This window comes from Prunus mume, linkage group LG4, assembly GCF_029339155.1.
Source record: "Prunus mume cultivar Tortuosa linkage group LG4, ASM2933915v1, whole genome shotgun sequence".
Lineage (NCBI taxonomy): Eukaryota > Viridiplantae > Streptophyta > Magnoliopsida > Rosales > Rosaceae > Prunus > Prunus mume.
This window is the reverse complement of record NC_142701.1, coordinates 8,386,691-8,458,779: the sequence shown is the minus strand read 5'-3', so window position 1 is coordinate 8,458,779 and position 72,089 is coordinate 8,386,691. Positions and strand designations below refer to the sequence as shown.

Below are 72,089 nucleotides of genomic sequence, written 5' to 3'. Positions count from 1 at the left end.
AAAAAGCAAAATGTGGTTTCTCGGTCTATTGCAGAAGCAGAGTATTGAGGAATGGCTCACGGAGTTTGTGAATTATTGTGGATCAGAAGACTCTTGACAGAATTGGGCTTTAAGCCAGAAAAGCCAATGAGTTGCATTGTGACAATAAGTCAGCTATCGATATTGCCCATAATCCAGTTCAACATGATCAAACCAAACATGTTGAGGTAGATATATATTTTTTCAAAGAAAAAATTGAGAAAAAGATCATCCGCCTACCATTCGTAAAATCAGAATATCATCAATTAGCAAATATCTTAACAAAAACTGTTTGTGGCAGAGTATTTCATGACTCACTTACTAAGTTGGGCATTGGTGACATATATGCACCAACTTGAGGAGAAGTGTTGATGTGAGTCTTTTAATTAATCAAGGAGATTTATTTCCTTGATTAATTAAGGGATTTACTTTCCTATTCTATATAGTTGACAAATCATTGTATAATTAGGAGATACTATCCTAATTGATTACTGTATCTATTTCCTTGTAAAGCACTTATGTAAACTCCTATATATCTCCTTATGGAGAAGAATAAAACTCAACCAAAGTATTCAAACCATATTCATATTTTAGCAGTGCAAACCTCCAAAAGGTTGGCTTTCATCATTTTGCTCCCAGCATTCTTCTTTCATTTCTTTGCATGTTCTTTCTCCTTTTGGTTGCTGCCCATTCCTCTTTCTTTTCTTTATCTTTCTCTGCTCATCACGTGTTGGCATATTTTCATTTTGAATTCCATCTCTTGTGTCAGCCAACATCAATCTTTATATACTTCTTCATATTCTTTTTCATTTTCTGCTGCACACATGGTGGGCTGCTGTCCAAAGTTGCTGCCTTCAATATTTCCAACTCATATTTGCATAGAAAATTCCACCTTTTCTCCTCTATTACAGTTGGTTTTAATACATTAAGAGGATTTCTCTCAACTTTAAAAATCTGAAAACCAAACTTTATAATGTAAAATAATGTTACCGAGAGGTGTGGTAACAAGTAGAAAAAGAGGTGGCACACAAATGATGCTACAAAAGGATTAAAGCTCCCAGTGTAAGCTATATATATATATATATATATATATATATATATAGAGAGAGAGAGAGAGAGAGAGAGAGAGAGAGAGCAAAAGGCCCAAGAAGGCAAAGATGACTCCAAGTAATTTTGCCTAAAACAAAATTATGCCTATCCGTCGATTCCATGCAGAAAACGGGCTTGACAAAAACTAGATTATCTCTTTCCCACTAAAGTCATGTGGAGCCTTGAAATTTCCAACTAATATTAATATTCTGTGCCTGTCGATCTACTGCACATGTGCCACAGTTAAGCTGTCATTAGCAAAGTCCTTCGCAAAGCACCATATAAAAAATGGCGGTGTTATCAGCTTTAAAGCATGTATCTCTTGGGGCGTCCATAGCTTCTAAGATTTTACATTTATTACTATCTTCCTTAGTTTCCATTTCCACGTTCACTTGTTGTAGTCGTGTATTTGTGTTGTAAGTTGTGATCACAAGAAAGAGGTCCTAATTTTCTTATATTCTTTTCTCCTAAGGAAAAGAACACCGTGTTCCTATTAAAGACCAAAGAAAAAAAGAGCATTAGAAAAAGAAAAGATGACGGAGAAGGTGACTGTGAGGATAAGGGAATCAACGATGGTGAGGCCTGCCGAGGAGTCGACGCCTCGGGGCTCACTGTGGCTCTCCAACTCGGACCTAGCATTCACACCCTTTCACACGTCCTCTGTTTAATTTTATAGACCAAGCGGTGAGCTCAACTTCTTTGATCAGAGTGCGCTCAAGCAAGCGCTCAGCAAGGTCCTCGTGCCGTCGATTCAAGCTAAATGACCAGAATCAGAATGGCCGTGGGGAGATTGATTGCAATGCGGAGGGAGTGCTTTTTGTTGTGGCAGAGAGCAACTCTGTCGTTGATGATTTTGGCGATTTTGTGCCCACTTCCGATTTCCTTAAGCTCATCCCCGCCGTGGATTACTTGGTTGGAATATCCTCATATCCCCTTTGTTAAGAACTAGAAATTCGAAAGCTAAAGAGTGCAAAAGTCTGAGAGAATGTTCACTTTCATTGACTCCAAAGATTGGCATAAATAGCCATACAAGAAACAAGTAATCAGGAAAATAAGCAACAAAATATCCCACGTCTAACAACCCTAGACTATTGGGATTCTCCTAAAGATTAGGTCAAACACTAACCATGTTTCCTGACAAATAGGGATTATTAGCAGAAGCAAATTAACTAAATAAATCAAATAACAATAATGGATAAATATCCAACATTCCCTCCCTTAAAATGAATGCTATTCAAGCAATCAGTTTACAGTAGAACCTGACCAAACTCCTAGTAGACCACGCAGCTTCTCAAATGCTTCTAGCTTCAGAGGCTTGGTCAATATGTCTGCAATCTGATCTTGACTTTGACAATGAACTAGATCAACAACACCTGCCTTTGTAAGATCACGAAGAAAATGAAACCTGACATCAATGTGCTTGCTTCTTCCATGCAGCACTGGATTCTTGGAAAGTTTGATAGTTGAACTGTTATCACAGTAGATCAGTGTAGGCTTTTTCTGAATGCAATGTAATTCCTCAAGTATTCTTCTTAACCATACAGCCTGACAAGCACAAGAAGCAGCTGCTATGAACTCAGCTTCGGCTGTAGACAAAGTGACGACTTGCTGCTTCTTTGAAGACCATGAAACAGCCCCTGAACTTAACATGAACACATGACCGGATGTGCTCTTTCTATCTTCCAAATCCCCAGCATAATCACTGTCACTAAATCCACTTACTCATTGCTTTTTCCCTTCTTATAAAACAGCCCATAATCCACAGTACCTTTCAAATAGCGGAGCACTCTTTTTGCAGCCAGATAATGAAGTTCAGTTGGTTTCTCCATAAACCTGCTAAGGAGACTAACAACATACATTATGTCTGGTCGAGTGGCTGTCAAATACATTAGACTTCCAATGATTTGCTTGTAATACGTGCTATGAAAGCTCTCTCCTTCAGCATCTCTTGTAATCTTAAAGCCTGGTACAATTGGATTTTGGACTGGATTACAATTTGACATTCGAAATCTTTCCAGAACCTCTTGAGCATATTTCCTCTGGCTAATAAAGATTCCACAAGATGATTGCACTACCTCAATACCAAGAAAGTAACGCATCTTTCCCAAATCATTCATATCAAATTCACTCATCATAGATGATTTAAATTCGACAAACATGGCTTCATCATTTCCAGTGAATAACAAATCATCTACATACAGACATACAATCAAAAATGTACCTCCTTCTCCAGATTTGACGAACAAAGTATGCTCATGAGGACACTTTTGGAATCCTGCCTTAGAGAAGTAAGCATCTATACGACTGTACCAAGCTCGGGGTGCTTGTTTCAGTCTGTATAATGCTTTTTTCAGTCCGAACACCTTCTTCTCATTCCCCTTTTGCACATAACCTAGAGGCTGGTCAATGAAAACTTTCTCATTTAACTCACCATGCAAGAAGGCTGATTTCACGTCAAGTTGATAAACTGGCCAAGAGTTCTGTGCTGCCAATGATACCACCAAACGAATGGTGTCAAGTCTTGCAACCGGTGCAAAGACTTTAGCATAATCAACTCCATATTCTTGCTTGTATCCCTTTGCCACCAGTCTCGCTTTGTATTTGTCAACCTCTCCTTTCTCGTTGAGCTTTGTTTTGAAAATCCATTTAACCCCAATGGTTTTTTCTTCTGCTGGAAGATCACTCAATTCCCATGTATCATTTTTCTCGATTGCCTCTATTTCTGCATCCATAGCTTTCCTCCACTTTATATTATTAACAGCATCCTCAAAGAGCACTGGATCACTGTCTGCGAACAAAGCATGATGAGAAACATTATCATCATCCAATAATTCATCTCCGCTTACATAGTCTATCATCCAAACAGGCCTTTTTCTGATCCGTTGAGTATCTGAGTTTGAAGGTTGACCTTCAGAAGGTTCGTTTGCTGAAACATTTGACATCATATCTCTGGAAGTTTGTGCTTCATGTTCTGTTATGTTTTCACTTGCTGGAACATTTGGCAAGATATCTTCTAGAATTTGTGCATCAATCCTTCTTTCATCATTGATATCTAAATCAAATGGAATTGATTCAGATACATTGTGTTGCTCCAATTCCAACTACTGCCTTCATCAAACACAAGATCACGGCTGATAATGATCTTCTGAGTGACTGGATTGTACAGCCTATATGCTTTTGATACTTCACTAACACCAAGTAGGACACATTTCACACTTTTGTCATCAAGTTTGCCTCTTTTATGATCCGGTACATGTGCATAGGCTAGACATCCAAATATTCTGAAGTGATCAACAGCTGGTTTGCGTCCGGTCCATGCTTCTTCAGGTGTCATGTTTTTAACTACAAGTGTGGGGCTTCTATTCAAAATATGAACACTCCAGTTGACAGCTTCTAGCCAGAACTTCTTTGGGATGTCTTTCTTTGTCAACATGCTTTGTACCATATTCATAATAGTACGATTTCTCCTCTCTGCCACCCCGTTTTGCTGTGGTGAATAGGCTGCTGTTAGCTGTCTACGAATTCCATTCATTTCACATAAGTTAGTAAATTCATGTGATGTGAATTCACCTGCCACGATCAAGTACGAATAATCTTTATGCAATTTCCAGTTTCTTTTTCAACATGTGCACGAAATCTTTTAAATGCAACAATATCCTCATATTTTTCCCCAAAAAAATAAATCCATGTCTTACGACTAAAGTCATCACTAAATGTAATGAAGTACCTTTTGTTGCTGTTTGACGTTGGGTTAATTGGTCCACATATATCTGAATGAACCAATTGCAGTACTTCTATAGCTCTCCATGTACTCTTTTTTGGAAATGAGTCACGATGCTGCTTTCCAATAATGCAATCCTCGCATACCTTTGAAGGATCTGAATTTGAGGCAGTCCGCTTACCATCTTCTTTTGCTCCAAGTTCTTCAATCCATTAAAGTTTAGGTGCCCATAACGATAGTGCCACAACCATGTTGCGTCTTGTGTGGTTGAAGTGAAGCAGGTTTGATCATCATGTGGAATCTGTGAGTATAGAGGGAACATCCAATTTGTTGTCATTTGGGCTTGTGCAAAAAGCCCCTTCTCCGGATGATGAATTTGACAGTTTTCCTTCTGAATAAGGATTGCGAAACCCTTTTCTTGTAGCTGACCAAGACTAATCAGATTACTCTTTAGTTCTGGGACATAAAATACGCCAGTGATTGTTTGCATGCTACCATTCAACCGAATTTTAATATTCCCTTTATCCATAACACATATGCTAGAATTATTTCCAAGCTTCACATTTTCTCTAAAATTTTCATCTAGATCAGAGAACAAGAGTTTATTACCACACATATGATTACTGCAACCGGAGTCTAAATACCAAGTATCACATGATGGGTTCTTCTTTTTGTCGATGTAAGCCATCAAGAGAATTTCTTCTTCGGTCTTAGCAAGATTCACCTTAGTTTCCTTCTCTTTGTTAGGGCATTCATATTGATAGTGCCCAAACTTGTGACAGTGAAAGCATTCCACACTTGCCTTGTCAAATTGTGCTCCTTGATTGTAGGAAAGCTGGTGTCCTCTGCTCCTTCATGAGTGGTGATCTTCAAGGCTTGCTCCTCCACAACATGACTAGTCCTCCTTTGCTCATGAACCAACAATGAACTTTGTAACACATCAATCAAAAGGCTGTCAATGGAACACACCACATAGTCAAATTTGCATGTCATTGAGCGAAGAATTTTCTCAATGACTGCAACATCTTCCATTTTTTCGCCATGAATACGCATCTTATTCGCGATCACCAATGTCCCTGCAAAGTAATCATTAACTGACTCTTCTTCCTTCATGTGGAGAATCTCAAACTCTTTACGAAGAGCTTGAAGTTGGGCACGTTTTACTTGTGCTGTACGTTGATACTTCGTCTTCATGGAATCCGAGATATCCTTAGCAGTATCCTTCCTGAGGATCGTTTCCAGGATGGCACAATCTATTGCTTGAAATAGGTAGTTCTTTGTCTTCAAATCCTTCAATCTTTGCTCCTCCAATGTCTTTCTCTGCGTCTCTGTCAAGATAGCCCCACTAGCGGGCTCTTCGATGCCGGTTTCAACCAGAGTCCAATACTCCTTGGATCTCAAGAAATTTTCCATTAGCATACTCCAATGATCATAGTGACCGTCAAAGCGTGGAATCACAGGTTGCACAAAATTGTTTTCAGGTGCCATTGAGTCTTGCTGCTGCAAGATGAAAGCTGTTGCTTTTTCAAACTAGGCCCCAGTGGGGGCTCTGATACCAATTGTTAAGAACTAGAAATTCAAAAGCTAAAGAGTGCAAAAGTCTGAGAGAATGTTCACTTTTCATTGACTCCAAAGACTGGCATAAATAGCCACACAAGAAACAAGTAATCAGAAAAATAAGCAACAAAATATCCCACGTCTAACAACCCTAGACTATTGGGATTCTCCTAAAGATTTGGTCAAACAACTAACCATGTTTCCTGACAAATAGGGATTATTAGCAGAAGCAAATTAACTAAATAAATCAAATAACAATAATGGATAATATCCAACACCCTTTTGGTGTTACAGGTATTTAATAATTATCATCCAAGGTCTTTTATATTTTGTATAGAGATTTTCTATTTAAACCCCGTACTTCTCTTTGTTCACCCCAATACTTAAATCATTAAGCTGTAAGTTTTATTATTGTGTAAAAAGACAAAAAGGGTCATCCAACTTAATACTTAACCCTAGTACATCTATACACACACCCCACACACCCCACCACTCTTATATTAAGTTTTAGAAAATACAAACTCCTCTACATCGTATTGCCAGATTACTGTTCTCCCTGAGATCAACACGATTTCCTCCTTCCACATGGGCAGCTCCTCTACCTCCCAACTTCATACTTGTTGCCACCACTCGATACCACATTTTTTAATTGTCCAAAACTACTGATACAGTGCCTGATATGAGGTCTATATCATACAAAGAGTCCATGGAACAGAAGTTTGCTGTCCACCTAACAAACGAAAGGAAGTCCATTCTGATTGCATACCATGCACATTCTGATCAACAAAAATGTATATACAAATAGGATATAAAGTAGGGAAGTTGGCATAGTTTTGCTAACACGTAGCAGCTATCCCACAGCCAAAAAGCGTTCTCTTGAAACCCAATTAATAAGTACAAACTTACCTTTCTTCTGAAATTGCATTATGTGAGTGATGAAGGATCTCTTTATTATTGTGTATTGGGTTAATACACATTCTTGAAGGCATTACAAAAGTTCTCATGCGCAGAACGTAATTCCTCCCTCTAACGGTAATTTGTGGGGTTTAAATAGAAATTTTTTTTATTTCTTATTTTTTCAGTTTGGGGTGTATTTAAGGGTAGTTTGGGAAGATAGTGAAGTTTTCTTAGAAATTGTGAAAATTTAAATTAAAAGTTGGAGTGAACTTAGAACATGGGGTGAACTAAGAGAAGTGTGGGGTTTAAATAGAAAATCTCTTTTGTATATTGCCTCATTTTGATCTAGTTTTGGAACTGAAATTGGGGACTCTCGATCATGCCCAGAGCTTAGAAACTATATATTTATATATGGTTGTGTGTTTTAATTTCTACATATATGCAAACGCAGGTTACGTACTTCAAATGTGGTGGAGTGTCACTTGCTGTTGGAGTGGACCACCGCATTGCAGATGGAGCATCTAGTCTACACTTTGTAAATACATGGTCTGATATCGCTCGTGATGATCTCTCAAATATTAAACCACCCTTCATGAACAGAATGTTACTTCGTGCTCGAGATCCACCTCTGCCAGCATTTCCTCACGTTGAATATCAACCTTTTCCACAAATGAAATTAGCTTTTGATCATCTGAAAAGCACAAGTAATACTACTGCATCAATTTTTCGATTTACGCGGGAGCAGCTTAACATCTTGAAAGCCAACTCTGCGGAAGATGACGGCAGGAATATTAATACAATCAAGTATAGCACATTTGAGGTGTTGGCAGGGCATATTTGGAGACGTGCTTGCAAGGCACGTAAACTGCCAGATGATCAAAACACCGAAGTACTGATTCCCATTGATGGACGGTCCAGATTGCAACCCCCATTCCCACCCGGTTTCTTTGGCAATGCCATCTTTAGAGCCACGCATATTGCCGCAGCAGGGGATCTCCAGTCCAAACCAACATGGTATGCTGCAAGCTGTGTTCATAATGCTTTAGTCCAGATTGATGATGATTATCTCAGATCAGCCGTTGACTATCTTGAGCTTCATCGTCCTTGTGTTTCCCCACTTGTTATGGGGGCCCTGTCGATCAGGTGCCCGAATCTTCGGATAAACAGTTGGGCAAGGCTGCCGATTCACGACGCTGATTTTGGTTGGGGTCGACCCATTTTCATGGGGCCTGTTACACTATTTGACGGGATGGCTTTGTTGTTACCAAGCGCAACTAATGATGGGAGTTTATCACTGATGACTTCTCTGCATTCTGAACACATGAAATCATTTTCCAAGTTGTATGACATATGAGGAAATGTCACGGTTGAAGAAATTTGGTGCTGTCTGGTTTGAATTACTGTCTGGTTCGTGCACGTTGCTTGATTGAGTATTGATGAAACTTTTTTTTTTTCGAAAGTATGGTGGACTTCTTGTCCACAATGCTGGGTGTGTTATATTGATTCTTAATAGGGGATTCTCTTTCTCATGAAATAAAAAGAATATTGGAACCAAAAGAGTAGGAGTCATAAAGAGATTATCAAAATAATTAGAAATCTGAACGCCCTTCAAAGGTTACAAAAGTCTTATTTCTAGGCCTATAGATACATCCGTTAATGATTGTACTTGCAGAATATGCATTCCTAATGTAAAAATCGCTAGTAATGATTGTATGTTCAAAATGCAAATTTAAACCAAGCAATGAATGTACACTACGAATAGACACTGTACAATCAAGTATGTTGTATCATTCATAATGCACTATTACCTCTATGAATTTTGGCGTCTTTATATTAGAAACAATGAACTTTGGATCGTATGTTGTCGGACCTCTTTACTTTAGGGCCTCCTTGGGCGTGGATAAAGGTCCTCTGGGCTTTATTTTTGGTCTTACTAGTTATTTGCTTTTTTTTGGAAGACCTTACTTAAATTTGGTGTTAACAGAAGCCCCCTAAGTCCAAAATTTGGTGTCAACAGAAGTCCTCTATGTCTAAAATTTGGTGTCAACCGAAGCCTCCTAAGTCTTAACTTCGGTGTCAATAGAAGCCCCCTAAGTCCTAAATTTAGTGTCAACCACACCACTCTTTTCGATCCAATATGAAGTACCCATTTGACAATGCTTATTTGGGGTGATAAGTGATTTTTAAAAAATTTGGGAAGCCCAATCCATTTGGTAACCTACGAGAAAATTATTTATTATTAAAAATTGCAGTGGGAGAAAGCAATAAAGGAAAGCTGCTAATGGGCTGCTTTTAATTTCTGATTATACAGTAATTAGATTTGAGGAGGAGCTAGGTTTAATGAAAGTTCAAAAATTATGAAAATACCCGAATATGATTTTAGGTTCTCCTCTTCAAGCTTTCTCCTTCCCACGCCACATAGCACTCTTCTCCTTCTCTTCCATTTTTCCTCCATTTTTTTTTCTTGTTGGATCAATTGAAGTGGCTGTACTCGCAACTATTATGCCAGAGAAGCCTAAGATTATTGTGAATTTGTTTGGGGGTGGTCAAAATTCACCCAATTTGCCAAAGAGAATTCCTAGCGGGCAAGAATTCTTAGCGGGTGAGAATTCCTAGTGGGCGAAGAATTCCTAACGGGCTAGGATTCTTAGTGGGCGAAGAATTCCTAGTGGGCGGAGAATTCCTAGTGGCCAAAGTGCTTTCTCAAAGAGGTGGCCGAGGTCCTTTTTTTAAAGGCCATGGTGCCTTCTCAAAAATGCGGTCGAGGTGTTTTCTTCAAAGGCCGTGGTGCCTTCTCAAAACTATGGTCAGGCACTTCCCTTTGCAAAAAGTAGCCTGACATATCCTTACAAAAGTGGCCGAATGCTTCCTTCTCAAAAAGTTGGGCTGAGGCGAATTTTCTCCTTGCTCACCTTGACGCCCTTCTCTCAACACTTGGGCAAGCAAAGTTGGGCCAAGGGAGTTGAAGTTATGCGGGAGGTATGTCCTTCGAGTTCCCAATATTCGAGTATTTGAAAACTCAAATATAGTCCAATGTAGGGCCAAGCCCAACATCCAAATATTTGGAGTTCCCATACCACCCATCATGGGGATGGTCGACGGATGGTAAGCCAACTCTAAAATTCTAAAAACTCAAGGGGCACAAGGTTCCACCAGATGTCAAGATGAAATTTCGGAGGTCAAGGCCCAAGCCATGGATTCACGCCCAAGATTTCAGGAAGGTCAGTGTGCATGTGATGGAGGCCTCACAAGGAAACAAATCAAGGAGATTGATGATAATTCAACATATTCCAAAACATGAGAGAATCAAGCAATTAGAATATTCCACTAATGTGATCCCATGAATTCAAGGGGCTTCAAAAGGAAAGAGTTTTAAAAAGAATTGACACTTGGTCATTCAATGGCCAGCCCATGGGCCAACGGACACCCTATATAAACTTTGTCAAACGAAGACAGAAGACACACAACATCAGACATACAAACCTATTTTTCGTCTCGCATTTTTCTTTTCCTAGACTTAGGATTTTACTTTTCATGCACTTAGTGTAGCGAGTTCTTCCTTTTCTTAGTATAAGTTTAAATTCTCGTTCAATTTATATTTTCTTGTAATTTAAATTCAAGTTTATTTCAATTGCTTTACTTTTCATTGTTATCGCACTTCAATTAAGTTTAATTTCAAGTTCATTTTACTTTATTGTTCTTATTGCTTTCATTTCGTTCTTGCTTTATTTATCGCTTTGATTCATTTTATCGCACTTTAATTCTCATCTTTACGTTATTTATCTTTTGCACTTTACTTTACGCATTTGTCTTTAAATTATATTTAAGTTTAAGCACCTTTACTTTACGCAGTTATTCTTCGTTTCATTACGTTTCACCTTCAATCTTCATCTCCACCCACTCCACATCATTTGGTCGCTCACATAAAGCCTTGACCCGAGGTAGTGAAAGAACCTAGGCCGTGAGGAGGTTCCTTGCTGGCTGAATAATCATTTGATTAAAGTCAGATCTCGGACGCAACACATCCATCTACTCATATTCCATTCAAGCCCAAATGCAGGGCTTGGTGGTGACACACCCTGCACTCAAAAAAGGAGAAAGACCAAAAGTTCCTTACATCAACCACCCTGGCGAAAAGAGGAAAACATAATTTGGCACACCTGGTACTCAAAAAAGAAGAAGGACCAAAAGTTCCTTCCGTTGGCCACCCCGGTCGAAAAGAGGGAAACATAATTTGGCACGCTCGGTGGGACATACTCTACGAGCGACCGAAAGGAATGGCAACAATGGCTATGATTCTTATGGCTCGAATAGCCAATCTGTCGGCCAACACTATGGCCAATATAATTTTACCCATCAAGATGAGCCTAACAACCAATATGGCTCAAGTAGTCAATTTGGTGGCCAATATGGCGGGCACAACCATGTTGGCGGATATGATCCTATGAACCAAAATGGTTCGAATGATCAAAATAGCTTTGGTGGCCAAACCAATTAAGGTGGCTATAGTGGCTAGTATGATTCTACATATCAATATGGTTCTAGTAGCCAGTTCAATGGCCAGCATGAAGGAAACAACAATTATGGCCAAAATAATATGATATATCAAAATTATGTGAATGGCCAACATGGCTATAATGGCCAGTACAATCCAGTGGTCGGAGGACAATACACTTACCCAGATGCCCAAAATAATTCGGCTAATATCTATGATCAGCTTAGTTATGGCTCCCACCAAATGAATCATCCTAATGGCTATAATGGCCAAAATGTTCTTAGAGTAAGTGAGAGGCCATATGTCGATCGAATGGACAAGGAACATCAAAAGTTCATAAAGGAAATATATGAAGTGAAAGATGTATTTATGGAGATGTCAGTTTCCAACGAACTTTTGATTCAACATTTGCGTGAAATCTCTTTGCGACTTACGACCGAAGAGCAAGTTCTTAGCCAACAAGCTGAGGGGCAAACTCTCAACCCCAACCTTGATTCTCAGTCACAAAAGGAAAATTCTCATGTGGTTGCAAGTCGGCCGCCCATTCCACCTACTCATCTAGAAGAAAGTAAGGTTAGTAGGGAATATAAGAGTGAGAAATAGATGGGTGAGACGACCTTAGGATCAAATGTTCCACTCAACCGTCTTATTAAGAGCCTGACATTGGTTGAAGAAGAGGAGTCCACCCAAGGGGATGATACCCAAAAGATGTTCATCGATGAAAATTGCAATATGGTTTAACCCAAGGCAACCATCCTAGGGTGTAATGGCCTACAATCTAGTGAAGAAGAAGGTCAGAGCACGATTCAAGATGCAATAATAGTAGATATGATTGTAGGAGAAAAACTCGACATTGCGAGACCACAATTGCAAGTGGTCAAGTTTATTGAGCCCCAGCCAAAGGCCAAGATTGGCAGACCAAATGGACTTGGGGGGCATGAAGGGTCTGCCAAAGTAATGGCCAAAAGTCATTCGGGTAGTTCTAGTCATCCTAGTATTTCAACCCATCCAATCTTAGAGTAAAACATGGTTGGCCACAGCCATGGTCTCCCTAAAAATTTTGTTCTACACTGCCACCTACTAGGTAGGCCTTTAAGATTCAAATAAAGGTCATGTTTCATTCTTGAATGAATTGGCCACTTAGTTTAAAAATAAAAAATAAAAATAAAAAGGGCTCAAGAGTGAGTTTCGTCTGCGGAAGATGAATGACGCCTTGATTTCGGGCCACAGAGGTGAAAGTTTGTGATTTTTGGGCGAAAAATGACTTGGGGCCATGTCCATCACCCAAGTAATCTGCCAGAGGGATTCACATCACTTTGACCATAATCAGATGGTTGGTTTATTCCTTATGTATACTCAGCGACAAAATACTTAGACCGCTCAGCAAGGCCAAAATGGCCTCGGCCGAACCGCATCCGTTGACCAAAATGATTTTGGCCGGACCCAGCCGTTGGTCCCGACCATGTGCTGGTTGAAGATGTTACGAAAGTCGCTGGAGGACCATTGTTCAGGCCAAATCATGCCACTTCGTTGGAAATCCAACAACTCATCCGTGCAATGGAGATGTCGAACAACCTCAACCATCATCGAATATAAGAGGTGACTCAAACCATGGCCACTTGATCAACGAGCGGTTGGATTGATTGCTAGGCCAACCAAATGGCCAAATGGGAACCAAGGGGCACCTAATGGAGTGCCAGCGGTGTGGCCTCAAGCTGAGGCCCAACCAAATATTTTTAGAGTGAATCCGCCCTAACCAAATCCACTAGCTGGGGACAACCTAGCCCCAGCAGTTAATGTTCCGCTAATGGGCACTAACCCATATGCGGCGGCCAACCGATTTCAAGTGTTCCCGTCATACAATCAATTCTGCCCATAAGCTCACCAAGGGGCTAGAGCAAAGTTTGTTGGGCCTCATATCAACCAATTCGTTGGAGTCGGTGGTTGGAATAATCTCGTTGGAAATGCAAACAACTCGTTGTTAGGAAACCAAGCAATCGACCGAGATGCGGTCGAACAAATGATTCAAGATATGGTGCCCATATGCTAAGAGGATTGGTAGGTCAGTCTACCGGGGGCCATATCCAGAGCACTTTGATCAAGATGAATTTTCAAAGGGTTTCAAGGTTTCGGATTTTGCACTATTTTCAAGAAATGGGCTCTGGTTGACCGTCAAACATATTGGGCTATTCATGGCCCAATGTGCAGAGATTAGGCATCGTGAGGCCTTGAAACTAAGGTTATTCTCAAGTACACTCACGGGGGCAGCTTTCTCATGGTATGTCAAACTTTCAGGTGAATATTCCTGTACTACCCCTTGTTGGTTCCACGAGCAATTCTATCGGCCGAAGCCGGAAGTCTCAATGGCCAACTTGGCTAAGATAAGCCAAAAGCCAAAAGCCAAATGAGTAGGTCCAAGAATAGTTGGGGCGATTTAGAGAAGCAAGGGCTAGGTGCACAATTAATATGCCACAGCTCAAATTTGCGAAATTGGCCCAATGAGGATTGTTGCTTGAACTTTGAAAGAAATTAGAAGGAATTGAGTTCCGTGAAATTTATGATCTCCTACTTCGGGTGGACCGATACGAAACCCTTCTAAAAGAGGAACAATAAAAGGGGTGGCTGGCACCTAGACCAACATTTTATAAGAATTCAGCCAAACCCTCCGGGCCTAGAATTATGGCGGTCCACGTGGTGGATGTTGAAGATATAGAGTCGGAAGAAAGAGATAAAGAGGTTTTCCTAAAATAGGAAGAAGAGTTGGTCGGGGTAAACTTGGCCGAGATTATGGCCAAAGGGCCGTATATGTGCAAGACTTTTGTCTAAAGCCTTCAAGTATCAAAGGTCGACGACGGCCCAAATTTTCAAGTTTAGTGGAACCTCCCAAAAGACTTCACTAATTGGAAGATCTTGAAGTCTTCAAAGAAAGTTATCATGGGCATCGACCAGAACCATTTTCCAAATGCCCAAGTTAATATGGTGAATGTCAATTTCCCAAAGCCAGACCAACCTAAGCTAAGGTTGGACTTGTGTGGCCTAGCAAAGGCTACAGCAGAAAGAAAGGCAAGGGAGATTCCGGCGAACATTAAGGCAAGAGGCAAGGCCAAAATGTACCCTGAGATGGCCAAGGTTCCCGAGACAAAAGTTTCGACCAAGGAAGAACCTCTAAAGGCCATTGTGCTGTGCAGTCGATGCCATGTGAGGTGACTCTCGAAGTGTTTCTGCCAAAGCTCAAGGAGCTAACCAAGGAACCTACCAAAGGGCTGATTAAGGAGCAAACCAAGAATCAAGTCCAAGTGGAGCAAACCTAGGACTTTCCAAAGGAGTATGATAACAAGTCCGGCCGAGAATTACGACCCCCATAGCCCTAAAAGGCAAAATGGAAGTAAGGCCAAACAAACGGCATTGCATGAGTACCAATATAGGTACGAGAGGTCGAGATATCAGACGAAGATGAGAAATCAACATGCCCTTCTAAGGTATGAACACGTTGATTCATCAAGCCAAAATCGAAGTATGTGGATCTCGATGGGCTAGGGCCAAAGTCGAGATGTGGCATATGTATCCAGATCTCGCCTAGCGAACGGTAGTGGTGTCCCAACTTTTAAGGTGCCAAACATGAAGGCGAACCAATGGTATATGAGCAGAGGCCCATAACTCACACCGGTACCTCTGAGCAAGACTCAAACGAGAGGGGCTCAAAGGCAATATGCCATCACTTGCAAGGCGAAGTTAGAATGGGTGGACATAAGGCAAGCTCAACTTGACCGAGTGGTCGAGCTTCTAGAGAAGCTTTGATTGGAGGAATTGAGCTGGTCAAGGCCGATGTCGTTGCCTCTTTGGAGGCAGCCGCGACTGAGGAGATGAAAATACGTCGAGAATGGGCGAATGGCCGAGTTGTGGTATCGGCCTCGGGAGAGCCAATCTTGGAGCTGGGGGCCTATTTGATTGGGGCTTTTGAGACAAATAACTCCAAAGTTGAAGTCAGTGAGCTAACCAAGAAGAAGAATAAACCTTTGAAAGTTGAAAAGGCAAGGGCGGATTGAAAGTCATGCCTCTGGTCTCCAAGGTCCCAACCGTGACCAGAGTGGCTAAGCCCACCAAGGTTGAGAAGAAATAGAAAAAAGACCGAAACGTGGTCCAAGAAGCTGGGGATGAGCCCCACAAGATATTAAGTGAGCCTAGTGCGGAAAAAGACCAAGTCATGGTCGACGTCGAAGCCAATATGGTAGAAAAAGAAGTCGAGTCCACAGCCGAGTAAGAAGCTAAAGAGCCATTGGAAAATCTTGAAGGTTCGGCGATCGAAGATGAAGAGCTCTATGGGGATAATGATGAATACTTAGAGGATCTGTCAGAAGACGCTATGGAACACTTAAATTTGGGGGCACATGATGCCCAAGCATATGGGGAGCGCCCCACTATAGCTAATTTTTTCTCCTTCAATGAGCGATACAAACATAGAGGAAGAGAAGAAGGCCGTGGTGGAAGACATTTTGAGACAGCTATACGGTTTTTGGGCCGAAAGAGCGGCTGAGCATGGGTCCACTGCCAACTTGGTGGAATTTCTTCATGAAGGCCTAGAAGATGATGCACTCGATCTCGATGAAATAAAGTTGGCGCCAAGCGAGATGGATGATTCGAAGGTGGAAGTCCAATACCCATTGGTGGAAATCAACTTGGGGACGAAAGACAACCATCGACCAATTTACGTTAAGTCTAATGGAGCCAGAATTTCGGGCCAAGATGGAAGAGCTTTTGAGAGAGGTCAAGGATTGCTTTGCTTGGGAATACACCAAGATGCCCGAATTGAGTCGTGACTTGGTCGAGCATTGCCTACCAATGGTGGAAGATTTTTAGCCCTTCAAGTAGCCGCCCCACCGAATGTTGGTGGAAGTAGAATTACAAGTCAAGGAAGAAATTGTAAGACTTGTGAAAGCCAAATTTATTAGGCCAAATTTGTAAGTCTTGACTTTGAGGTTTCTGCTGGTAATTTCATAGAATTCTTGGTGCACCAAAGGGGAATTCAAATTGATAAAAATAAGGTGAAGGCTATCATTGATGCACCCCTTCTAAAAAAACAAGAAAGGTGTGCAAAGTTTATTGGGCCAAATTAATTTTCTTCGAAGGTTTATAGCCAACTCCGCGGGAAAACTTGAGCCCTTCTCATCCTTGCTAAAACTCAAGGATGAAGAGGAATTTCGGTGGGAAGAGGCTCACCAAAAGGCATTCGACGCAATTAAAGAGTTTTTGGCCAAGCCTCTAGTGCTCATTCTGCCATGGTGGGGGCCGACCCTTGAAATTGTATATTTCAGCCGTGGAGAACTCTATCCGAAGTTTGTTATCCCAAGACAAGGATGAGAAAAGCAAGAGGTATATTACCTCAGTCGAATTCTAACGGCCACCGAGAGAGAATACTCGCTGGTGGAGAAAATTGGCTTAGCCATGTACTTTACCACAACCAAGTTTAGGCAATACATTTTGCCTTATATGTTGCATATAATCGCCAAGACTGATTTGAACCGAATTGGTTAGGTCCATTTCTCTTTAATTAATGGTCGACTTTTGGAAAAATATTATCCAACGGTTTGGGAAATTTCGGAGGTATAGTATGCCTTAAGGAAATATCGTCGTAGAAAGACATCTTCCAGAAGATATCATATATATAGGTGGGCAAAGCTCACTACAAAATTGGCTTAAGCAATGGCTCAAGCAAAAAATCTTAAACTTTAGAAATTGAGAGGTCTCGAGTTTCGATTTGCTTATCTCTATACCAATTCCGAGCTAAGCAAGTGGAGGGGGCAATGTTTGGGGGTGGTCAAAATTCACCTAATCTGCCAAAGAGAATTCCTAGCGGGCAAGAATTCCTAGTTGGCGAAGAATTCCTGGCGGGCGAGGATTCTTAGTAGGCGAAGAATTCCTAGCGGCCAAAGTGCTTTCTCAAAAATGCGGCGGATGTGTTTTCTTCAAAGGCCGTGGTGCCTTCTCAAAAATATGGTCGGACACTTCCCTTTGCAAAAAGTAGCCGCGCATATCCTTACAAAAGTGGCCGAATGCTTCCTTCTCAAAAAGTTGGGCCGAGGCGAATTTTCTCCTTACTCACCTTGACGCCCTTCTCTCAACACTTGGGCAAGCAAAGTCGGGCCAAGGGAGTTGAAATTCTTTGGGAGGTATGTCTGCCGAGTTTCCAATATTCGAGTATTTGAAAACTCAAATATAGTCCAATGTAGGGCCAATCTCAACATCTAAATATTTGGAGTTCCCATAACACCCATCCTAGGGATGGTCGACGGATGGTAAGCCAAATCTAGAATTCTAAAAACTCAAGGGGCACAATGTTCCACCAGATGTCAAGATGAAATCTCGGAGGTCAAGGCCCAAGCCACGGATTCACGCCCAAGATTTCCGAAGGTCTGTGTGCATGTGATGGAGGCCTCACAAGGAAACAAATCAAGGAGATTGATGATAATTCAACATATTCCAAAACATGAGAGAACTAGGCAATTAGAATATTTCCACTAATGTGATCCCACGAATTCAAGGGGCTTCAAAAGTAAAGAGTTTTAAAAAGAGTTGACATTTGGTCATTCAATGGCCAGCCCATGGGCTAACGGACGCCCTATATAAACTTTATCAAACGAAGGCAGAAGACACACAACATCAGACATACAAACCTATTTTTCGTCTCGCATTTTTCTTTTCCTAGATTTAGGATTTTACTTTTCATGCACTTAGTGTAGCGAGTTCTTCCTTTTCTTAGTATAAGTTTAAATTCTCGTTCAATTTATATTTTCTTGTAATTTAAATTCAAGTTTATTTCAATTGCTTTACTTTTCATTGTTATCGCACTTCAATTAAGTTTAATTTCAAGTTCATTTTACTTTATTTTTCTTATTGCTTTCATTTCTTTCTTGCTTTATTTATCGTTTTGATTCATTTTATCGCACTTTAATTCTCGTCTTTACGTTATTTATCTTTTGCACTTTACTTTACGCATTTGTCTTTAAATTATATTTAAGTTTAAGCACCTTTACTTTATGCACTTATTCTTCGATTCATTACATTTCACCTTCAATCTTCATCTCCACCCACTCCACATCATTTGGTCGCTCACATAAAGCCTTGACCCTGAGGTAGTGAAAGAACCTAGGCCGTGAGGAGGTTCCTTGCTCGGCCGAATAATCGTTTGATTAAAGTTAGATCTCGGACCCAACACATCCATCTACTCATATTCCATTCAAGCCCAAATTCTGGGCTTGGTGGTGGCATGCCTCGCACTCAAAAAAGAAAAAGGACCAAAAGTTCCTTCTATCGGCCGCCCCGGCAGAAAAGAGGGAAACATAATTTGGCACGCCCGGTACTCAAAAAGAAGAAGGACCAAAAGTTCCTTCCGTCGGCCGTCTTGGCCGAAAAGAGGGAAACAGAATTGGTATTCCAATGGTGCCTTGGTGAACTGTTTTTTTCTTTTCCCGCTTTCCAACTGAAGTGTTCTTCATGGTGTGAACTGAATCACTTTGGTTGATAGGCGGGCCCAATAAATATCAATGAATTTAAATACAGATATAATTCTGATAAACAAGCTGTAGTATTGTATACAGGTAAGCACTAGTCATCTTTTAGGTTTTACTGACATTGTTTTTCCCAAATTTGCTGCCAATTTCTTTTCTGTGGTTAAGATGGGTTTACTTATGGCTGTTTTGTTTCCCAAAAACAAAAGCTTTTTACTTGGAATTAGGAATACATAGAACTTTCTTTAGTTATTTCTTTATCCTTTTGTATCATGTGCAGTGTTGGTATGCACACAGCTTCTAAACTTAAAGAAATGCAAGAGCGCCTGGAGTCTTCTCGACTCAAGACTAGCAATCTCACAAAAAGTGACTTGGTTAAAGATCACTTGCAATAGGGTGAAACTGGGGCAAATGTGTTGGTTGGAATCCAAGTTGCCCGGGGCGAGATTGATGAGTTTCAAGCTTGTGGGAGTTCTCTTGGATATGACTATGTAGTGGTGACCGATGACGACGAGTTCAATCTTTTAATGCATTGAGACTTTCACATTGCTATGAAGGGGAAGCTTGTGCCTCCAGATCACGTTTTAAGGAGCAGAGAAGGGAGACACTGTCTTATATGTTTGATAGTTTATTATTGTATCTTACAAGTAGAAAAAAATTCATGACTCATAAGCAAGTAGGAAAAAAAAAAAAGTATTGAAGACAATAAGAGAATGTGACTTTTACAGTTTTACTATTGGAAGGAAGTTGAGCATTTCATTGTCTTCTCTTTTAGCTTGAAATCTCATTTCGTTCATGGTTATATTTTTATGTACTATTTATTATTGATAGCACCTAAATATTGCAATGATTTAACAATTTTAACGTAATACTTTATTTATTTTATGATGAAAATAATTTTTAGGTGTTAAGGTTAGAAAACATATTAAATACAAGAATTATATAAGTGAAAGTGAAAGTGAAATTCCTTTTGTTTTTACAAAACAATTGAATAGAAAAGAAATTTCAACATATGCCCTTTTTAGTCATTAGACACAGCTCACACCATTTTTACACAAAATTTACCAAACATTTATAAACTGATTATTTTACCAACAGCACTTTTAACAAAAACTTTAGCAAATGTCAAACTGCTTTATTTCACAGCTGATTTCTCTCACAGCAAATATGATGTGATTATTTTCACAGCACAACAATTCCAAATTGGCCCGAAGTCTTAAATTGGTCAACCACGCCAGAACCTCAAGGAGTGAAATACTCCTTCAAGTTCTGTTAGAGATTCCTATATAAAGACTGCTCAAAGTCGATACGAACACATTTTTTATTTTTTTGCTTTGAAACTCATCTTCAAAGATTACACATAACTCATTTAAAAAAATCTTGACATATTATCTTTTATTCAAAAACATATTTCTAAATAGATTCCAAAGATTTCAGAGATTTCAAATCATATAGGTCACAATAGCCACATACTTCCAATATGATTACGAATTCAAGTCTAACTTCCCCAGATTGATGCATATTGTCAGAGGGCGATGTTGTCCACCCGTTGTCCCTTTGGGCCTGACTGCATGAGTGCAAAATGGGCGTGATTAGGCCTCTTTGTTTAGGGCTTTCTTAGGCGTGGATAAAGGTTTTATGGGCTTTAATTTTGGCCTTTTGGGCCCAATCAATTACTTTAAGTGATGGGCCCGCCATCGACCTACCATTTCCTCTCAGCTGGCTGCGTTGGTTGCCTCTTAGGGTACTTCCCGATCTTCCTTCTCAAATTCTAGTTATCGAAACAATTCCGATTTCAAAAACTTACATGGCGTTAAGTTTGGTGTCAACAATGGAGCTTTGATTTTATGTTGCATGTTTAATAAATCTTTATTTTATATATATATATATATATATATATATTGAGGATCCCTCAAATCTTATTTGAGGACACTCTTGTATCATTGTATTTCACTAATCCAAACCGTCTATTTTGTAGATACACATTCAAAGATCATCTCTACAAAATCATTTGAATCTGATATCATTTGACCATTCAATTGAGTTATTGAAAATTTTAGTACTTTCTTGAAGCACGTGTTCATTAATTTTGTAGGACCCAATTAAATGTCGAGTTTTCGATTTGTCTAATTTTTTGTAAGGATGATCTATGAATAAAGACCTTAGATGGTTTGATCATTGGAAAAAAATTGTAAGTATAAATCAAATAAAATTATTTGAGGATCCCTCAATAGAAGGGGATATATATATATAAACAAATGCTCATGAGTCTTAGTTTTAAATTTTCTATCAATATATATGGTCTAATTCTTTTTACAGTATTTCGTTGAAGACTTTGTTTTAGGAGGTCCATTATTCATTTTGTATATAAGCCTTAAAATTTCAGAGGTGCATAAAGTAAAGACATTCAAATCGGAATTATAACTGTTGGCTTAATGTCAATTTTCTTACCCTTTTCCCAGAGGGGCATATTGGAGACAAAAATATCTACCAGTCATGCCCTTATTCAATCCGCACACAAAACATGAAAGTAATCTCACGTGGAAAACTAGCAATTGAACTTGTGAAAAAATAGTGAATGGACTTGGATCAACAATGCCAAAAAAAAAAAAAAAAAATATGCTGCTAAGCAACAATGCTATTACTAGTAAAAGTGTTCACCCATTTTATGTTTGCTCCTGTGATGGAAGGGTAAAGTTCCTCATTGCTTTGAAGACCATTGACTGGTCAGCAAGTCAACTTTTTTTAGTGTGTGAGTGTGCCACTGCTAGCAATAAAAATCCTAGCAGACTTCTTAAACATAGATAACTTGCGCCACAAGTTACTGATTTCTAAACAAGAGATTGTGAATTTGGGTGAGGAATATCTCTCAAGTAAGTTCTTTTCATACCTCAGACTGGTGAGGACTTTACAATTTTTTACTCTACAATGTTGGTAGTTCTGGCCAGAATAGATAGTAGGAAAATGAATTGTTTTTAGGCGAAAATGGCTTTTACAAAACTCTACAGTAAAAAATCAACTCTAGAAAGACAAAAAGAAGAATGGAATTCTGTTTCTGCCGACAGAAGCTTCTGATCCGGGTTGGATTGGGTATGCTTGTGTTGGATTGGATTGTTCCCAACTTCAAATGCTGAGCTCCAGCTGTAAATCGATACCAAAGTTTGAGTTTGATAGAGCTTTAATCTACTTCGAGCCCTGGGGGGCTTTTTGAATGGGCAGAATTGTGGCATCTTCAATCTGAAAGGAGCAAAAGTGGCTAGACTTGCGGATTACTGAGCTGGAACTACATTGTGGTACATGTCTTACTTGATTAGGACTCTCCATAAATTTTTTGAGGTTTTCATATTTGTAAAAACTCAAACTCTGCTTGTTTTGGTTTTTTGCTAAACCAAATTTGTAACGAGAGAACTCGTTTTGAATGACTTATTTCTCTTAAGTCCGAATTGGAAGTTCTGATTTATTGCTGGCTTCTTCTTGGTTTCGAATGATTTTTTTGGTTGCTTCAGTTTGTTTGAAGGTTTCTTAGAGATCAAGTGATCATTTTGAGTTTTTTGTCTATGGTTGATTTTTTTGGTTGTTTGATTGATTGTCCTCTGCTCTGTTCACCTTCTCTTACATTTATAGGAATGCTAGAATAGAATTTCTAATCCCTTAAAAATGGGCGGCAGATTTTCTAAAAAACAAGATCTTCCATTTTTTAATGCAAAGAAAAAAGGGGTTTTATCAATTCTGGCAGATAAGCTCTCAATAGTCAGTTCCTATGACAATCACTTCCCTGTATTTTTTGAAAAGAAACCTAACCCTTCTTCTAATTTAATTGCCCTTTGTAAGAGCTCAAATATGTGATAGTTAGTTTTGATTTGACTATTTGAACAACTCTCTGCTTCCCACTTATCTCTTTGAGATTGTAGTTTGCTTATCTCTTAGAAGGATCACTTGTTCTGACGCAGAATTGTATAAAATAAGTAATTGCATATTGGGGGTTTTATTAGAAGCACGTTAAATTTTGCATTGAAAATTAAAGTGCATTTTGGAAAAGCTCTTGAAATTGTGAGAGTGATTTAAGACTCATAATCATTTTAAAATTTTTCTTACCGAGTATTGTCAATAACGTATTTCATTGTGAGAAAATGGTTTTAGTCGTTCCATAACAATGCCTAACAAATGTGAAATTGGTACTTTGGTGACGAGCTATTTAAGCGGACACAACGATCTTCACCCACTTTAAACCTTGACCAAATATACTTATGACTAGTCAACTGCTAGTCATGAAAAACCAAAACAAAAAACACACACAGAGCATAACAATCTGTACTTGCAAGCTTTGAAAATTACTAGTGACAACTTAGGCACTCAGAAGGACCCGTCAATCTAGACGTCCCATGTGCTAGCAACAACTATGATGAAAGTGTGTGAAAACTTCATAATCAAGTAAACAGCAAATAAAAGATAATGATGACTAGTCAACCGCAAGAACACAAACCCAAGAATGCATGAACATCATGTGATTACTAGTCAACTATCAAGAACACAAACCCAGAAAATAACAAAGCTGCAAATCAAAAATGGTTCACCCACAAACCCATCACTAGGAAAAACTGGGGGTCATCAACCGAATAGGCAGTCCTCTAAGCAAAGAAGATTCTTACAAAGGAACACAAGCAAGCTCAAGAAATCCTAGATCTATTTAGGAAGATAAGCTATACCTCCTTTGTGCAATCTTCTTCTCAAACTTTACAAAACCAGTAGCTTAGTCCTGCATGGCAATGTCAGCTCCTTCTTAAGCTCTTTCATCCCATGGCACCAGCTAGTGAGCTCAAATTCAGACTGAAACCAAAATTTTGATTCAAGGAATAATGACCAATTTTTTCAAGAAACCATACTCTTGAAGAAATCAATCTTGAACCTGACCTAGATGTATATGAAGATGTGTTCGTTCTAGCAAGATGCAGATTTCATATTTCAAATGCAGTTTTCTAAAAATCAATTTAGAAAACTCATAGATGAAAATGGTGGTTTTCTCTTGAGGAAGAAGAGAGGGCAAAAGGATGAAGAAACCTTTTCAAAACTTCCTATCAAAAAAGACAATTGCCAAATGAGAAATCATTTGGCTTTTACCCAAAAAAATTCCTAGGTTAGAAAGTACAGATGGCATCAGAGAGAATTCGCATAATAGGACAAAAAAAGTTGTTAGGATCCAACTGGAAATCAACGAGTTGGAAATCCTAATGATGTAAAGGATGACTAGTCATACGAAAATAAGATGACTAGTCATAATCTTAATAAATCTAATGAATGCAGTACCTTTTGCCAATAGGTGATCTTCCATAAGAGAGAGCATGATAAGAAAACTTAGAGAAACTATTCTTAATCTAAGCTTGAGCTTGAGTGATTACAATGTGTGTCCAATTATAATATTGTCAAGGGAAGCCAAAAGAAAAACTCAAAATGCATACACTTACAAAATGAGAAAGACTTTGATGCAATGAGGATAACTTTTTTTGTTATCTCCGACCAATAAGACAATGACACATTAGATAACTTTTCTATGTGTCATTGTGTTATTGGTTGGAGAGAACAAAACAATGTTATCTCTATTACAAATGGATTCGGATCCTTTGCTATGATTTTCTCTGCCAGGATCTGTTTTACTTTCGTTCTCCACATTACACCTCATTAAAATTTAATCTAAGGGATTTAAGCCGGACACATCATCCACAAAATAAAAACTCAATTTTGCACTTAATTAAAAATGCAAAAAAAAATCACCATAACTTGACTAACTCCAATTACTCCAACTTAACGTCTCCCCAAATTTTCTAACTGTTTTTTTTTCTTATTTTCCCTTCTCTACACATTTCTCCCCAAAATTTGAGTGCTCGTCCATCTGTTCTTTCCCCAATTTTTATTCTCTCTCTAATTTTCCTTCTACACTTTACGAGATTGTCTCATTTTTGTACTAAAACTCTTTTTACATTTGTTGTTTAGTGTTAAATATTAAGATATGATCGAGATAAAATATTAACCATGGAAATAGGTCGAGATAAGATATGATCAAACTCCGGGCAAATAAGATCAGGGCTTCATGCACCCAACAACTTCAAGCAATCCAAGAAAAACAAAAATCATTATGAATGCCAACCTTAACCCAAAACCAAACAGGAAAATTAAAGAAATGAATTGCATAAAAATATAAAAGAAACCAAATGTAGTAAAGAAATCCTGAGCTTTCTTTTATTATCTTCTGGAGCATATGGCCGGATAAAAAAAACTTTATTGTTACTTGACCTCCCACAAATTCTGAATCATTTGGTTCAATTTCTAAGAAAGTTACAAGGCTTTGGGGGACACATAGAAAAGGAAAGAAGAAGAAAGAAAAACTGATGTTAAGTTGGAGTTAGTCAAGTTATGGTTTTTTTTTTTCATTTTTTATTAAGGGTAAATTGGGTTTTTGTTTTGAGGATGATGTGTTCAGTTTAAATCCCTTAGATTAAATTTTAGTGAGGTGTCATGTGGAGAACGAAAGTAAAACAGATCATGGCAGAGAAAATCATCTCAAAGGATCTGAATCCATTACAAATAAGTTTTTCGGAATTGATAAATGTTGAATTAATTATTTTAGAAAAACACGTTAGAATTGCTATATAATAAATTGAGGCAATCAGTCAAATATTCCAAGTAGAAACAACAACGTGATTAGACAAGGTCATACTCCCACATCGTGAAACATTAAGGCCCCATTTGGTTCATGGGAAGGAGACTTGAGGATGAGAAATCAATTACTTTCCCATGTTTGGTAAGTCTAGGCATGGGAAATCGTTGCCTGACCCATGGGAAAGTAAAAGGGAAAGTGAAACCATCCTCCCAACTTGGATTTTGTTTTCCCTCCTCATGGGAAAGTGAGAAAATGAGCCAATATTGAATAAATATTTTTCATGACCATTTTGTCCCAATATATCATTAAATACATTCTTTTTTTATTTGATTTAATATGGGTATAATTCAAAATTTATACAAACTTTGTTTTCCATTCCTACTCAAAACGAACATGGGAAAGGAAATAAAGTGATATCTCCCGGTCACTTTCCCAGCATTACCAAACATGGAAATGAATCTTCCATTTCCCATCCCTTGGGAAATGACATGGGAAATGATTTGTCCTCAAATTCGTTCCATGAACCAAACAGGGTCTAAAAGATTAATAAGCTGTCATTCCATGCGCCACAATTATACTATAAAAGAGGCAGTGATCAATTCCCTCAAATGTTTATAATATCCAATACACTCCCCTCGTCAGCTTCTACTTTTAATAAATTGTGTTTTGGGTATGATTGTGCTATACTTTAATCAAAAAAACAAAAGACAAAGAAAAAACTAGTACGTATTGTAAAAATAAAATAATCAAAGTATGAAAAGTACTACTGAATATTGGGAGTACAAAAGACAAAGAAAAAACTGGCACCATGTAATTTATCTAACAAGTCATCAATCATCGGCAATGGATACCAATTCTTGATGTTTGGAAGCATTTTGGCTTACTTACATTGATTATTTCTGATAGAGACAGTCAATTCTTAGGCCATTTCTGGAGGTCGTTATGAGGAATGATGGATACTAGATTGAAAGGAAGCATTGCATTTCATCCATAGACCGATGGCCAAACGGAGGTCCTAAACTGAAAATATGGTACACTTGTTGAGGAGTTACAATTCTAAGCATCCGAAGACTTGGGATGAAAGTCTCCCTTACTTATAGTTTTCTTTTAACCGAGCAATTCATGGCTCTACACTCAAATCTCCATTTGAGGTTTGTTTGGGTTATTTACCCTAAAGTCATTTTTATTTAGCATTCATTATAAATGACCAGCCATTAAGTGGCAAAGAAGAAGAAGAAGATGTTTGAGCACATAAATTTATCGAACAAGTCAGAAACATTTGTACTGAAGTAGAGGCACAACTGCAACGTTCTCAACAACAATATAAATCTCCCCATGATAAGCATCGTGTCCCATATAACTTGAAAGAAGGTGACCTAGTATGGTTACACCTTGGAAAGGAGCGGCTAACCGGAGAAGGCAAGAAACTCAAACCTATTTGTTATGCACCATTCAAGATCATCAAATAATGCTTTTCAGCTTGAATTACCACCATACATGCATATGTACTAGGTCATCAATGCCAAGAATCTGAAGCTCTTTGAACCATCTCTACATGATAATGATCCCGAAGAAGACACTCATCTCCCATCAATTGATTTTAAAGGAGGACTGCATCTTGGAGAGGAAAGTTAACGAGGCATGACATGGAAAGTATTAGTATATTCACATTGGCAGAAAAGGTTAGCTTCCCAACAAATCAATGTGGTATACTCAGGACAAGGCAACAACAGAGTTTCCTCATCTCAAGTTAGCTTGGTCGGTCAAGTATGAGAGAGCCATGATCCAGAAGGGTCTACCAACAAAAATAAACATAATATAATATAATTATAATTAATTATATTTATAACATCTCATATCGACTAACGGAGAGGGGGTGATGTGCCTTATATATACATGCCCACCTCCATCTAGCATGAGACCTTTTGGGAGCTCATTGGTTCAAGTTAGGGGAACTCTGAAGTTAAACTAGTTTGGGCTAAAACAATCTCAAGATGGGTGACTCACTGGGAAGTTGCTCGAGAGTTCCAAAAATAAAACTATGAGGGCAAAGGGGGCCCAAAGTGGACAATATTGTGATACGGTGGAGCCGATCCAGAATGTGATATAATGGTATCAGAGCCACTCTGCCATGTGGTGCGAGTGTGTCAACGAGAACGTCTGGTCCCTAAGAAGGGTGGATAGTAACATCCCACATCGACAAACAGAGAGAGGGTGATGTGCCTTATATGTACATGCTCACCTCCATCTAGCACGAGGCCACATCACCCTATTTATCTAGCACGAGGCCTTTTGGGAGCTCACTGGCTTCGGAGTTAGGGGAACTCTGAAGTTAAGCGAATTTGGGCTAGAGCAATCCCACCTCCATTTAGCACGAGGCCACATCACCCTATTTATCTAGCACGAGGCCTTTTGGGAGCTCACTGGCTTCGGAGTTAGGGAACTCCGAGTTAAGCAAATTTGGGCTAGCGCAATCTCAGGATGGGTGAACCACGAGAAGTTGCTAGTGAGTTCCCGAAACAAAGCCAAAAGGGCAATGGGGATCCAAAGAGGGCAATATCGTGCTACTGGCGGAGCCGATCCGGGATGTGATAGAATGGTTTGAGCCACTCTGCCGTGTGGTGCGATTGTGCCGATGAGGACGTCGAGCCTCTAAGGGGAGTGGACTGTAACATTCCACATCAACCAACAAAGAGGGGGTGATGTGTCATATATGTACATGCCCACCTCCATCTAGCACTAGGCCTTTTGGGAGTTCACTAGTTTTGGAGTCAGGGAAACTCAGAAGTTAAGCGAATTTGAGCTAGAGCAATCCTAGGATGGTTGACCCACTAGGAAGTTGCTCATGAATTCCTAGAAACAAAATCGTAAAGGAAAGGGGGCCCAAAGCGGATAATATCGTGTTACGATGGAGCCGATTCGAGATGTGACAAAAATTGTAACATCCCACATCAACCAATGGAAAGGGGGTGGTGTGCCTTATATGTACATGTCCACCTCTATCTAGCACAAGGCCTTTTGAGAGCTCACTGGCTTCAAAGTCAGGGGAACTCAGAAGTTAAGCGAGTTTGGGCTAGAGCAATCCCAGGATGGGTTGCCCATTAGGAAGTTGCTTGTGAGTTCCAGAAACAACCGTGAGGGCACCGTTGGTCGATGTGGGATGTTACAATCCACCCTACTTAGGGCCTCGACGTCCTCGTCAACACACTTGCACCATACAGCAGAGTGGCTCTAATACCATTATGTTATATCTCAGATTGGCTCCACCGTAGCACTATATTGTCCACTTTGGGCCCCCCACGTGCCCTCATGGTTTTGTTTCTAGGAACTCACAAGTAACTTCCTCAATGGGTCACCCATCCTAGGATTGCTCTAGCTCAAACTCGCTTAACTTCAGAGTTTTCCTGACTCTGAAGCCAGTGAGCTCCCAAAAGGCCTCATGCTAGATAGAGGTGGGCATGCACATATAAAGCACATCACCCTCTCTCTGTTGGTCGATATGGGATATTACAATATTATATTATAGTATTAAATTATTTAAAACCATAAATAAAAAAAATGTTTATAATGAATTGTTATAAACCATAAAAAGTTAATGGTTTTGAATGAGTTTGATATTTTAGGCCATTCATTCTTTACAGCTTAAAATAATTTACTATTTTAGTTTAGTTAATTTTAGCAACCAAACCTTGTATAAATATGTAAGTTATTCATTGAAATGAATCAAGAATCTGAAAGCAAAACTCAAAGCAGTTCCTTAGCTCATTCCTTTTGTTTCTTTAATTGTCTTAAAATTCCTCTCATTTCCTTATTCTTATAAACTAGGAATTCATAGTTTTATCAGCTAGAAGTTTTGGATCAGTTGTTGACTTGTTGAGAGGTTCTCTTTATTAGGGAATTTTAATGGTATTTTTTTTCCTTGTTTATGTTTGAGTTAGGTTTAGTGTTTTTATTTTTGTTTTTGCTAATTCATGGTTTGATCTTGTTTTTGAGATTTTTCTACTAGTGTTTTAGTGTTTCTTGGTATCTAATTGATTGCAATTTATGATTTCTTGATGTTTTTGTTATTGTTTACTTTATTCATATTTACATTGTTTTGTTATGGAGTAGTTGTTGAATGTAGATATTTTTTTTTTTAGTTTGTTTTGTTACTGTTTCAGTTATGTTTTTCTTAGATTGTACATTAATCATTGTTTTTGAGGTGGTTTTGGTGGTGTCTTGGTGGTATATTTTGTTAGGGAATGATAATGGCATCGTAGTTTCTATTTTTTAATTGAGTTTTTATTTTTATTTTTTATGTAACAATTATAGTTATATTTTTGTTAGATTGTAGATTGATCATTGTTTTTTAAGTAGTTCTTGTTTATTTTTTTGTATTAAAGTTCTGGTAGTGTCTTAGCGTTGCAAATATGTTTGGTATGAAATATAAATTGCATCGTAGTTTCTGTTTTTAACTGTCGGTAGGGTTTTGCCATTCAATGCTTAGGGATTCTAAATCTTGGAGACTAAACAGTTAGCAACACATGAAATTTAAACATTAAAGAACAACTAATTATATAATCTGAAGGAGGGTAGATTCGGTGACTGCAATGCAGTGTGTAAATTTCACTACACCAAAAATTCATATCCATAACACTTCAAAAACGCTATCAAAAGTATATAATAGTGTTATAGAAAGGGATCTGGATCCTCTGCTATGATTTTCTCTGCTATGATCTACTTTACTTTTGTTTTCCATACAACACCTCGTTAAAATTTAATCTAAGAGACTTAAAAATTGACACATCATCTTCAAACAAAAACCCAATTTATTCCTAATTAAAAAATTAAAAAAAAACCCCTAATCCAACCAATGGCAAAGTTAACATCATGTCCACTTTCTTCTCTTCTTCTTGTCTCACGTCTTTTTTTTTTGAGTCAATCCATGTCTCACGTCCTGTTTTTTTTTTCTTTTTCCTTCTTCATGTCTCTGCCACAAAATCTTATCTCTCACACCAAGCTTTCCTTTCTCCAAAACCTCTGCAATCACAATCCCTTTTTTTTCCCCTATCAAAAGAAAAATCACGTTTCAAGAGAGAATGTGTTTTTGTACATTTGTATTTCTATTATTGTAGGTGGTAGGATTTTCGCGTTCCTGGGCTTTATGGTGAAGTGGTAGCCTTCTCCGAATTCCAGCAGCCAAATTTGTGATGAGGCTTCCAAATCTAATGCCTTTTGTAATTTTTCGGATAGTTGAGACAATTATTCATTTTTAAAAGAAGAGAGAAAAATTTTAAAAGAAGCAAAAATGGACAAAAATGCCCTCATTTATTTTTAGATTTCCTAAAGAATCCAATACATTTGCATGTCTTTGATTTGAAAGTTGAGTGGTTTTTTTGTCTTTTTTGAAAAAGCTTTGGCTTTTTCCAAAAGTGAAATTTTTTTTATGTCTAAAACCTAAAAAACCTTTCAATTAATCTTTTTTTTTTTGACAACTCTCTTACCATCTTAATAAACAGTTTTTTTTTTTTTTTTTTTAAGTAAGTTATTTTTTTGAAAGAAAATGTCTGCTTTTTAAAACAGAGGAAACGTCTATAATATATTGCTCTTCTCTATTTTTATTATTTTTTAATGGTCATGAAGATAAACATTTAGAACATCCAAGACAAAAGGCTTAGAGGAGAGCCAAAACCTGTACAAACAAGAAGCAAAGACCAAAAAAAATAACTGACTTTAAAATAAAAATAAAAAACTTTTTATTAAAATAGTAAGAAAGTTGTCCAAAAAAAAAAAAAATCAATTGAATAGGGTAAACTTGGAAAGCAAAAGTTAGCTTGTATAATGCATTAATGACATTGTTTTAAGTGTAATGACAATGACACATGTCGTGAGGAAAAAGGAGAAGGTCCAAAGGAAAATGTTAGAGAGAAGGTTGCTAGCATTCTCAAAAAAAAAAAAAGGACAAGACGTGGAGGGTGTGAGACAGGAAGAAGAAACAAAAAAGGATGTTAACTTTGTCGTTTGTTGGATTAGGGTTTTTTTTTTTTTTTTAAAAAAAAATTTATAAAAAAAAGTAGGAGTAAATTGGGTTTTTGTTTGAAGGATGATGTGACAATTTTTAAATTCCTTAGATTAAATTTTAATGAGGTGTCGTATGGAAAACAAAAATACAGCAGATCGTAGCAGAGAAAATCAAAACAAAGGATTCGGATCCTATAGAAAGCACTGTGTCTGCCGACGCTATTGAAAGCATTCTCTTTTCATAGTGTTTTTGACAGGCTATCAAAGACTCTTTATAGCGGTGTTTTTAATGCTATTGTATACTTTTCAGTAGCATGTTTTCATTCCCATAGGAAAGCATTCTCCTTTCATAGTGTTTTTGACAGGCTATTAAAGGCTCTTTATAGCGGTGTTTTTAATGCTATTGTATACTTTTTCAGTAGCATGTTTTCATTCCCATTGTTTCCTATGATAGCGTTTCAATATAAGCTTTTCCATTGCATTTGTTTAATATATCTCTTCCATCTTTTAATTTGGCTGAAAGACACAACACTATATTAAGCACCACAAGAATGGAAACGATCAGGGATGTGATAGAATGGTATCAGAGCCACTTTACCGTGTGGTGCCAGTGTGTCGACGAGAACGTCTGGTCCCTAAGAAGGGTAGATAGTAACATTCCACATCGACGAACGAAGAGAGGGTGATGTGCCTTATATGTACATGCCCACCTCCATCTAGCACGAGGCCACATCACCCCCATCTATCTAGCACGAGGCCTTTTGGGAACTCACTGGCTTCAGAGTTCAGAGGAACTCCGAAGTTAAGTGAATTTGGGCTAGAGCAATCCCATGATGGGTGACCTACTGGGAAGTTGCTTATGAGTTCCCAGAAACAAAGCCGAAAGGGCAATGAGGGATCCAAAGGGGACAATATCGTGCCATGGCGGAGCCGATCCGGGATGTGATAGAATGGTTTCAGAGCCACTCTGCCGTGTGGTGTGATTGTGCCGATGAGGACGTCGAGCCCCTAAGGGGGGTGGATTGTAACATTCCACATCAACCAACAAAGAGGGGGTGATGTGCCATATATGTACATACCCACCTCCATCTAGCACTAGGCCTTTTGGGAGCTCACTAGTTTTGGAGTTAAGGAAACTCAGAAGTTAAGCGAATTTGAGCTAGAGCAATCCCAAGATGGGTGATCCACTGGGAAGTTGCTCGTGAATTCCTATAAACAAAATCGTAAGGGCAAGGGGGCCCAAAGCGGATAATATCGTGCTACGATGGAGCCGATTCGAGATGTGACAAAAATTGTAACATCCCACATCAACCAACGGAGAGGGGGTGGTGTGCCTTATATGTACATGCCCACCTCTATCTAGCACAAGGCCTTTTGGGAGCTCATTGGCTTCGGAGTCAGGGGAACTCCGAAGTTAAGCGAGTTTGGGCTAGAGCAATCCCAGGATGGGTGATCCATTGGGAAGTTGCTTGTGAGTTCCCAAAAACAAAACCGTGAGGGTACCGTTGGTCGATGTGGGATGTTACAATCCACCCCACTTAGGGCCCCGACGTTCTCGTCAGCACACTTGCACCATATGGCAGAGTGGCTCTGATACCATTATGTTATATCTCGGACCGGCTCCACCGTAGCACTATATTGTCCACTTTGGGCTCCCCACGTGCCCTCATGGTTTTGTTTCTAGGAACTCACAAGTAACTTCCCAATGAGTCATCCATCCTAGGATTGCTCTAGCCCAAACTCGCTTAACTTCAGAGTTCTCCTGACTCTGAAGCCAGTGAACTCCCAAAAGGCCTCGTGCTAGATGGAGGTGGGCATGCACATATAAAGCACATCACCCTCTCTCTGTTGGTCGATATGAGATATTACAATATTATATTATAGTATTAAATTATTTAAAACCATAAATAAAAAAAGGTTTATAATGAATTGTTATAAACCATAAAAAGTTACTGGTTTTGAATGAGTTTGAGATTTTAGGCCATTCATTCTTTATAGCTTAAAATAATTTACTATTTTAGTTTAGTTAATTTTAGCAACCAAACCTTGTATAAATATGTAAGTTATTCATTGAAATGAATCAAGCAATTCTAAAAGCAAAACTCAAAGCAGTTCCTTAGCTCATTCCTTTTGTTTCTTTAATTGTTTTAAAATTCCTCTCATTCCCTTATTCCTATAAACTAGGAATTCATAGTTTTATCAGCTAGAAGTTTTGGATCAGTTGTTGACTTGTTGAGAGGTTCTCTTTATTAGGGAATTTTAATGGTATTTTTTTTCCTTGTTTATGTTTGAGTTAGGATTAGTGTTTTTATTTTTGTTTTTGCTAATTCATGGCTTGATCTTGTTTTTGAGATTTTTCTACTAGTGTTTTAGTGTTTCCTGGTATCTAATTGATTGCAGTTTATGATTTCTTGATGTTTTTGCTATTGTTTACTTTATTCATATTTACATTGTTTTGTTATGGAGCAGTTGTTGAATGTATATAATTTTTTTTAATTTGATTTTTTTTTTTTTAGTTTGTTTTGTTACTGTTTCAGTTATGTTTTTCTTAGATTGTACATTAATCATTGTTTTTGAGGTGGTTTTGGTGGTGTCTTATTCTTGGTGGTATATTTTGTTAGGGAATGATAATGGCATCGTAGTTCTATTTTTTAATTGAGTTTTTATTTTTATTTTTTATGTAACAATTATAGTTATATTTTTGTTAGATTGTAGATTGATCATTGTTTTTTAAGTAGTTCTAATAGTGTTTATTTTTTTGTGTTAAAGTTCTGGTAGTGTCTTAGCGTTGCAAATATGTTTGGTATGATTTATACAAATTTATAAATAAACCCAATTCTAGACATGTATTTATAAAAAAAACCCAAGCACTATTTAAACATAGAAACACACCCAAAATCAACCCCAAAGTCAACTTTTTGGGTGTGTTTATAAATGGATTTTGAGTGTGTGTAATGATGGGTTTTGGGTGTGTTTATATGTTTAAATAGTGCTTGGGTTTTTTTATAATTTCAACCCCCATTTTGGGTGTTTTAGTAAAACTCCCAAATATAAATTGCATCGTAATTTCTGTTTTTAACTGTGGGTAGGGTTTTGCCATTCAATGCTTAGGGATTCTAAATGTTGGGGACTAAACAGTTAGCAACACATGAAATTTAAACATTAAAGAACAACAAATTATATAATCTGAAGGAGGGTAAATTCGGTGACTGCAATGCAGTGTGTAAATGTCACTACACCAAAAATTCATATCCATAACACTTCAAAAACGCTATCAAAAGTATATAATAGCGTTATAGAAAGGGATCTGGATCCTCTGCTCTGATTTTCTCTGCTATGATCTACTTCTGTTCTCTATACAGCACCTCATTAAAATTTAATCTAAGAGACTTAAAAATTGACACATCATCTTCAAACAAAAACCCAACTTACTCCTAATTAAAAAATTAAAAAAACCCCTAATCCAACTAACGGCAAAGTTAACATCATGTCCACTTTCTTCTCTTCCTTATTCTTGTCTCACGTCTTTTTTTTTGTTTTTGTTTTTTTTTTGAGTCAATCCCTGTCTCACGTCCTGTTCTTTTTTTTTTTTTTTCCTTCTTCATGTCTCTGCCACAAAATCTTATCTCCCACACCAAGCTTTCCTTTCTCCAAAACCTCTGCAATCACAATCCCTTTTTTTTCCCCTATCAAAAGAAAAATCATGTTTCAAGAGAGAATGTGTTTTTGTACATTTGTATTTCTATTATTGTAGGTGGTAGGATTTTCGCGTTCCTGGGCTTTATGGTGAAGTGGTAGCCTTCTCCGAATTCCAGCAGCCAAATTTGTGATGAGGCTTCCAAATCTAATGCCTTTTGTTTTTTTGACAACTCTCTTACCATCTTAATAAACAGTTTTTATTTTTATTTTTTATAAGTAAGTTATTTTTTTGAAAGAAAATGTCTGCTTTTTAAAACAGAGGAAACGTCTATAATATATTGCTCTACTCTATTTTTATTATTTTTGAATGGTCATGAAGATAAACATTTAGAACAACCCAAGACAAAAGGCTTAGAGGAGAGCCAAAACCTGTACAAACAAGAAGCGAAGACCAAAAAAAATAACTGACTTTAAAATAAAAAATAAAAAACTTTTTATTAAAATGGTAAGAAAGTTGTCAAAAAAAAAAAAAGATCAATTGAATATGGTAAACTTGGAAAGGAAAAGTTAGCTTGTATAATGCATTAATGACATTGTTTTAAGTGTAATGAGAATGACACATGTCGTGAGGAAAAAAGAGAAAGTTAGAGAGAAGGTTGCTAGCATTCTAAAAAAAAAAAAAAAGGACAAGACGTGGAGGGTGTGAGACAGGAAGAAGAAACAAAAAAGGATGTTAACTTTGTCGTTTGTTGGATTAGGTTTTTTTTTTTTTTTTTAAAAAAAGTTTATAAAAAAAAGTAGGAGTAAATTGGGTTTTTGTTTGAAGGATGATGTGACCATTTTTAAATTTCTTAGATTAAATTTTAATGAGGTGTCGTATGAAAAACAAAAATAAAGCAGATCGTAGCAGAGAAAATCAAAACAAAGGATTCGGATCCTATAGAAAGCACTGTGTCTGCCGACGCTATTGAAAGCATTCTCTTTTCATAGTGTTTTTGACAGGCTATTAAAGACTCTTTATAGCGGTGTTTTTAATGCTATTGTATACTTTTTTAGTACCATGTTTTGATTCCCATAGGAAAGCATTCTCCTTTCATAGTGTTTTTGACAGGCTATTAAAGGCTCTTTATAGCGGTGTTTTTAATGCTATTGTATACTTTTTCAGTACCATGTTTTCATTCCCATTGTTTCCTATGATAGCGTTTCAATATAAGCTTTTCCATTGCATTTGTTTAATATATCTCTTCCATCTTTTAATTTGGCTGAAAGACACAACACTATATTAAGCACCACAAGAATGGAAACGCACATCTTCTACTATATAAGTTGCTGCCAATATTTTTCCATCATGAGATAAACTAAGTACATCGTAGTGAACAGGAGCACCATCCAAATCAAGTGGAATTGGAAACAACTTTAGAGTTTTTGGGGTAGGAAATACATAACTGCTGACACACAATACGTAACTGTATTTTCCTTTTCATTTTAGGATTACACTTATTACCTTCTAATGTGGATAAAATAATCTTCTATGCTCTTGCGCTTCATCTTCTTCAAGTATTGTATTTCCTCAACTACAACAACATATATTAGTTAAAAGGGTTAGTTACATTTTTGGTAACTGAGATTTGGCTCAAAATCAAATTTGGTTGCCGTAATTTCAATTTTTCCGATTTGGTCATTGTAATTGTAGTTGTTAACAAATCAAGTCAAATGTCTCAATTCTGTCAATTTCATTAATTAAAAAATATTTAATATTAAGTTAAAAATAATTAACTTCAATATAAAATTTAAGTATAATATATTTGAAAGAAAATTAATAAGATTAAAACTTAAATTTAAAAAAATTACCAACATATATATATATATAATATCGAATGGTGAGTGACCATAATTTCTTGGACTCCTGTGGTCCAATAGATCGGAACTAATATATATCCATCATCACTATTGAAATGAAATGAATAGTTGGTAGACCAATATTATACTGGAGCAAAAGTTGGGTAACCATTTCGGTTAAAAATTCTATTTTATTTGAGTATGTAAAAAAACATGTAAGAAGATACAACAATTGATCTAAAGCTATTGAACTATACTACTACAAGTTAAAATGCAGTTCAATTCAATATATGTAAAAATGGTTCAACAACCTTTATTTTTTATTTTTTGGTAAATACCATGAGATGCCCCCATACCCGAAGGGTGGGATTAATTCCCACTTGGAGTACAGCTTGCCCCTAGCCAGAAGTGCTTCCAACGGATTTTCAACCTCTATCATTGAGGCATCAGGTACCTCATCAGGTGGAGGTAAAAGTTTACCAACCGCACCACACCTTGTGGTTGTTTAACAACCATTTTGAATGCTCTGAAAGACAAGAAAAAATACAAAAGGGCTATCTTTATTAGACAATGAAAAGCAAGTGGTAGAGCAGTTTCAATAAATGAGGTGCGTTCCATCAAGAATGATGCGCTGAGCCTCCATACCTGAAGCTTAGTGAGAAAATATATTAGAAACTACAAAGGTTTGGAGTGTTAGGCAGGGCCTTACAAAGATGTCGGTGAACGTGAGAGTGAGGGAGTCAATGGTGGTGAAGCCAGAAGAGGAAACGCCAAAACGGGCACTGTGGATATCAGACTTGGATATCGTGATTTCGGCAACTTACCTTGGAAGAGATGATGAAGCGAGAACATCCATCACATTTGTATACCAAGAAACACCGTGAATTGTTTCCGAAATGGTTTTTGGAATACGTAAGTTATAAGTGCTTTGTATTTGATATATATATATATTGTATTATTTAATGTTATCAAACTAACATGTGAATGTTTTTGTATAATATTATGTGAATAAGTTGAAATCATCGAATTCACCCTCTTACAGTGAAGAGTTATATAACCTTGCGTTCGGCCCGATTCACGCTGAATTGTTCTCAGGTTGCTATGTTAACGACTTCAAGTTTTGGGGGACTACACGAGATGACAAGTTGTGTACGCAAAATAGCGATGTCCATGTCCCAGGTGGAGGCGAAAGTACGGATATTGATTTTTATGGCAAACTCACAACTGTCGTGCAATTGCTTTACAAAGACCGATACCAACTAATCATGTTTAAGTGTCGATGGTTTGATACAAACCCAAATAGGCAGGGAAGTGTTAAAATTGATTGTGGCTTACTATTAGTGAACATTAACAGAACTTGGTATGATGACGACTCTTACATTTTGACAAACATGGCAAAACAGATTGTGTATTTAAATGACCCTAAAGCAGGGAGCAGTGGGAAAGTTGCTGCGGATGGATTAGAGGAACGTGTATGCATGGAAATATGCGAAACACGAGAACAAATGTTATACAAGAGATCTTCCGCAAGTTCTAGTCACCCCATGCAATTTATTTCCATGGCAATCACAAATTAAAATGATGCACACAAAATTGGCAATCACAAACAAATAACTTCGAGATACAAATGACATTTATTGACTCAAGAACCTTTGAATTTTTTTTGTTTCATATGCTTAAGTTCAAGGTAACATTGTAATTTTTATCAATTATTTCAATCGAAATACCGCATGTCAATTACAATTGACCTCGGTGATCTTCTACGCATAGGAGATACAAGTGGAAGAAACAACTTTCTAGTGGGTATTTTCCTTTTCATTTTAGGATAATACGAACCTTCTAATGTGGATAAAATAACGCTTCATCTTCTTCAAGTCTTGTTAAAATGAGGACTGGGATTTGGGATTGAGAGCTATTAACAAATCCGTCAACATTAACAAATCAAGTCTAAGTCTGAATTTGTCAATTTCATTAATTAAAAAATATTTAATATAGTTAAAAATAATTAACTTCAATATAACATTTGTATAATAATGAAGAAAATTAATAAGATTAAAACTTATTAATATGCCCCTATCATTCTATTGAAATGAAAGAATATGATGTTTCAATAAATGAGGGTGCGTTCCATCAAGAATGATGCGCTGAGCCTCCATACTTGAAGCTTATGAGAAAATATATTAGCAAAGGTTTGGAGTGTTAGGAGGGCGTTGCAAAAGATGTCGGTGAACGTGAGAGTGAGGGAGTCAGTGGTGGTGTGGAGGAAACGCCAAAACAAATTGGAATCGGATGAAATTTGTTTACTTTACAGGAGGCCAAACGTCAAAACGGCGCACAATTTCGAAACAACCGTGTCTTGGATGGTAGTGTAAGGCCCTCGTGCCCTTCTACCCGTGGCCGGCCGCCTTGAACGATGACGTATCGAGATCGATTGCAATGCAGAGGGAGTGCTGTTTGTTGTGGCGGAGACTGCCTCGGTCCTCGATGATTTCGGGGACTTTGCGCCGACTCTTGAGTTCCGGAAGCTCATTCCTGCTGTTGATTATTCCGCTGGGATATCTTCTTATCCCCTCTTGGTCGTACAGGTATTCAGAGAAAGAGAGGAGACATTTTTTCACTCCCTAATTTCACAAGAGTTGAAATCTTTTTACCATATATCTTCGTTTTGAATGTAGTTGATTTTAAATTATTTTGTTCCTAAATTATTTTAAATTAAGCTCAAGTTATCGTCTTCCTGTTATATCTGAGTGGATGCATTTTCTTTTTGGTGGATTAGAGAATAGTTTTACCTCACTATACAATTCGAAGTGCTCACCCTTTCTTTTATTTCTCTTGCTCATAATATCATCCGGGACAATTCTTGAACCTGATATGACTTAAACTTACCAAAGTATGGTTCTGGTTTTACTCTGTTTATGCATCAGGTCGCATACTTCAAATGTGGTGGAGTGTCACTTGGCGTTGGCCTGGAACATCGTGTAGCAGATGGCCTTTCTGGTCTCCACTTTGTAAATACATGGTCTGATATCGCTCGAGGTCTTGACCTTACAATTCCACCATTCATCGACAGGACATTACTTCGTGCCCGAGACCCACCACAGCCTGCATTCGATCACATTGAATACCAACCTGATCCACCCATAAAAACCGGTACAAAATCTGTAGGTGATGAGAGCGCAACGGTATCCATTTTTAGATTGACACGGGAGCAGCTCAACATCTTGAAAGCCAAGTCTAAGGAAGATGGGAACACAATCAACTATACCACATATGAGATGTTGGCAGGTCATGTTTGGAGATGTGCATCCGTGGCACGTGAACTTCCTGATGATCAAGAGTCCAAACTACATATTGCAGTTGATGGAAGGTCCAGACTGCAACCCCCCTCCCTCCTGGTTTCTTTGGCAATGTGATTTTTTCAAGCGCACCGATTGCTGCAGCAGGGGATCTCAAATCAAAACCAACATGGTATGCTGCAAGTCGTATTCATGATGCTGTTGTGCGTATGGACAACGATTATCTTAGATCAGCGCTGGACTATCTTGAACTTCAGCCTGACCTGTTACCCCTTGTTCGCGGAGCTCGTACTTTTAGGTGCCCGAGACTTGCAATAACTAATTGGTCTAGGCTGCCGATCTATGATGCTGATTTCGGTTGGGGTCGACCTACTTTTATGGGGCCTGGTGGAATTGGATATGAGGGGTTGGCTTTTGTGTTACCAAGTGCAACAAATGATGGAAGTTTATCAGTGGTCATTTCTCTGCAATCTCAACGTATGAAATCATTCTCCAAGTTGTTGTATGAGATATAAGGAAATGAAATGCGTCGAATGGGCTCTGTGTGTCCTCTGAGTTCAAGTGTGTCCTCTTTTCACGTCCTTTTTTCATAATTCGTTGAACACACTTTGGGCTTCTGTGTGTGTCCTCTGAGTTCTGGGACTTTTCAAGTGATCGGAAAGCAGCCGTTTTTGAAAAGTTCAAGTGGTCGTCTGGTTAATCTATATTAGAGTGTGTGTTTTAGAAACAACCTAGTACTGAATAAGATTCTCAGAGTATCTGTAAAAGCTTTGTTTATTGCTGTGGAGGACTTCTTTTTCGGAGTACCTGTAGTTTACTGTGATTCTCAATAAGATTTTCTTTCTCCATGAAACAAAAACATACTGAATTACTTTGATTGCATAAAGGTTAGTGCCTTCGGTAAACCTGCACTTAGGTTTTACTTTCAGAAATTTTTGTTTAATGCAAAGAGCATTTGTAGCGTTTTTATTTCTCACTGTGAAAAAAGGAAGAGTAAATAATCATACTACAGTCAAAACCTTTTAAAAGAGGTTCCACGTGGTTTTGTCAGGCTCATGGAATATTTGATATTATCATAAAGAAGATGTCCCATCTAGTGGTTGGTCTGATATTAAAATTTGGAGACCCATCGACCAAAAACTGATACATGGCTGAGTTAAGTGCAACTTGTTTGGTACGGAGCTGATATTATCATAAAGGAGAGGTCCCCTCTAATGTTCCAGGTTATGTCAGTTATTAAAATTTGGAGAAGAGGTCACATCGACCAAAGACAGTTTCAAATAGGGGTGGGCTCGGTTTGGTTTGATTCAATTATGAGGCCAAATCGTGCGCCGAACCATAAACTTCGGTTTGGAGAAAATCCAAACCGTGCGCCAAACCAATGAGGTGGGAAACCGATCATCTCGGTTAACTGGTTACCTCGGTTTGGTGCAAAACCTACTTGAAAACATGTAGACTCTAAAATTCATTCAAACTCAACGATTCATTCAAAACCTACTTGAAATTCATTCACCATTCACATCACAACATATTCAAATTCATTCATTCATTCAATCCCTTCAATTCAATTATTCATTCATTCAATCCTTTCAATTAAAACTAAAACTAAAACATATGCATCGTTCATCATTCACATCCATCCAAAGTTTCAAAGTAAACCATATTCACCATTTACAAATTACATCCATCATTCACCTTTGAAGTACAAAGTTTACAAATTACATCCATCATTCATCTTTGAAGTGCAAAATACAAAGTTTACAAATTATATCCATCATTCACCTTTGAAGTACAAAATACAAAGTTTACAAATTACATCCATCGTTCACCTTTGAAGTACAAAATACAAAGTTTATAAACCTATCTTTGTAAGTGCAAAAAGTTTTTGGCAAAAGATAGGTTTGTCCCATTGACTAACCTATCTTTTGCCAAAAACCTACTTCAATCTCCAAAAACCTCCAACTTTAAAATATTTAAGTGAGCTCATCAAAAAAGGCTTCCACATCTAAATTTCCTACTGTCCAGCCCTTTTCATTAACAAACCTATCTTGTTATGTTCAAAAACCTGCTTCAATCTCATCAAAAAAGAGCTCCAACTCTAAAATATTTAAGTGAGCTCATCAAAAAAGGCTTCCACATCTAAACTTCCTACTGTCCAGCCCTTTTAAGTAACAAGCCTATCTTGTTATGTTCAAAAACCTATGTCAATATCATCAAAAAAGAGCTCCAATATAAAATATTTAAGTGAGCTCCAATATAAACCTACTTACAAACTGTCCAGCCCCTTTACAAACCAATTCTTCATGCTTTCTTTAATTTTTTGCAGTAAGCATCAGTGGCCAATGGCCATTTGTTCATTTCCATTCCGTTGCAAAGTTTGAATATCTACAAGAATAGAGAACATGTAAGAAAAATTCAAATATACAAAGTTAAAACAGAAAAAATAAATAAATAAATAAAAACATAACAGCAGTGGAGTGCCTGATTCCATTTTCTCCAAAGCTTGATAAAACTCAAGCTCATCTTCACTTGGCTGCTTGTTGAAGTCAAAAGCCACTTGGCTTAGCCAATCCTTAGTGCAAACAAGGGCCTCAACAATTTTAGGAGTCAAAGACGCCCTAAAAGGATCCACAACCCTTTTTCCCATACTAAACGCAGCTTCCGAAGGCACACTTGAAATAGGGACAGCAAACACATCCCTTGTAATCTTAGATAGAATTGGAAATCTTGGAGAGTTCTCTCTCCACCAATCTAGCAAATCAAAGTCTGCTATTTATGGATCTTGAGCTGCCTCTAATAAATACTTGTCCACCTCATTCTTAATTTGAACCACGGCTCTATCTTTTCTTGTTCTCGCAAATTTTTTAAGTTTTGGGTCATTGCATTCAACTCTTACCTCCCCTCCACTTTCTACATTAGCCTCAGCAGTAGATTGGGCAGCTGCTGGTTCCTCTTCCTTATAGGCCTCATATATCCGCATTAAGAGATCCTTCTCCCCTTCTACCATCAAAGTAACCTTCAAAACATCACTTTCTAACTCATCAAAGTTGTATTGGATATAGTCCATTTTGTAACGGGGATCAAGCACCATCGCCACAATCAAAACTTGGTTTACTTCTTCAATATTACCCCAATACTTATCAAACTTCTTTTTCATTGAAGTTGCAACTTTTTTAAAAAAATGTCTTCATTACAATCATTGCATTCAACTCATCAACAATAGAAAGCATCTCATTGAAGGGGATATTGGAAGTAACCTTCTTATATGCACTAAATTTTAAGGTAGCCTCGTAAAATCCTTTCAAGAACTTCACAAAAGCTCTTGCATACTCCCAATCCATAGCGGTTGGAGGCTTAAACTTTTGTTTAGTGTAGATTTCCCCTTCTTGAACCTTTCTTTTCTTCTTTTTTGAAATACCATCATCAAGATCACCGCCACTTTGATGAAAGTAAGATGCATAATCTGCTGCCTCCTCTTCCAACCTATCAAACCCTTTTTGCAACTTTAAGGCAGCTTCTAACATAAGATATACCGAGTTCCACCTTGTTTTACACTCCAAAGGTAATAAACCTTTGCTGTCAATTTTTTGCAAGGCCAAACAATGCCTAAATTTGTCCAACCTAGATGGGGACGACCTTGTATATACAGAAGCTTTGCGAATACTCTTAATTGAGTCATGCAATTCACTCAACCCATCAAAACTATCAAATTAAGGATATGCGCACAACATCTCATATGTAAACAATCACCATCTAGCAAAAGAGTGCCCCAAAGTTTTAATTGCCTTTTCATATGCCTAATGGCCCCATCATTAGCCGTAGTATTGTCAAGTGTAATAGTGAAAACTTTATCTATTCCCCAATCATGCAAACAATCCTCCACAAGTCTCCCAATAGCCTCACCTCTATGATTTGTAATTTGACAGAAATTGATGATTCTCTTATGCAATTTCCAGCTATCATCAATGAAATGGGCTGTGAAAGCCATATAGTTCACATTTTGCAAGGAAGTCCAAGTGTCCGTGCTAAGCGACACTCTTTGTGAATTTAGAGTTAATACACTCTTTATTTTTACCTTTTCTTCTTAAAAAAGATCCCACACATCTCTAGCAATGGTTCTACGAGATGGTGGATCAAATTTAGGTTGACACTCTCTCATAAATAGCCTAAAACCGACACCTAAATGGAAGCTCATCAAGTATTATCATCTTCACACAAGTAATCCTACTTCTCTCCTTGCTATATGAATGTGCAACTATAGCTCCTTTGTTGTCAAATACAAGAATTTTTTGTTTGATATCCTCTCTTATTGGACACCCCCCCGTACAGTTATCTCTCAAATGTTGCATCATTGTAGATGCCCCATTTTTTATGGGATCACATGCATAAGATGCACGACAATATTTACAAGAAGCTCTAGGTCTTATATTACTCCCTAGTTCAAATGGTTCCTTAATGAAATGTTTCCATACCTCGGATGCTTTCCTAATAGGCTTGATCTTTCCCAAAGTGGGAGGACGTGGAGGGAGTGTAGCTGCTCCATCCCCAACTACTTGTGGTGTATCATCTGTTGTGGGTGTAGGACTAGCTTCCATATTTGACATTTTTAAGGCCTATAAAATGAAAATCAGATTCATAAGCAAACTCATAAACATGCCAAAACATGTTACACTTCAAATGTAATAAACATTTACATACCAAACAGATTTTCAAAGCTATATGTAAATTAAACCCATTGACTATAGATTAAAATTATTCACAACTACTTTCATACAAGTAAATTAAATTGTAATTATATTATCAATTAAACTGCATAATCATGACTTGAACAATAACCCAATTAAACCGCATAATCAAGCCTTTTACAAAACCCTAAATCCTTAATACTTAATAGTACACTAACCCATTCTATCTAATAATAAAGCTAATCAAGGATAACAATTGACAGCTAAACTAATCTTGAATTAGAGGCTTTTATGTGTTCAAACTTCAATACCACAGAATCACAGATATCTAGGCTATAGCAGTTACAATTTACAAACAAAACAAAACACATATATAGGAAGGAAAGGAAACTTACCCTTGATTTTCAACAAAAGCACTAGTTCAAAACTCTCCAATTTGCTAGATAAAATGTCTACATATGCAAGAACTACAAAAATTAGGTCTATACCAAAACTCCCAATAATTAGGGTTTATAACATAAACAAAAATCACAAAACAAAAAAAGAAATTGTTGAGGAACCAACTAACCTTTGCAGAGAGAAACCTTGTCTGAAAAATGAGATGAGGGAATAGAATGAGTGATCACAGACTCAGAGATGAGAGACGTAGAGATGAGAGACAGAGAGACTGAAAGATGAGAGGGAGGTGCATGAAGTCAGGCTATGAAGAAGAGGCGCCGCCGACGATGCGACGATGCCAAGTCGATGGTGAGTGGTGGTGACGATGTGAGGTTGAGGGGTGAGGCTGAGGCGACGTTGAATAGGCAAAGGGGAGGAGAGATGGATGAGGCCGCACGTGAAGAATTGGGGATGAATCTGATCGACCTAAATTTAGTTTTGACATGGCTTGGATATGCTGTGCACAAGTGCACAGAATAAAAATTAGAATCCAATATAAAACAACCACGTGTATTATAATATTTAATTATATATAATTCAATATACCCGGTTTGATTCGGTTCACCGACGGTTTTCAAAATTTCAGACCGGGCACCGAACCGTGAAGGCCAGTTCGGTCCGATTCATGCGCCATTGACCAAAAAATAAAGAAGAAAACCACACCAAATCGGACAGACCGGTTTGGTTCGGCCGGTTTGGCCGGTTTTCGGTCTCATATTCCCAGCTCTAGTTTCAAACCACGTCCTATTTTAAAAGTGGAGCAGTTTGTGTGATCTGAAATTAATCCTGGGTGAACGCATCGTGGAACAATTTCAAACCACGAACTATTTTGTTTTCTTCTTATAATTATTAAAGGAATATGATTTCTTCACTTCCTTTTTTTCACCACTTATACTCCTTTTTACTTTTTAATCAATTTTGTTATTTCTCTTTCCTATTCTACCTTTACTCTACATTAATTTCTTTATATTTCATTTTTATATTAGTTCTTTTTCTTTATACTTAATTTTCCAACTTGCACTCCATTTTCAGTATTTTTTTTTCTTTAATCCCAGTAAGCAATTAAGTTTTTTATTTCCTTTAATACTAAAAATGGAGTGTAAGTTGGACAAAATTAAGTACAACGAAAAAGAAATAATATAGAAGTAAAGTAAAAAGGAAAAAAAGAAATAATATAAAAGTGATGTAAAAAGAAATTAATGTAGGGTAAGGAAAATAATGGGGATGAAACTGAAAATAATGACACTAAGGGTGGGCGATTTTCACAACAACGCCAATTACTATCACGGGGGATTTCCAATCCAAATGAACATGGTACGGAGCAAGCCACATTCATGATGTTTTGGTTCAGATGGATGATCAAGGTTTTAAAATGCAAGGCGTTGAGGTGAGACGCTTTTGATCCCGCAAGGTGAAGTATGACCCTTTCAAACTTTAATTATGGTAATTAAAAATATATAATTATATAAAATAATTATAAATGAGTACTAATTGTCTCCTAAGCATAATAATTAAGTATTCTAGGAGGACAATTTAGGGTGATGCAGATATGATTTCTGGTTCAACAATTCTATTGGGTGGGAGAGGCATAAACAGTTGCAAGGTATTTACCCCAAATCTCAGAGAGCCTTAAAAATTGGCCAAAGATTGTGAGCGTGCCACTATTAGCAGTGTAAAACCTTAATAGATCTTAATGAATTAAAATAACATATGCACCAAGAAACTTGACTTCCGATCAAACAATTATGCTTGGAATGGGGAACTAGTTCAATATGGATTCTTTTCTATGCTTCAAGACAAACGAGGACTTTACTATTTCTCTAATACAAAGCTAAGAGATAAAAAAAATAGAAACAAGTAAATAATGTGTCAGATCGATCATATCTGCTGAGAACTAAGATTGCTACCACCTTTAAGTGGCCTCAGAGCCACTCGAATGAGATTATTTTTGCTCACAACTTTAACCCAAGGTGTATTATAACTACCTTTATCAACACTTGACACGTATCTATGGGCATAACCATGGTTCCACAAATATAAAACAAAGAGTAAATTATGGTTATGCACATGGACACATGTCAAGTGTTGAGAAGTATGGTGAGGGTACACCTTGTGTTAAAGTGGTGGGCAAAAATATTTCCCACCGGAATAGCCTCAAAATGTCAAGAAGATCATGTAACAATCGAGCTGAAGCGCCCCTATCGGGCAATTCAAGATTGTTTCTCCTTTTTTGAGACTTATCTTTGACCGTGTGTGACTATCAATGAGGAGCATCCTCAATGATTGTTCAATTGTTCAATGCAATAGTTCAATAAATTGATTTTTTTTTTGGCGTATATTGAATTGAACTACAATTTTACTTGCAATGGTATAGTTCAATTGCTTCATATCAATACTTATATCTACTTACACATTTTTTTACATACTTAAATAAAATAAAGCGATAAATTTAAGGCTTAAGTGCTACAATGCCCCCTGGAACATTGGTCAATTCTCACTAAACCCCCATAAAGTTTAAGTGACCCACTTTGCCTCATGGTTGATGTTTTGTGTCTCACTTTGCCCATCACCGTCAAGTTTGTTAAAAATTTTGTTCAAAATGCTGACGTGTCACCATTGGGACCCACTATTTTGCTAAACTAAATACCATGTGTGAAAAAAATATTAAAAATTCCAAGTGTGAGCTCCAAATCATCCAATCTCACCTCATGAATCTTCTCTCCAATCCACGGCTTTACCTTTGGGATCTCACTGTCAGGCAAGTTTTGCTGAGCAACAACATGCTTCACAAGATTGAAAGTGGGAGAGGCTGGCATTGCTGACAGAGAAGGAGCAAATGTCTGGAAGCAAACCCATTGCCCAGAATCAACAGTGGAAGTATCAAACTCATCACATTCGGGAATGGTAGCAGCTGGAAAATAGAGTTGGTCACGGGTTGGGCTAGCCGGATTAGAGACAGCATAAAACGGGTAATCGAAAGAGGCCATGGACTGATTAGCAAAGGAGTCCCACTTGTGCGATGATATAATTCGTGGCTCAAGAGACTATTGCACGACGGTTCCGTGTTTCGTCGCGTAAAGTTGGACAGCAAACAGTAGGTGTTTTTTCTATGGCGGCAAACATTTGCTCGACGACAAAAGTCGTCGCAAAAGACAACTTAGCCCGACAACAAACTTTATCGTCGCGTAAGAAAAACGTGAGATATTTTATTTTGGCGCCAAAAACTTGCGTGACGGAAAGTTATATCGTCGCGTAAACTTTGATGTCGGCACAATCATGCGTGACAAAAAATCGATTTTGCGCGACGATCTATGGAATTTGCTCAACGGAATTTTGTGCGGCAAAAGTAATTCTTCGTCCCCCAAAAGTCGGGTTTTGCCCCGTACTTGCTCGACGAAAAATGTATTTTGTGCGACGAGATGGATCACTTTTGCGACAAAAATGTGATTTTACGCGACGTGTTTTTGTTTGAGCAACGATAGTTTGCTAGACGAATTAGTACCTTCGTCGCGCAAAATTCTTCTTCTTCAAATCATGATTCTCCATTGCAGAGGCAGAATGCAAAAAAAAAAAAAAACTCTGCTTTGCTGTGAATTCAGTACATTTATTGGGTAAGTACTTTTTGTCGTTAGTTTAAAAGTGTTAATGAAAATTCATACTAACACTATTAATTTTGGTCTCGTTAGGGATATTTGTAATTAGCGATTAGTGGAGAACGATTGAGAAGGTATTTTATTCGTTTTACATTTTAAAAATATTAAATTAATTACATTATGTTAAACTTAGTTTCTTATGTTTGTATTTTTTTTGTGAAATTATATTTAGGGTTTAGGGTTTAGGGTTAATTCTTGAATTGTCCCATTATTTGGACAGTTTGGGAATGCATAGCCATGTCACGTTATCTATGACTACATGATTAGGTTTCGATTGTGGAGATTTCAGTGTCATCTCTGTATGTTCTTCGGGTGGAACATAGGTATTTATACCTCTGCCTACCTCAAGAATTGTATTGAGATGCTGCCGAAATTCATCCAAGTCGAAATCTAATCTCATGTAGCCGTGGATTACGTGACAGGACTATGCATTCCCGAATGGGATAGGGCCCTTACCGAAGGCTTAAGGTGACATTATAACTTCGTATGAAGTTGTGATTGTTGTGTTGTGATTGTGGCTCCAGGAATTATGAGCAATAGGTGGATACAGAACCCGAATAGATGCGTAGACGAATACTCGGATGGAATCGAGGATTTTATTGAGTTTGCATGTAGACACAACCTCGGTGCAACTAGAATCCGTTGTCATTGTAGGAGGTGTAACAACACGTTGTGGGAGAGAATTGAAAATGTTGGATTTCATTTAGTAAGGAATGGAATGATTGAGACATATAACATTTGGAACCTTCACGGAGAACAATTAAACAATTAGACATATAATATTTAGAACCTTCAAATGCCACAAAGGTGGACTATGTTGAACCTATTGTGGATCCTAATGATCAAGTCATGGACATTATACACGATGTTTTTCCATTCGTATCGACCAACATCAATCAGGAAGAGGAAGATGGTGTGCCTACACCAATGGACAATGCAGAGTTCGAACAATATGAAAAACTGTTAAATAATGCCAATCAAGAGTTATACCCTAGGTGGGAGAGCTTTTCCATTCTCAAGTTTATTGTGGAGCTAATGCACAGAAAAATAAAGTATCGTATGTCGAACCTGTGTTTCGATTACTTTTTGGGAGTTTTCAAGAGAATGCTGCCGACGGACAATTATTTGCCTAAAGACCATAGACATACGCAAAAGGTGTTAAATGGTCTTGAATTGGGTTATGAAAAAATTCATGCTTGCAAAAACAATTGCATGTTATTCTACAAAGAGTATGAAATATTGGATACATGTCATATATGCAAAGAGTTGAGGTTCAAGATGACATCTCAGAATAGAACGACTAAGATCCCATAAAAATTCATGCGTTATCTACCCCTGAAACCTAGGCTGCAGCGATTGCATATGTCGACTCATGCTACCATAAACATGAGATGACATACGGAAAAACGAGTAGATGGCGATGTGATGCGGCATCCTGCAGATGGGGAGGCATGGAAAGAGTTCGATCGAATATTCCCCGAGTTTGATGCTGATCCCCGAAATGTTAGATTAGGATTTGCCACTGACGAATTCAATCCGTACGGGGTTCTAAACCAACACCACAGCACTTGGCCGATTTTCGTATTCCCATATAATTTGCCGCCTTGAAAATGCATGAAAAAAAAAGTACATTATGATGACTGTTTTGATAACTGAGGATCCTAGCAGGTCAATCGATGTTTACTTAAGGCCGTTGGTTGACGAGCTCAAGGATTTATGGACAAACGATGTGCGTACGTACGATAAACCCACTGGGAAGATGTTCACTTTGCGGGCAGAAGTTATGTGGACTGTGAATGATTTTCCCGCATATGCAATGGTTTCTGGGTGGAGCACAAAGGGTTATATGACATGCCCTGTATGCAAGGAAGATGTAACTTCTGATTGGCACGCTGAAAAAGTTTGTTATCTTGGTCATCGGAGATGGTTGCCATGGGACCACGAGTGATGGGAAAATGATAAAGAGTTCGACGGGAACATAGAGCATCGCCTCAAACCTAGAGAATGGTCTGGTGATGAGATCTTGGAACAGCTTAACGTTTGGATTTTTCTCCATTCGGGAAAATAGTTACTCCGACCAGACCTTCTACACAATTGAATTGGACACACAAGCCTATGTTTTTTGAGCTCCCATATTAGTCGAAACTAAAATTGAGACACAATCTCGACATTATGCATGTTGAGAAAAATGTCTTTGACACATTGATGGGCACAATTCTAGATATCGAGGGCAAGATAAAGGAAACGATCAAAGCTTGTCTTGATTTGGAAAGAATGGGCATATGAAGAGGTTTATGGATGAACAAGGATAAAGCTAGAAGGGATTTGGCATTTTTTTCCATGAAACCGAATGACAAAAAAGAATTTCTAAAGTTTGTATAGTCTGTAAAGTTTCCCGATGGCTATGCTTCTGATATCGCGCGTTGCGTGAATGTTGACGGGGGTAAATTTATTAGACTAAAGAGGCATGACTACCATGTGTTTATGCAACCCTACTTCCTGTGGGTACTTGACACCTTTTGCCGAAAGATGTAGTGAAACCCATCATGTTGTTCTCCAAATTTTTTTCCAAACTGACGGCAAAAACATTGCGAAAGACAGACATTAATCAGTTGCGCTATGACATTGTCCAAGTCCTATGCAAGTTTGAGATGATATTCCCTTCAGCTTTCTTCACAAGTATGATCCACGTGATGGTTCACTTTCCAGAAGAGGCATTGCTTGCTGGTCCTGTCAACTATCGTTGGAGGTATCCAATAGAAAGGTATATAATCCTCATCACTTGTTTATGCATCCTTATCACATGCTCGCTAATTTGTATCGTTTCATTTTATATTGGTAGGCTTCTCGGAGAGCTGAAAAAAACTGTACGCAACATGGTGAAGCCCGAAGGATCAATTATAGAGGCTTAGCTTTAATATGAGTCACTTACGTTATGTGGAATGTATTTAAAAGATGTGGACACGGCTTTCAGTCTTTCGTAGCGCAATAATGACGGAGGTATGAGAAATGAGAAACCGGGAGCGGTTGGAAAGTTGCACTGCAGATGGATCAAAGGAACGTGTATGCTATACCAAAACTAGATCCAATTGTCAGTGACATCGACAACGTTACTGACCAACGGTTGGAATCTTCCATGGAAAATGATGCAGAAACACTTCGGGATACAAATGTTATACAAGAACCATTTCAGCTTCAATGAGTGTCATCAATCGGAATACTGATTCAGTCAGTTACAATTGACCTCGGTGATCTTCCGCGATACGAAGTTCCCGTGGGCCCGAACAATGAAAGTGATGAGGAGGAGGATTGGGAGACCGAAAGTAATGATAGCGACGATAACGAAGGTTATTATAGTTCAGATGATGAATAATGCAATTTATTAGCTACTACCCATGTAAAACATATGAAATGAAATTTGTTGTAATTTAAATATGGTGGTGTAAATATGGCAATCACAAATTAAAATCAAGTTGCACACAATATTGGCAATCACAAATTCAAATAAGTCATATAATATATAGATTAAAATTTAGATATAGACCTAAATTTGAAAACAGATTTGAATCTAGCTATTTGATTTTCAGTGGTCTTTATGAATATAAAAATGAGGGTTTTGGATTTTTGGAGTTGAAAATCTTGACATTGAAAGAATAAAAATAATTGACAAAAAAAAAATCAAGACTCAGGCCCCTAAATCTTTGAATTTTTTTCGTAATTCTTATGAAACTTAAGTTCATTAAGGTAACATGTGTAATTTTTATAACAATTATTTCAAATAAAGAAAAGACATTTTTAAATTTTTAAATTTTTTTAAAAAATAGTAATATTTCGAGAGGTTTGCGCGACGCAAAGAGATCACCCACGTCGTGCAAGTTGTCCGGATATTCTAGAAAAAATAATATTAAATTTATGCTTCGAAACATGCGCGACGAATGACTTATGTCATCGCACAATGAATGTAACCTTGTACGTCGTACAAGTTGCAATAATTTTCCAATGAAATATACCCTTCTGCGACGATAGTACTCTTGACGTCACGCAACACATCTTTGCGCGACAAAATTGTAATTTTTCGTCGTGCAAAACATATTTATAACTCACTAAGACTCATAAGTATCATAAGAAGAGTAAAAACTACAAAGTCAAAAAAATAAAGTGTTGAGTCTATTTGTGAATTAACCCACTAATATCCACATTCCAAGAGGCGTACTCAATTATAAAATGGCTATACAGTTTAAATTAAAAATATAAGTTTAATATAATTGTCTACATAAAGGTGTACTCAATTAACTTGGATTAAGTCCGGTTACTAGGTCAAGTTACGTGAGTATCCAAGCGTAATCGAGTCACAACTAGAGTAGGCTTTTGGTTAGGGTTCGAGACTTGATTATAGTGTTGGAACAAGTTTAGAAGTTAGAGTTTTTAATTTGAGACATGGATTTTGGGTTTTGGAGGCTAAAAATCAATTTTTGGAATATTACAATAGTTTTTACAATATGTTTGCCTACTTAAAATAAGTTTCCGGATGTTAATAATACTTGTGAACATTAAAAATAGGTTTTGAGGTCCATAAAAGAATTAAATACTTTTTATTAAGTACTTACATAAATAAATTAAAATATTTAAATAATAATTCATAAAGTAAATAAATAAAACTAAATACTACTTAAAGTAATTACAATATTACTTTGTGAGAGGTTTGCGCGACGTACAGAGCACTTCTCCGTCGCGCAAGTTGTTCTAATCTTCGATTCAAGGCAGATACACCACTTTGCGTGACGGAGTATTTCATTATTCGTCGCGCAAGATCGATCAAACCCTTCACTTCCTCCTAAACCCTAAGCCCCAAAATTTTGGCGGAATGACAACTTTGCGCGACAGAGTATTTAACTTCTTGTCGCGCAAAGTCTATATAGCTAAACCTTGTGCGACGGAGAAACTAAATGTTCATCGTGCAAGCTCGATCAAACCCTTCACTCCCTCCTAAACCCTAAGCCCCAAAATTTTGGCAAAATGACAACTTTGCTCAACGGAGTATTTAACTTCTTATCGCGCAAAATCTATAGAGCTGAACATTGCGCGACGAAGAAACTAAATGTTCGTCACGCAAGCTCGATCAGACCCTTCACTCCCTCCTAAACCCTAAGCCCCAAAATTTTGGAGGAATGACAACTTTGTGCGACGGAGTATTTAACTTCTTGTCGCGCAAAGTCTATAGATTTGAACCTTGCGCGACTGAGAAACTAAATGTTCGTCGCGCAAGCTCGATCAAACCCTTCACTCCTTCCGAAACCCTAAGCCCCAAAATTTTGGCGGAATGACAACCTTGAGCAAAGGTTTAGTTTATTCCTCGTCGAGCAAGGTGACGAAAAAATTGGCGGATTACCTACCTTGCACGACGCTTTATCTTGTTCGTTGAGCAAGATCGATTAAATTTTCAAGAAAAACGCGACAACCTCCTTTCTTCCTCACTTACTATCTATGCCCTAACCTTTCTCATTCTCCGCCGTCACCTTAGCCCACTGCTCCACGGAAAAAGGACCGGGCCGCCACATCCTTCAAGCCTGACCTTCCCGCCGTCACCGTCTAGCCGCCGAAATTGCTTGGTTTTCACAGAATCTTCGCCGGCCTCGTTCTCTTCCCTCCGGCCACCAAATCGGACACCTAAGGTATGGTTTCTTGACTATTTTTCGTGCTCTAGCTGATGGTTGGGTAGGATTTGATTAATTTTCGCAGTAGGTATCTCGAATTGAAACCCTAAGTTTTCGCTAGTTTTTGAATTTAAATTCCAACCATTTTTCGGAGTAGGTCTGAGAACAAAAGTGGCTCCAATTGATGTTTTCAACCTAGGGTAGGAACCTTGGCCCTTAGTTTTTGGAATTTTCCAGTTATTGTTATCGCTTTGGACACCCAAGCGCTGCCGGCCTCGTGTGGTGCCTCGTGGGATAATGTAGTAGTGGTGCGTTGGGTCCCAGTGCAATCCTCTAGTTGTCTCGAGCGCGTAGGTGTGCTCGGATTTGAATTTGGTTACCGTTTGACTCTCGAACAGATTTCGCCTATTGTGCGATTTCCGGGTTTGATATGTTCAGACCGTTGGATCAAACTCAAACTCACGTATGTTGTACCTTGTATTTCTAGGATCGTGTAGGATTCTATGGATCGTGGATCGGAGTCCCGGATACTCCAAAATCGCAAACCCTAGGTCAAGCTATGCTTTTAATTAATTAGTTAAAATTCTTAATGAAATTGTATGTGCTTACAATTATATATTCGTAAATTTGATAAATTTGTATGTGTATTAATGAAATTTTGTAGATGTCAAACCTGATTAGAAGTCATAACGCGATGATGACTACACAGAGTTCGCCTCCCGACTCGGTGACATCTGCGCCATCGCTCCAAAGATCGATAGACTCCTTGCCGTTGGTCGGGGTCCGGGCACTGCTTCAATGGCGCAGCCTATTAGAGCCAGCGGCGTCACCAACCCACCACCACCGACACCACATCGACCGACGCCATCGGTGCGTGGTCACACCGTATAGATTTCGTTCAACTCCAGTTCCTTTTTTTTATTCTATGTATTTTATAGTTAAATTTGTTATTTATTTAACATTAATGTCATATTTTTTGCAGTCAAGAAGAACACCCGAGGGCCGTGTTGGCAGTTGAAGACAACGAAGGTCACCCGGGTGACCAACAGTCATATCAACATCGGATACAACAAGCGGCATCGGGCTACGCCGACGACGGAGTTGCATAGCTCCTTGGCCCATGACATTGGTCACGTCGTTCGGACCCATTGCACGATGCAATGGAAGTCTTGGAAGGTCATGCCTGACGATTTCAAGACAGAGGTTCGCGGCCAGTTGTCGATATGTATCCTACCTTTTAATTCTTTTTCTTTCAAATTTTATATATTTCAAGACAGAGGTTCGCTGCTTTTATAAATAAATAAAAAAATTATTATTATTTTACAAAATATTAAATTTAAATAATATATATTTCATCACGCAAATTCATTTTTACAAAATAAAAAAACGAAAAACTACATTTTAAATACATATATTTTATTCTTGCGCGACAAAAGTATTCGTCTCGCGAAATGGATATGCGCCACAACGAATGTTTCATCACGCAATATTATTCGTCGCGCAAATGTTGGAGACACGAATTGCACTATGAAAGAAAGATCGTCGCGCAAATAGTTGCGACACTAATCGCGCAACGAATATTATCCGTCGCGCAGTGTACTCGCGACAATCATGTTTTCGTCTTCGCGACGATCATGTTTTCGTCGTGCACATTAATCATTTTTGTTTCTATTTTTTAACTGAGTTTTTGTCTTTGTTTTTTATGTAACAATTCTATTTATCTTTTTGTTAGAGCGTAGATTAATCATTATTTTTTAAGTAGTTCTAATAGTGTCTATTTTTTTGTATTAAAGTTCGGGTAGTGTCTTAGTGTTGCAAATATGTTTGGTATAAAATATAAACTGCATCGTAGTTTCTGTTTTTAATTGTGAGTAGGGTTTTGCCATTCAATGCTTAGGGATTCTAAATCTTGGAGACTAAACAGTTAGCAAAACATGAAATTTAAACATCTTTTAAATTTAAACATCGTTTCAATATAAGCTTTTCCATTGCATTTGTTCAATATATCTCTTCCATCTTTTAATTTGGCTGAAAGACACAACACTATATATAAGCAGCACAATAATGGAAACGCACATCTTCTACTATATAAGTTGCTGCCAATATTTTTCCATCATGAGATAAACTAAGTAGATTATAGTGCACAGGAGCACCATCCAAATCAAGTGGAATTGGAAACAACTTTAGAGTTTTTGGGGGTAGGAAATACATAACTGCTAACACACAATACGTAACTGTATTTTCCTTTTCATTTTAGGATAATACTGATTACCTTCTAATGTGGATAAAATAGTCTTCTATGCTCTTGCGCTTCATCTTCTTCAAGTCTTGTATTTCCTCAACTACAACAATACATATTAGTTAAAAGGGTTAGTTACATTTTTGGTAACTGGGATTTGGCTCAAAATTAAATTTAGTCACCATAATTTCAATTTTCCTAATTTAGTCACTGTACTTGCAGCTGTTAACAAATCAAGTCTTTTTTTTTGGGTCAACATTAACAAATCAAGTCTAATGTCTGAATTCTGTCAATTTCATTAATTAAAAAATATTTAATATTAAGTTAAAAATAATTAACTTCAATATAACATTTAAGTATAATATATTTGAAAAGAAAATTAATAAGATTAAAACTTAAATTAATATGCCCCTATCATCACTATTGAAATGAAATGAATAGTTTGTGGACCAAAATTATACTGGTAGAGCAGTTTCAATAAATGAGGGTGCGTTCCATCAAGAATGATGCGCTGAGCCTCCATACTTGAAGCTTAGTGAGAAAATATATTAGAAACTACAAAGGTTTGGAGTGTTAGGCAGGGCGTTGCAAAAGATGTCGGTGAACGTGAGAGTGAGGGAGTCAGTGGTGGTGAAGCCAGTGGAGGAAACGCCGAAACGGGCGCTGTGGATATCGGACTTGGATATCGTGATTTCGGCAACTCACCTTGGAAGTGTTTACTTCTACAGGAGGCCAAACGTTCAAAACGGCGCACATCATCTTCAAAACAACCGTGTCTTGGATTCGGAGGTGCTCAAGTGCTCCCTTGCCAAGGCCCTCGTGCCCTTCTACCCCGTGGCCGGCCGCCTGAAGCTGAACGATGAGGGACGTATCGAGATCGATTGCAATGCAGAGGGAGTGCTGTTTGTTGTGGCGGAGACTGCCTCGGTCCTCGATGATTTTGGGGACTTTGCGCCGACTCTTGAGTTCCGGAAGCTCATTCCTGCTGTTGATTATTCCGCTGGGATATCTTCTTATCCCCTCTTGGTCGTACAGGTATTCAGAGAAAGAGAGGAGACATTTTTTCACTCCCTAATTTCACAAGAGTTGAAATCTTTTTACCATATATTTTCGTTTTGAATGTAGTTGATTTTAAATTATTTTGTTCCTAAATTATTTTAAATTAAGCTCAAGTTATCGTCTTCCTGTTATATCTGAGTGGATGCATTTTCTTTTTGGTGGATTAGAGAATAGTTTTACCTCACTATACAATTCGAAGTGCTCACCCTTTCTTTTACTTCTCTTGCTCATAATATCATCCGGGACAATTCTTGAACCTGATATGACTTAAACTTACCAAAGTATGGTTCTGGTTTTACTCTGTTTATGCATCAGGTCACATACTTCAAATGTGGTGGAGTGTCACTTGGCGTTGGCCTGGAACATCGTGTAGCAGATGGCCTTTCTGGTCTCCACTTTGTAAATACATGGTCTGATATCGCTCGAGGTCTTGACCTTACAATTCCACCATTCATCGACAGGACATTACTTCGTGCCCGAGACCCACCACAGCCTGCATTCGATCACATTGAATACCAACCTGATCCACCCATAAAAACCGGTACAAAATCTGTAGGTGATGAGAGCGCAACGGTATCCATTTTTAGATTGACACGGGAGCAGCTCAACATCTTGAAAGCCAAGTCTAAGGAAGATGGGAACACAATCAACTATACCACATATGAGATGTTGGCAGGTCATGTTTGGAGATGTGCATCCGTGGCACGTGAACTTCCTGATGATCAAGAGTCCAAACTACATATTGCAGTTGATGGAAGGTCCAGACTGCAACCCCCCCTCCCTCCTGGTTTCTTTGGCAATGTGATTTTTTCAAGCGCACCGATTGCTGCAGCAGGGGATCTCAAATCAAAACCAACATGGTATGCTGCAAGTCGTATTCATGATGCTGTTGTGCGTATGGACAACGATTATCTTAGATCAGCGCTGGACTATCTTGAACTTCAGCCTGACCTGTTACCCCTTGTTCGCGGAGCTCGTACTTTTAGGTGCCCGAGACTTGCAATAACTAATTGGTCTAAGCTGCCGATCTATGATGCTGATTTCGGTTGGGGTCGACCTACTTTCATGGGGCCTGGTGGAATTGGATATGAGGGGTTGGCTTTTGTGTTACCAAGTGCAACAAATGATGGAAGTTTATCAGTGGTCATTTCTCTGCAATCTCAACGTATGAAATCATTCTCCAAGTTGTTGTATGAGATATAAGGAAATGAAAGCAATACGTTGAACACACTTTGGGCTTCTGTGTGTGTCCTCTGAGTTCTGGGACTTTTCAAGTGATCGGAAAAGTTCAAGTGGTCGTTTGGTTAATCTATATTAGAGTATGTGTTTTAGAAACAACCTAGTACTGAATAAGATTCTCAGAGTATCTGTAAAAGCTTTGTTTATTGCTGTGGTGGACTTCTTTTTCTGAGTACCTGTAGTTTACTGTGATTCTTAATAAGATTTTCTTTCTCCATGAAACAAAAACATACTGAATCACTTTGATTGCATAAAGGTTAGTGCCTTTGGTAAACCTGCACATAGGTTTTACTTTCAGAAATTTTTGTTTAATGCAAAGAGCATTTGTAGCGTTTTTATTTCTCACTGTGAAAAAAGGAAGAGTAAATAATCATACTACAGTCAAAACCTTTTAAAAGAGGTTCCACGTGGTTTTGTCAGGCTCATGGAATATTTGATATTATCATAAAGAATATTATCATAAAGAATATGTCCCATCTAGTGGTTGGTCTGATATTAAAATTTGGAGACCCATCGACCAAAAACTGATACATGGCTGAGCAACTTGTTTGGTACGGTGCTGACATTATCATAAAGGAGAGGTCCCCTCTAATGATCAGGTTGTGTCAGTTATTAAAATTTGGAGAAGAGGTCCCATCGACCAAAGACAGCACGAACTATTTTGTTTTCTTCTTATAATTATTAAAAGAATATGATTTCCTCACTTCTTTTATTTCTCCACTTACACTCTTTTTACTTTTTAATCAATTTTGTTATTTCTCTTTCTATTTTACTTTTACTACTCTACATTAATTTCTTTGTATTTCATTTTTATATTAGTTCTTTTTCTTTATACTTAATTTTTCAACTTGCACTCTATTTTCAATATTTTTTTTCTTTAATCCAGTAAACAATTAAGTTTTTTATTTTCTTTAATACTAAAAGTGGAGTGTAAGTTGGAAAAATTAAGTACAACGAAAAAGAAATAATATATAAGTAAAGTAAAAAAGGAAAAAAAAGAAATAATATAAAAGTGATATAAAAAGAAATTAATGTAGGGTAAAAATAGAATAAGAAAGAGAAATAACAAAATTGATTAAAAAGTATTGAAAAGCAAAAGAGAGTGTAAATGGAGAAAAGATGAGTGAGGATATCAGCTCCTTTATTAAAAAGACACCCTTTAATGCATTGAGGACAGTGACAATTCGGTAGTAGTCTTTATTTGACAATGCTATGGAGCATCTTCAACACGGAAAAGAAAAATAAACATAATTCTCTACTTCAACAAAATTATTGCAAGTGCACAATCCGCACAAGTAATATAGAAATAAGTAGAGTGTCGTTCCCACGAAGACTATAATTTCATATTAACTATCAATTATAATTAATTCAAATGTTTATTTGAACAGTTGATTAAGAAGATTGATTGATTTAAGTAAACTAAAATAATTATAAAAAATAGAAATTTAATTAATGATGGAAAATCAAGTTGATGTGACACTAGAGCATTTGATTTCACCATAACTAATTCCACTTAAATCTTATAGTCAATTAACCCTAATTACTACCCATGTTGACAGTTGGTTTCTCCTAATTCATTCGACATCTCTTCTCGAGCTCAACCAAAAGTATTCTTAATTAACAACCCATTCTTTCTCGAGTAACGAATTTAGAAAATCAAGAACCTATTAAATTCTATGAGAACTTGCAAGAAAACTGCATGAGTCATGTTAGTCCCTCTCGGGCACTCACATGCTATTTGTTACAAGAAGCAAATACCAAACATCCTCTCTCGGTCTCTGCTTGGATCATCAATTCAATTAAATATTGGCTAGATATTCAAAGCATTAAGAACAGTAACAAATACTCAACATGGAATAGTATTCAGAAATTAATATAACTATAAAAATTAAGTATTCATGGTTAGGCTACATCGTAGCCCTAACAAGAGAAATTAGTTCATGAGAAAAGAAAATTTAAACAAGAGCATTATTGTCATAAAACCGATTTGGCCGATGGACTTGATCTTAAGAATCTCCATATGAACACCTTCGAAAGCTCCTCAACTAGTGCAACAACAAATTCTTGGCTCTCTCTGTGATATATTTGTAGGTGTATAAAAGTTGTATATGGGAAGATGATGATCCATAGAGAGAGCTTAGGGTGACCTTATATAGCATAAAACAACTAAACCCTACTCTAAAAAGGTCTAGAAAAACTCTCCTAAAGCAAAACAAAATCCTAAACAATTAAGGAAACAAACTAGGAAAGAATCATTCTTTGACTTGGAAACACATCAGCCAACTTTCATGCACGTTTTAGGGTCGTTCCATTTCCTAGAAATTTCTGAAAAAATATGAGACTTTAACACAACAATCTTCAATGTCTTAGCTTTCTTCTCCAACTGGCGTTGCGCTAAAATTCATTCGAAAAGTTGATTTTCAGTTGAAATCCTTCCAAAAGCGCAAAATCGCTGAAAATATTGGAAGTAAGGTAATAATATTCTTTTTAATTAACTTTTCCTACAAAAACCAAATAAAAGACGAATAAAAATAGAGATTTTCTATTTAAACCTCACACTTCTCTTAGTTCACCCCATGTTCTAAGTTTACCCCAACTTTGAATTTAAATTTTCACAATTTCCAAGTAAACCCCATTATCTTCCCAAACTACCCTTAAATACACCCCAAGCTGAAAAAATAAGAAATAAAAGAGATTTTCTATTTAAACCCCACAAGCTACCTTTAGAGGAGAATAAGTTTTTTTCACTGCAAGCAACCGAAAGGCCAGATACGTTAGCCTTTTGGTAGAATCACCAACACAATGAGATTCCATTCCACGGAGATGCCTAACGGCCACTTTGATCACATCACATAAACTTTGCATTCAACTTGGTCATCCTTGGTCATCACGATCTTAAGCTAATCTTCTTATTTCTTGTGTTGTTCTTAGGGTGCAATTATGGGTCCCCTCATAACTACAGTTGTGATTGCGCTTAAGGATTTGTACGTGGAATTTGTTCTGGGCGAACCGAAGGATGAAGTTGAGTAGAGAGCATGCTTGTTTGATTTCCTCACCAGTTTCTCTTTATTTGTTTGCAGCTTAATCTGAACTGCAAGCACATTATTCTTTGCCAGTCTGTTGGTCCTCCACACCTAAAGCAAGAAACGAAGCCAAAGAAGAAAGGGCTTGGGGTCGTAAGATGACACACTTGCTAACAATCCGCCATGTGCTATCTCATAGGCATACATGGAATAACTTTTGATTCCTATCCTGGATTTGGAATCGTTGCACAGTTCATATACTTTCACTTTCTTACAATAAAATCATGAAAAGCAGTGTTTTTTTAAGAATAATTCCAAAACAAAAAAGACAATAACAAATTCATGGTTGATAATAGCATGCCTATAACACGTAGGATGCTGACTTAAAATGGTTGACCAAAAGACTAAGACTTGCCTTACTTCCTTTTCCATTCCTCAGCCTAGAATACATAGACCATGTCTACTGCTGAAGCAGCAACCGAAAGGCCAGATACATTAGCCTTTTGGTTGCTAAACAAACTCTACTTATAAATAATTGAGGAGAGCATATCATGTATTTTCTGAAAGATGGTGTAATCTGATAATACTTTATAAAAGTTTACAAAACCCAGTAAGTCGGATGAAAATAAAACTATTGTGACAAAACATCTAATAGTAAGGAATCAATATACATCAAGATGTACATCAAATGAACCAGTAAGCTCTTTCCAATTGTCAATGCGATCTCGATATGGACTATACCAATCAAATGCTTTGAGGTTGGAAATATCAAGCCAACGATTGATAACAGGTGGCATAGGATGGTGTGGTTGCAAATGTAGCTGTCAAAATAAAATAAAGTTATCAAATGTATAGTTAAAACAACAAATAAATTTCACAAGGCAAAACTGGCAGCTATAAATAGAAAAAATTTATTATAATACCTGCACAAAGTGTTTTTCAACAATCCGACGGAAATTTCCCGACGTTGATATTCATGCAAAGGATGACTTTCCGTTGGTAGAAACATAAGAGATATGGTATTTGAAAAATGCATCAAGACCACATTGTAACAATTTGCAATAAGGTAACACATTTCTGGTATGAGCATCCATCTATCTTCTAAAGGGTAATCATCAAAATAATCCAAGCGATACTCAACCTCACGTTTACTTTCAACACTCTGAAAGATAAATTCATAAAGAAATTCATTATTTTTCAACTCATTCAATAACTCCCTCCTTACTTTAAGCCAAGATTTCTCCCGCCGTAACCTAGCAACCCAGCAATGGCTCTAAAGCCACAATCGCCATCAGATTTTACATTTTTGGCCCACATAATAAATGGCCTTATAGCAGTTGGAAGTTTCTCATTATATTGTTGTGTCAAGTCTTCGGGATTGACAATTTGTTACTTTCAGAAATTTTTGTTTAATGCAAAGAGCATTTGTAGCGTTTTTATTTCTCACTGTGAAAAAAGGAAGAGTAAATAATCATACTACAGTCAAAACCTTTTAAAAGAGGTTCCACGTGGTTTTGTCAGGCTCATGGAATGTTTGATATTATCATAAAGAAGATGTCCCATCTAGTGGTTGGTCTGATATTAAAATTTGGAGAAGAGGTCCCCTCTAATGATCAGGTTGTGTCAGTTATTAAAATTTGGAGAAGAGGTCCCATCGACGAAAGACAGCTTCAAACAACGTCCTATTTTAAAAGTGATACGGTTTGTGTGATCTGAAATTAATCCTGGGTGAACGTATCGTGGAACAGTTTCAAACCACGAACTATTTTGTTTTCTTCTTATAATTATTAAAGGAATATGATTTCCTCACTTCCTTTATTTCTCCACTTACACCTTTTTTTACTTTTTAATCAATTTTGTTATTTCTCTTTCTTATTTTACTTTTACTACTCTACATTAATTTCTTTATATTTCATTTTTATATTAGTTATTTTTCTTTATACTTAATTTTCCAACTTGCATTCCATTTTCAGTATTTTTTTTTCTTTAATCTAATAAGCAATTAAGTTTTTTATTTCCTTTAATACTAAAAGTGGAGTGTAAATTGGAAAAATTAAGTACAAAGAAAAAGAAATAATATAGAAGTAAAGTAAAAAAGGAAAAAAAAGAAATAATATAAAAGTGATGTAAAAAGAAATTAATGTAGGGTAAAAATAGAATAAGAAAGAGAAATAACAAGATTGATTAAAAAGTATTGAAAAGCAAAAGAGAGTGTAAGTGGAGAAAAGATGAGTGAGAATATCACCTCCTTTATTAAAAAAAATACCCTTTAATGCATTGAGGACAGAGAGAATTCGACAATAGTCTTTATTTGACAATGCTACGGAGCATCTTCAACACGGAAAAGAAAAATAAACATAATTCTCTACTTCAACAAAATTATTGCAAGTGCACAATCCGCACAAGTAATATATAAATAAGTAGAGTGTCGTTCCCACGAAAACTATAATTTCATATTAACTATCAATTATGATTAATTTATTATTTTATTTGAACAGTTGATTAAGAAGATTGATTGATTTAAGTAAACTAAAACAATTATGAAAAATAGAAATTTAATTAATGATGGAAAATCAAGTTGATGTGACACTAGAGCATCTGATTTCACCATAACCAATTCCACTTAATTCTTATAGTCAATTAACCCTCATTACTACCTATGTTGACAGTTGGTTTCTCTTAATTCATTCGATATCCCATCTCGAGCTCAACCAAAAGTATTCTTAATTAACAACCCATTCTTTCTCGAGCAACGAATTTAGAAAATCAATAACCCATTAAGTTCTATGAGAATCCTGCAAGAAAACTGCATGAGTCATGTTAGTCCCTCTCGGGCATTCATTCAGGACATGCTATTTGTTACAAGAAGCAAATACCAAACATCCTCTCTCGGTCTCTGCTTGGATCATCAATTCAATTAAATATTGGCCAAATATTCAAAGCATTAAGAACAGTAACAAATACTCAACATAGTATTCAGAAATTAACATAAATATAAAAATCAAGTATTCATGGTTAGGCTACATCGTAGCCCTAGCAAGAGAAATTAGGTCATGTGAAAAGAAAATATAAACAAGAGCATTATTGTCATAAAACCAATTTGGCCGATGGATTTGATCTTAAGAATCTCCATGGGAAGATGATGATCCATAGAGAGAGCTTAGGGTGACCTTATATAGCGTAAAACAACTAAACCTTACTCCAAAAGGGTCTGGAAAAACTCTCCTAAAGCAAAACAAAATCTCAAACAATTAAGGAAACAAACTAGGAAATAATCCTTCTTTGACTTGGAAACACGGCAGCAAACTTTCATGCACGTTTTAGGGTCGTTCCACTTCCTAGAAAATTCTGGAAAAATATAAACCTGTTCTAGTAATAAAAGCAGACTTAGTTTGGAATGGATAACTTGTTACTGATTTCTGCAAACAAACGATTGTGAATTTGGGTGAGAATATCTCCCAAGTAAGGCCTCGGGTGAGGGGCTTTTACAAAACTATAACAATAAATACTTATGCTAGAGATGAAGATATATTGGAACTCCATTTCGAGATGGTTGCTAAGCTTCAACTATAAATCGATACCAAAGGTTGAAGACTTCAGGCAGTGGCTATTCTCGACTTGATGGGCAATTTGTTGAGGTTTTCATGTTTGGGAAAAGCTCAAGCTCTATCTTGGTTTTTGCTAAACCAAATTTGTAACGAGAGAAATCTCGTTTTGAATGACTTATTTTCTAAGTCTGAACCTTGGGAATTCTAATCTAAAGCTGGTTTTCACTTGGAATTCAAGTGAGCTTCTGGTTGATTTTGAGTTGTTTGTTTGATTGATGACTTGAGTGTTGGATTGATTGTTGTTGTTTTTGTGTTTTGATTTTTTGTTGTGTGTTGTGGCTCAATGAGCTTTGGTTGCTTCAGTGTTTTGAAGGTTTTTTGAGATCAAGTGATCATTTTGAGTTTTTGTTTTTGATTGATTTTTTGGTTGTCCTTTACCCTGTTCACTCCATCTTGTATTTATAGTAAACTGTTTCTTCTCTGGAGTAGGGTGATTGTGTTTATTTATTGCAAAGATATTTCCCCCCTTTTCCTCTTCTTTAATGGAAGGAAAGAAAATAGGATTTCTTCAGTTTTGGCAGATAGGCTTGAAATAGGCAATCACTTCCCTGATTTTCTTGAAAAGGAACCTAATCTCTTTCCCAATTTCAACTGCCCCTTGTGATACCCGTGATTTTAGTTTGATTCCTTTTCTGTGTGTATGCTTGATGTCTGAATTTATGTCAAGACTTTAACACAACGATCTTCAATGTCTTAGCTTTCTTCTCCAATTGGCGTTGCGCTAAAATTCATTCAAAAAGTTAGTTTTTAGTCGAAATCTTTCCAAGAGCGCAGAATCACTGAAAATATTGGAAGTAAGGTAATAATACTATTTTTAATTAACTTTTCCTACAAAAATCAAATAAAAGAGCTATAAAAATAAAGGTATAAAAAACAAAACAAAGCATAATATTATGGCAAAGAAAGAATGGAAACTCCAGCTCCGAACTTCACCAATTCCATCAATCCCATGACTTCCATTACTCGACCCCTGGTCTCCTTTAGTAATTTTCTTCTGCCCCAGCTCTCTGTATTATGTAGGATTAAATATGGTGGTCCACCTTATCTTCGAATTAAAGGTAGTGATTATAATATCGCTGTAATTAAAAATAATTTTTATTTCAATTATTGCCTTATTTTATAGGCAAAGATCATTGCCTCCTAGGGATGTATAATTTGCTCTCAAGGTATGATGGCAAGACAAGCTTCATCATGATGTCCTTCATTATTTCCAAATGTGTGGGCTTCACTCAAGACTTTACAACACAACAACCATTTTGAATGCTCTGAAAGGCAAGAAATAATACAATGCTGTGAGAAGATAGGACGATGTAGACTCTTTGTAAACACATCAGCAAGTCGTTCATCTGTTGAAACATATTGAACTAGCAAATCCTTCTTTTGCACTCGCTCCCTTACAAAATGGAAATCAATGTTCAAGTGTTTAATTCTGTTATGGTATACTGGATTTGAGCTAAGAGCCAAAGCTGACAGATTATCACAATATGCAACTGGAGGATCTGGCAGATACAGCTTCAAATCTTTTAAAACCTGTCGAATCTGAAATTGGTACTTAGGTGACGAATGGTAAATTTAATTACACAAACAAGACAAAACAACACAACAATCTTCACACACTTTAAACCTTGACCAAATACACATATGACTGGTCAACTGCTAGTCATGAACAATCACAATCAAGAGAACACACAGATCATGCCACAATGTACCTGCAACCCTAGAAGATTACTAGTGACAACCTAGGCACTCAGAAGGACCCGTCAATCTAGGCATCCCCTGTGCTAGCAACAACTATAGTGAAAGTGTGTGAAATCATCATAATCATGCAAACATCAAACAGCAGATAAAGATGACTAGTCAACCACCAAGAACACAAACCCAGAAAAATTACAGATATGCAAAACAAATTTTGTTCACCCAGAAACCCACCATTGGGAAAAACTGGGAGTCATCAACCGACCAGGCACTCCACTAAGTAGAAAAAGATTCTTACAAAGGAAACACAACCAAGCTCAAGATGCACCTAGGTCTATTTAGGAATATGAGCAATACCTCATTTGTGCAATCTTCTTCTCCAACTTAGCAAAACTTGAAGCTCAGTTCTTCATGGCAATGGCAGCTCTTTCTCCAGCTCGTTCATCCCATGGCACTAGCTTGCAAGCTCCAACACAGACCGAAACCAATATTTGGATTCAAAGGAGAATGACCAATTTCTTCAAGAAACCATACTCTTGAATAAATCAGTCTTGAATTTGACCTAGATATAAATGAGAGATGATTTGAATAGCTAGATGCAGATTCGGGTTTTCAAAAGCTTTTCAAAAGAAATCAGTTGGAAAAACTCATAGATGAAAATATATGGTTCTCTCTTGAAGAAGAAGAGAAAGAAAGCAAAGCAATCTTTCCAAAACTTCCACGCGAAAGAGACACCACCAAATGACCAAAAACGTAGCCTTTACACCCAAAAAATTCGTTAGGTCGAAACACAGATGGTAGCAGAGAGAGAGAAAGAGGAATAGGACAAACAGTTTGTTATCTAGCTGGAAATCCAACAGAGCAAGGATGACTAGTCATCTGAGAAACGGATGACTAGTCATCATTTTTATGAAGATTGTTTTATGAAATGATATGCAATGCACTATACCTTTGTCAACTTGCTTGAACCTCCATAGAGCAGAAGTTAGAGAAGAGCACCAAGAAAAGTTTTCCTTAATCTAAACTTGAGCTTGATAAATAACAAAACACATCCTATTACAAAGTTGTCAAGGGAAGCCAAACGAAAATAGTAAACACCATACATTAACAGAATCCAAGCCAAATCATCAGTAGTATTGGCTAGAGCCCTGTACTCTGCCTCTGTAGAACTTCTTGAAACAGAGCCTTCTTTCTTTGACTACCATGATATAGGATTGCAGCCCAAAAATATCACAAAACCTGTTGTAGACCTGCGAGTGTTGATGTCTCCTGCCCAATAAGCATCACTATATGCAGAGAGATGCAGATCACCATAAAACTCAGGCCATATTCTAAAGTACCTTGCACATATTTGAGAAACCTTTTCACCAAATGCCAATGAAGATCAGTAGGTTGATTCATGTATTGACACACAGAGTTGACAGAGTAAGCAAGGTCTGGTCTTGTAAAAGTCAAATATTGAAGAGCCCCTAAAATGCTCCTAAACAATGTTGGATCAGTTAACACTTCACCAGAATCTTTTAACACCTGTGTATGTGGTTTACATGGAGTTTAGCAGGATCGACAAGAGTGCATCCCAGCTTTGTGGAGCAACTCTTTAGCATATTTGGACTGATTAACAAAAATATCACCATTGGAGGCATAGGATACTTGCAAGCCAAGAAAGAATTTAAGCTTACCCAAGTCCTTCATTTCAAATACAGAACTTAACTCATCAATCACAAGCTAAACCATCTTCTCATTAGAACTTGTGAGAATAATATCATCAACGTAGAGTAAGAGAATCACAACCTCTGAGTTTGAATATCTGATAAAAAGACTAGGATCAGACTGTGAAGCTTGAAAACCTATAGCTGGTAAGTATCCGTTGAATTTGGCATTCCAAGCCTTTGGAGCTTGCTTCAAACCATACAATGATTTCTTAAGCTTACATACAAAATCAGGATAACGTGGATCTGCAAACCCTTGTGGCTATTTCTTAAACACTTCTTCTTCCAATTCGCCATGTAAAAAAGCGTTCTTAACATCAAGTTGTCTTAATTGCCATTTATTCATTGCAGCTAGACTCAGTATTAACCTGAGTGGTGTGACGCACTACAGGACTGAAAGTTTCACTAAAATCCAAGCCTTTCTCTTGATGTACGCATGCTTGTGGATTTTACTCTGTATATGCCTCAGGTCACATTCTTCAAATGTGGTGGAGTGTCAGTCGGTGTTGGTCTGGAACATCGTGTAGCAGATGGAGTTTCTGGTCTCCACTTTGTAAATACATGGTCTGATATCGCTCGTGGGTGTGACATTACAATTCCACCATTTATAGATAGGACATTACTTCGTGCCCGAGACCCGCCCCAACCTGCATTCCATCACATTGAATACCAACCTGATCCCCCCATAAAAACCCCTCCGCGGAGCACAAACGCTAGTAATGTTGAAAGCACAACTGTCTCCATTTTTAGATTGATGCGGGAGCAGCTCAACATGTTGAAGGCCAAGTCTAAGGAAGATGGGAACACAATCGAATTTAGCACATTTGAGATGTTGGCAGGTCATGTTTGGCGATGTGCATCAAATGCACGCCAACTTCCTGATGATCAAGAGACCAAACTACACGTTGCCCTTGACGGAAGGTCTAGACTGGAGCCGCCTCTCCCGCCTGGTTTCTTTGGCAATGTGGTTTTTGCAGCGGCCCCAATCGCTGCATCAGGGAATCTCAAATCAAAACCTACATGGTATGCCGCAAGGTGTGTGCATGATGCTGTGATGCGAATGGATAATGATTATCTTAGATCAGCACTTGACTATCTGAAACTTGAGCCTGATTTGTCGAGCCTTGTTCGAGGGGCTCATACTTTTAGGTGCCCAAGACTTGGGATAGCCAGTTGGGCTAGGCTGCCGATCCATGATGCTGACTTTGGTTGGGGTCGACCTATTTTCATGGGACCTGGTGGAATTGGATATGAGTGGTGGAATTGGATATGAGGGGTTGGCTGTAGTTTTACCTAGTGTATCAAATGATGGGAGTATATCAGTGGCCATTTCTTTGCAATCTGAACATATGAAATCATTTTCCAAGTTGTTGTATGACATATAAGGACATGACATGCCTGAAAAAGGATTTCCGGGCATTCCATTTTCTTCTAGTCTAGCTGATGAGATGGGAAGCAAGCTATCTTTTGTTATTTTGATGTTTATTAAAGAACTTAATCTGTTTTTATGAAATCATGGGATATTATTTCTGTTGCATAATGGATAATGCAAAGACCATATGAAATTGTTGTGCTTAACTAAGCTAGTACCTTTAGATTTGTCGCATTTTGGTCATGTTTATCTTTTCTTGACTCTAAATGATGTCTTTTTTTCTTTTGGCATCTAATAATACATGCTTATGTAATCTTGAAAACAAAGATCTGCAAGTTTTTATAAACTAATCAAGTTTGTTCATTTTGGTCAAACGCTCATGTAGTTATTATTTATTTATACAAGTGATAGATTAAATTACTCTAAATTGTAATTTACGATAAAAGAGATTCGAATTTGAGTGTGAGGAGCAGACTCATTGTCATGGCCCACCCACACATGCAGCAAATGCTCACATATAAGAGAGAGAGAGAGAGAGAGAGAGAGAGAGAGAGAGAGAGCACATGCAGCAAATAAGGGCTGTCGGGATTATGAACGACCAAAAACAGCATATGGGTCACCAGCATCTCCTGACTCGGATCTTGAAGGAATCATCATCAATGCCACTAGCCACGATAAAACTCACGTCAATTACAAAAGGATTTATCATGCATTTTCTCATATGGTAAGATAAAGAGCGACAATAAACTTCAAGACTAGCAAAGGAACTCTTCGAATTTAGCATTTTTGTAAAGCATTTAGAAAATCAAAACCAGAAAAGATCAAAAATTAGAAAATTAAAACTAACCACTACTACATTTTAGTCTTTGCGCGACGAAAGTGTTTTAAAACGATTTTAGTCGCACAACATTATGCGCGATGAATCTTCGTCGCGCGCAATCCGTCGCGCAAAGGTCGTGAAGAAAGCATTTGCGCGACGAACAAATGTCATTCGTCACGCAGTT

At 37.5% G+C, this 72,089-nt stretch overlaps 1 protein-coding gene, 1 long non-coding RNA gene and 5 pseudogenes across 3 annotated transcripts; 5 read left to right on the top strand and 2 right to left on the bottom strand.

The window, feature by feature from the left end:
• The first annotated feature begins 1,640 nt into the window (after positions 1-1,640).
• Positions 1,641-8,890, top strand: LOC103328264 (shikimate O-hydroxycinnamoyltransferase-like; annotated as a pseudogene).
• LOC148917843 (secreted RxLR effector protein 161 pseudogene) lies at positions 2,129-3,110 on the bottom strand (annotated as a pseudogene).
• Positions 8,891-38,128: 29,238 nt separating the features above from the next.
• LOC148917842 (shikimate O-hydroxycinnamoyltransferase-like) lies at positions 38,129-41,570 on the top strand (annotated as a pseudogene). Its single transcript, XR_016126104.1, has 4 exons — positions 38,129-38,221; positions 38,819-38,887; positions 39,836-40,000; positions 40,340-41,570. The product of XR_016126104.1 is annotated as a shikimate O-hydroxycinnamoyltransferase-like (transcript).
• Positions 41,571-45,052: 3,482 nt separating this feature from the next.
• Positions 45,053-46,119, bottom strand: LOC148917841 (uncharacterized). Its single transcript, XR_016125767.1, has 3 exons — positions 45,965-46,119; positions 45,792-45,848; positions 45,053-45,324 (listed from the first exon to the last, which is right to left on the bottom strand). It is a non-coding gene; the product is annotated as an uncharacterized LOC148917841 (long non-coding RNA).
• Positions 46,120-50,912: 4,793 nt separating this feature from the next.
• Positions 50,913-52,399, top strand: LOC148917840 (uncharacterized; annotated as a pseudogene).
• Positions 52,400-57,824: 5,425 nt separating this feature from the next.
• On the top strand, positions 57,825-59,906 carry LOC103328213 (shikimate O-hydroxycinnamoyltransferase-like). The gene is made up of 2 exons (XM_089049727.1): positions 57,825-58,415; positions 58,755-59,906. Exons 1-2 carry the CDS (start codon positions 57,975-57,977, stop codon positions 59,640-59,642), a joined length of 1,329 nt encoding a protein of 442 aa, XP_088905853.1. The 5' UTR covers positions 57,825-57,974; the 3' UTR covers positions 59,643-59,906.
• A 10,228-nt stretch (positions 59,907-70,134) lies between these two features.
• On the top strand, positions 70,135-71,291 carry LOC103328268 (shikimate O-hydroxycinnamoyltransferase pseudogene; annotated as a pseudogene).
• The last annotated feature ends 798 nt before the right edge of the window (positions 71,292-72,089 follow it).

Excerpts from the sequence above, each read along its gene's own strand:
- LOC103328213 (XM_089049727.1), top strand. The coding sequence starts at position 57,975 with ATGTCGGTGAACGTGAGAGTGAGGGAGTCAGTGGTGGTGAAGCCAGTG. Across the intron at positions 58,416-58,754 it reads ATCCCCTCTTGGTCGTACAG|GTCACATACTTCAAATGTGG; the intron begins GTATTCAGAGAA and ends TTTATGCATCAG.